This window comes from Cibotium barometz, chromosome 33, assembly GCF_041138505.1.
Source record: "Cibotium barometz isolate CiBa-2024 chromosome 33, ASM4113850v1, whole genome shotgun sequence".
In the NCBI taxonomy this organism is placed as follows: Eukaryota; Viridiplantae; Streptophyta; class Polypodiopsida; order Cyatheales; family Cibotiaceae; genus Cibotium; species Cibotium barometz.
In genome coordinates this window covers 51,267,428-51,339,516 of record NC_141078.1, presented here as the reverse complement: position 1 = coordinate 51,339,516, position 72,089 = coordinate 51,267,428, and the positions used below count along the sequence as shown (strand labels likewise).

The 72,089-nt window shown below is 40.8% G+C and overlaps 1 protein-coding gene across 1 annotated transcript; it reads right to left on the bottom strand.

Moving 5' to 3' along the window:
• Window positions 1-38,013: 38,013 nt before the first annotated feature.
• LOC147619697 (putative L-type lectin-domain containing receptor kinase S.7) lies at window positions 38,014-40,179 on the bottom strand. Its single transcript, XM_086773602.1, has 2 exons — window positions 38,878-40,179; window positions 38,014-38,749 (listed from the first exon to the last, which is right to left on the bottom strand). The coding sequence occupies exons 1-2, from the start codon at window positions 40,164-40,166 to the stop codon at window positions 38,047-38,049; spliced, it is 1,992 nt and encodes a 663-aa protein (XP_086629728.1). The 5' UTR covers window positions 40,167-40,179; the 3' UTR covers window positions 38,014-38,046.
• Between the last annotated feature and the right edge of the window lie 31,910 nt (window positions 40,180-72,089).

Sequence of the window (72,089 nt, the reverse complement as noted above, 5' to 3'; positions counted from 1 at the left end):
TGCATATTGTTGTGCCCTCACTACTTATTCAACACGAAACAATTTGTCATTAAAAATAGATCCTATCTCAAATTATGATTGATTTTGAAAGATACCTTCTTGATTAATTAACCTCAAAGGTGAATAGTGAAATTGGTTCCTTGTAGAGGAGTCCTAGTAGTCTATAAGTCTTGATGTTCATTAATTTAGATTAAGTTGAAAAGAAATTTCGGACATAGGTATCACATACCCCTCCCATCCTCTCTAACTACGCACCCACCATCCCATACCCTACCAGGCTAAACAGTAGGATCCTATGAGGAGATATTAATATGGAAAATTAATCCTCCATTTGGGATTTCAAGCACCCATCAAGAGAGATATACAAATGGCTATAATTATCTTTAAGGGAACATGACCCCATAATGGACTATCATTATACAAATAAGATATTATTAGATACGATTGAGAGCTCATAGCTCAATTCCTTTGGAGCTTGACATGATCAATATGAATAATCTCTTTTACATGATATATATTTCTTATAATAAATAAGATATTATACAAATAAGATAAGATATCTTTCTTTTATTTGTATAATGAACTTTCATTATACAAATAAGATATTATTAGATACAATTGAGAGCTTATAGCTCAATTCCTTTGGAGCTTGACATGATCAATATGAATAATCTCTTTTACATGATAATCTTTCTTATAATAATAAAATTACTCAAGTGTTTTAGTATATGGAAAGATTTCATGCCGTCAATGTGCAGATGGTATAAACAATGAGGCTATTTTTAGCCTAATTTAGTCCTCCAAAACTTGTTGGTCTATTTTTAGTAAATAATTCTCATTAACATTTTTTCATACCCAAATTCACTTAGTGTTAGTGAATTAAAAAGGAAAAAATTTCCAAAAACATATTACATGTCCACACATGATATAGATTACATGTCCACAAATATAAAAGAGATTTTAAACTCAAAGCTTCTATAGTTTTATGTTGATATTTAAGTAATATATATTCGGGGAAGGATGAGATATCCTCAGAGCCCTCTAACGATGATCAGATTTCAAAACATGATTAGTAGGAAAAGTGATGAGGGAACACCATGTGGATAGAAAAGTTAGTTTTTATCCCCTAGTTACATATTTGTGTAATTGAGAAAACATTTTTAAATTGTTTTTATGTATTCATTTTATATGTAAGATCTCGATTCACTACAACTAAATGCAGGCCTAGTAGCTCCTATAGTCATGGCTTCATAAAGGAACCTAGGGAGGAAAAAGCATGCATGCACACCACTAAGTTGTTACTATCATCTCTGCAAATCAGCTCATTGCAATAATACAAGAGTTTTCTACTAACAATTTTCATTAGGGCCAAAATGGAGGGCAAAAGGGCCAAAATTTATTCTTTTTGGTTAGGTGAGGATTAAGAAAAGGATCAATAGGAGGGCATCATCTATACACAAATATGACATTGGTGGTCAAGTCTACTTTTGGCCCACTTGCTAAAGTTAGCCTATCTTCTCCGAAAAGTACCTTACTTTTATGGTGGTCCCCTACCTAGAAAGTTAGTTTAGTCCCAAATCTCTTGACCCAAGAGGCCCAAAAAAGTAAATTTTAAATTTCGCTCCTAAAAGTGGATTTTCATGCAAAGAAGGCACCTCTCTCTCTCTCTCTCTCTCTCTCTCTCTCTCTCTCTCTCTCTCTCTCTCTCTCTCTCTCTCTCTCTCTCTCTGTGGCCCCCCCTTTATCCCACTAGATTTGGTCTCTCTTTCTCCCTTTGATTCTCTTTGATTTTTTGAGCTTGCTAGGGTCCCTAAACCTATTGTTGTTTGTTCTCTCTCTCTCTCTCTCTCTCTCTCTCTCTCTCTCTCTCTCTCTCTCTCTCTCTCTCTCCCCCCCATCTTTCTCAATCTTGTTGTAAACCTCCAATTTTCATCTTACTCACCTTTGCATAAGCTCTTGGAGGTTGCAATCTCTACTCTCATTCTCTTCACCTATCTACAATGGAAATTTCTAGCTCTAGAAGGACTCCAAATGCTATATCCTCTCATATATTCCATATAATGTTAGAGAATATGGTGTATGGAAGACCTTACACTTGAAGCCGAATCATGATTAATATGGAACTAGAATGGGCTTAATTCAAGTGGTTGCTTCACCTCAACCTTTTTCTGCATGGATTCTCCTTCCACATTGGAGCACTCCTGTGGGCTTACAACATCTTGCACTCTACCTTGATTGTAAGTAGTGTTTCTCTCTTTCTTGATGGATTCTCCTCCTATGGGCTTACAACATCTTGCACTATACTTGGGTTGTAACTAGCAGTTCTTTCTTTGCCTAGTTGGGATTTGTATTATACTGAGGCTTTGATGTGTCATGATCTTTGATGTGCTTTTCTGAGATTTTTTGGAATATAAAGATTGGTTATTATTTCTTACTCTTTCTACACTTAGTCTCCCTTAAGATTATTTTTTTAATTATGCATTTAGTTTGTAGCCATTTTCTCTTCCTATAGGAGTCAATTCTGCATATTATATTGGAGTGATTTTTGGGTATCGATTCCCTTACTTCTTAGAGATGATTCTACATATCATGATTGGTAGCTTTTGGATCTCTCTCTCTCTCTCTCTCTCTCTCTCTCTCTCTCTCTCTCTCTCTCTTTGTGTCACACATACACATATAGAGCTATGTAGACACCATTCATTCAAGGAAAAGGGATGGTTTCTTTTATAATACTTAATTGATTTTTGTTGTTCATCTCTCTCTCTCTCTCTCTCTCTCTCTCTCTCTCTCTCTCTCTCTCTCTCTCTCTCTCTCTCTCTCGCATGCGCGTGCACGCACACACACCTACACACACACACACACACATATATTATAAAGAAAACAAATTTAGTTCGCCACCAAAAGGTACTTTTTGACTATATAGACCATGGTTAACCCTTCTCTTTCTATGGTTGTGTAATTTCGTTCAATTTTGTTATGCTTTGTTCAAGGAAGTCCTTGTTATGCTCTCTGGGTTGAGCTAGTACACAACCAATTGCAAAAGAAGAAGCATCTATATAGACATAAAATATTATTTCTCAATTGGGGGATTTCAAAATGGGAGCACTTGTCAATGCTTTCTTGAGGTTATCATATGCTTGCTCGCATTCCTCTATCCATTCAAAAATAACCAAGAGTCTCTAAAGGGAATTAGCTATGTCGACATACATGAAGATGAAGTGTTGGTAATAACCAACATGCCCCATAAATTGTTGGACTCTTTTAAATTTGGTAAGAGGTGAAAACTCTAAATTTGGTAAGAGGTGGAAACTCGAGAATGAGTCACACCTTCTTGTCACATCCATGGAAATTTCATATTCTGAGACAATGTGTCCCAAGATCACTCCATGTCAAACCCAAAACAGGCCTTTCAAGGGGTTAAGAGGGATTCTATAGAGTCTACATCTTTCTAGCACTTTTCTCAAACACCATAGATGTGCTTTCCATGTAGAATTGACACAATTTAAGGTCATCCATAAAGAATTCAAGGAATTTATGTATATACTTCTTGTAGGCTGTGCACATCACAGATGCTAGAAGGTTCCTAGGGCATTGGTCAAACTAAACAACATGATGTGGTATGCATATGTGCCTCATTCAGTGGTGGTTAAAGTCGTTTTATACTGATATTTTGGGTCAATCAATACTTGGTTGTAGCCTAAAAACCCATCAAGGAAGATGTAGGCCTCCGTTTTGCTACACGCTCTAGCATATGCTTTGTGAAGGATAACGAATAGTGATCTCGTATCGTGCTTTGCTTGTTTTTATTAGGTACTATCACGATGGGTGAGACCCATTCGATGTGCTCTATTTTGTAGATGAATCTGACATCTATGAGTCAATCAATCTCTTTACGGACCATCTTGGCGTACTCAAAATTCATAGGATACGCTCTTTGCTTTACTGGGCTTGCCCCGTCCACCATGTGGATGGTATGTTTGACCACTTCAGGAGGTACACCTTTTATATTAGTGTATTTCCAAGCAAAGCAGCCTTGGAATTAGGTGAGTAGGTTAGTAAAGTCTCTCTCTTCTTCTGCAAAAAGGTCTTTCCCAATATAGATGGGTTTTGGATCTTCACCTAGGCCTGCCAAGTTGATCTCCTTAACCTTGATCGGACCATCATAAGATGGATTCTGATGTTCCTAGATTTGCCTCATGGAATCTTTAAGCCTTCCCATACTATACAAAAGTGGTCATACACGTTATAGGCTTTGCAGTGTTCGTCTCAGGAACCTTTTTGGTTTCCTCCGCTTTAGTGCTTTTCTCATCCATTCTTTTTTAGCTTCTTTCTCAGCTTGCGCCAACTTTTTGTTTTGTGTTCTACGAGTAGAGCAAGAGAGTTTTTGGGAATCTGATTACGTGTTCAGTGACTCTTCCCCTTTAGTGGTTACCTTGTTAACCAAAGTGGGGAACTCAACAAGCTTCCTTTACTAGACTTGGTAGGTCTGAATGTACCTTGACAACCTCTACATACCTCAGCCAGTGTTCTTCAGATTCTATTAGGGATATATAAGCCTCTTCCCCCTTAAGACCTCTAGTTCGATCCTTTTTTCGAATGTAAATGTGAACCATATCCTAATCATGGATCAACTTGGTTTCTCTCATGAAGGGTCATCCTAGGATACAATTATAGGAAATTGGCTGCTAGCCAAAGTGCATCACAACAAAGGTGTGTCAGCAAAAACTGGTTCTATAAGGTTCCCCCCTTCCAAAATAGGGGAAACACTTAAGATAGTCTACTAAGTCTTAGCTTGGAGAGAATTTTCTACTCGTCAACACCTTGACAATGTAAAGATTCAAGGATACGATTTGTAGGTAAGACCTAGTCCTATCCTGCAGGGGGAGCGTGGTCTTCTAAAAGTCAAATTACCCATAGGATAATTGATCATAATTTGGGTAACTACTAATCTTGATTCCTAGAGATAACGCTTTTTTCCTCATCCATGTAAGGCACAGCCGCTCGCCTAGTCTCCTAGAATAGAGTTGCTCGAGAACCTATTTATCTAGCGTAGGGCTCTCACTTAATCTATTGGAAAGCTACCCGACTAATCGGGTCCACCCGTCCGTAGTAGGATGGTGTCGTCGGGGCATTCCATCCTCCCACTTTCCACCCTACTCACGCATCAATTTATTTTCTAATTAATCCTACCACACCGTTTGACATAAATAAACATGTTCCTTAATTAAAGCCCTTTCACAAGGTTTGTTAAAACAACCTCTTTCCACAATACAATAATGCCAAAGATAAGATTTATATAAAAAAAATTTATACAAGAATCAATTCCATACAAGCCAAACCGGCTCTCTTATTCTTTTCCTTTATACTGTCGATGATCTAGAATTCGGCCTTCTAGCCTCTACATGCTGGGCAAAACCCTATGGGACCATACACCTCATCGTCGACTACTGCTGGCGAGGACTCAAGCCACCATGTCGCCCCCTCAGGCTCCGTCGCTCGATCCTCCCGCCCCTCAGAGAGATGTCTACGCACTAGGGTGGGCTTATTCACCACAGTAGCCTGGGCCCTCAAAACTAGACAGCATCACAATCACTCGCCTCAATCAGCAAACCTCATTCTCCCAATGGTATGAGGGATACCATGGGTTAACTCTGGGCCTTACTAACGTCTCCACCGTCCGGCTATACAAATGCAAGACGAGGCAGCATCAAGGTAGGGAGAAGTTGTACATGTACCTTAATTTAACTAAGATAACAATCCATTTACTCAACTAAACCATAGGACTAGAATCCATGTTACCTTCTCAAGAAAACAATGCTTTTCACAAAGATTTTAGCATTTCAACGAGATTGCGATAAGACATTCTTTATTAAGGCATATGATGTTGTTTAAAAGAATACAAAGTTTAACTAGCAAATCAATCAAATAGATCACTATTAACAATTAATAGAGATTGCGATAAGATATTCTTTATTAAGGCATATGATGTTGTTTAAAAGAATACAAAGTTTAACTAGCAAATCAATCAAATAGATCACTATTAACAATTAATAGAGAAGTCGGGGCCATACCTCAACCCCTAAGAATGATATATAATTGAAAAACAATATATATATATCTTATAGAAATTTGTCGTTTATCGTTGTCTTTGATTGTTAATAAGAGTTTTAGAACTTGATATATGAGAATAGAGAGTCTTCTAATACCTTATCTTACGATTGAAATCATCCAATCATCCCCAAGCTTTATCTCCTCTTACTCGTACTCTGACTTTTCTCTCTTTCGAAGGTCTATGGCAAAGTAGCCTTCTCTTGCAGGGCTACGGCATACTATTCTTTCTTTAAAAGAAAAGCTATGGAGTAGTAGTCTCTTCCTCATAAAGATCATAGCAATCTAGCTTTCTTTTCCAAGAGATTAGATAAAAATGAAGGGATATATGCATTTCAAGGTCTAGAAGCACCTTGTGGCTACTAGCAGCATTCTTACAGTTTCTGTGTGTAGAGACTTTGACAGAACCAGCGAATTGTTTCAGCCATAACTCTCTGATAAAAACTCAGAATATGGTTATATAACCAGTCAAAAGAACCAGAAGGCATCTAGTATATAAGCCATCGTGACGACGAGTAGAATAGACAAACACTTCTGTATATAGCCGCAAACGTGTCATCTTTAGAAACACGTTGCTTTTTCACATTTTTAGTATGCATGGACTCTAAATATGTAAAAGTACTCTAAATACGACCTCCTATCACCTAAATTCGAATTTGTATTTTTGGAGATACTTATCTCTTAATAAAACTATTCTTGTCTTCTTATTTCTTTTAGGATTTTTGAAGCTAATATTTTTATTCTAACACTTTCCTAATGTTTCACTACAAGGGATCGGGCTCATACCCGCGCTCCTACCGCTAAAAATGACTTGTGAAAAAAAGTAGCGGGCCCGTGTATCAGTGCGTGTATAATCGCGGCCAGAGACATGCGTGTAAAAGCGCGTGTATAGGACTGTTCAGACGCGCTGATACACGGGCGTATACACGCATTTTGTCAGTTCACTTGCGCTTAGACGTGCTGATACAAGTGTCTATATATGCGTTTTGTCACTTTAGATGCGCTTATACACGCATATTTCACAGATTTGATGCGTTTATATATGCGTGTTTTATAGATTATCTGCATATATACACGCGACTTTTTGCAAATTTGACGCGTTTATACACACGAACAGAGAGCAAAAAAAAATCCAGAGAGTGCTAATTGGTACCTGAATGCTGTTCCAGCATTCCAGCACCCAATAACACTCTCTGGAATTTTTTTTGGGTGCATTGGACCATCCACGAGGAAGATTAAGACAAGAACGACATGAATGCATACATTGTCAATACACGATTCAAGACAGACATGAATGCAATACTATCGATTCACGATTCAATATTACTATCAAAATTTCACACATATATACAAGGGAGTCCATATATCGAAGTAGCCCATGGCTTCAGTTACAAAAATATATATACAACCACATCCTCAATATGGAATGTGATACTATAAGTCTGAGTACTACTCAGACCCAGATGATGACTCGGTGCTCCCTCCATGCTCAGATGAGCTCACATCGGTCGGAATGTCTGATGAGTAGTGCTCACGTCCACGCTCTGCAGTGGCGGCGGGTGGATCATCAGCAGCTTGTGCCTGTTCAAGTAATATATAGTATATAAGTATATATATATGTAATTCAATAAACCAAAATCATTTGTTTAGAGTTTTCAAGTACCTGTCGACCGTATGGTCTCATGGCCATCTCAAACTTACTGCACGTCCGTAATACGTCTCTCGGCTCTGAAGATGGCCCATGTGTCACGTCTGCTTTGCGGACGAGCATACCCAGTATCGTGGACTGTGGTAACCCATCGATGTACCATAATCAACACAATTGGTAAAATCAAATAAAGTGGCAAGATACTTACGAACTCTGCCTCCCATGACTCGACGCCGCCAGATCCGAAATGCGAAGATCCAATGGTCTCCATGTGGATCCGTCGTGCCTCCACATGCTGCCTGCTCTTTACAGCACCCTCTGCTCGTTTCTTTGCCTCCTTCCACTCGCATTTGTGCATGGTGGGTGGCAGGTTTCTCGGCAGGATATCCACCCGTAGCTACATTTAGCCCATCATCGTACGCGAGTTTTTTAATGTGAGATCTTTTATTACTTAAGATCTCCCTTATTCGCGTCCTTCCCCATACATCCGAGAATGTAGCATGTGGGGGATTGGGGTATTGACTATGTACAGCCTCTATCACCTCCCCAACTAATCGGCTATTTCGATCTTTAAATTTAGTAAAATAATTTCTATACAAGTTTGATGCTACCCCACGCATGTACTCCATTACCTCTTTCCCCCTCACATCCATCACTATCCCGCCCCTATCCGTCACATCATAGTAGATCACTCCCTCCACCTCTCTCATCTCCTCCTCTTCCGAACTGTCTCCTCTAACTCTTCTCCCTCTATCTCCTCTCTCACCGCGTGCCCTACTACCTCCCCCACCAAAGCACCTGCCGCATCCTCCACTCCCACTCTTCCTACTGCTGCGGGTGGAGTCACGACTGGGGGATTGTCTACGTGACGGTGGCTGTGAGCCCTGACGTGACAATGGCTCTAAGGGAGTACGTGATGGTGGCTGTGAGCCCTGACGTGACGGTGCTTGGGAGGGTGTGCGTGAGTGTGTCTGGGACGAGGTATGTCTCCTCAGTGGGCGTGGAAGAGGAGAAGCTGCATGCCATCTCGTCGGACTCGTAGACATAGACGGCAGTGGAGTGCCCTCGATACTCGCGGTAGGGGTATAGACACCACGCATGGAAGGAGGGGGATGGGTATACATGTACTCTGTAAGCTCAACTGGACCAGGATGGCATCCAAAATGATTTAGCATCTCCATCAGTCAATTGCTGTACACAAATGGATCGGATGAAGAACCTAGAATATCCATAAAGAATCTGTAAAAATAAAAGTAAATACATGATTGCATCAAAGCACAAATGCAAGCTAGGCGCACATATGATTTTCCACCATCAAACTGATATCACTATCTAGAGAATTCACATCTTCAACAACACTCAGAACTATAGAGTTATCCTCCTACAACTCTTCAAAAACTACATCACTATCACCACAACATCCATCTTATGTGGTTATCTTCAAAGGTTGCACACACATTATTGCATGCATGACTATCACCATCTTCATGTACATCATGGGCTGTCTCTTGACTCACACAAATATCATCATCCAAGCCACCTATCAGCCTACAGACCATAGAATGGAGAAACACAGTCTCGTGTATCCACCCGTCCAGAAACACGTGTATACACCCATCCAGAAACGCGTGTATACACCCGTCCAAAAACGCGTGTATATGCACGTGAACCGTCTGTGCAGACAGGATACACGCAGACATACACGCGTTTCTACATGCGACCTACGAAATAAAATTTTTGAAAGCGATCGACAAATCATCCTTATAAAAGGCCCACTGTCGCCCCTGTCAGAATCATTCACCAGATGGCAACCAGAGAAGGAGAAGGACGGAGACAAACCCATAAAGGAAAGAGATAATAGCAAAAAAAAAATCTGAGGAAAGAGACAGGGCAAAGGACAAACTGACTCACCTCTGAAAAAGTGAGTCTTCTTTTTGGTCGATTTCCTTCACCCGTGTGTGCTCCTTGTCTGCTCCTTGCACTTAGGTTTAGTGCTCTGTTGGAAGAGGCAACAACGAAGGAGAGCATATCTATTTTTTGAAAATGTTTATTTGGGGAAGGCGGGTTATTTTTAGTTTGAACAGGCCGTCATGTGTAGAAACGCGTGTATTTTCGCGTTTATGATAAATCAGCCGCGTTTATACACGCGATTTTCAGCATGTAGCCGTGTGGATACACGCGGTTTTCAGGATGTAGCCACGTTAATACACGCGATTTTTAGAATGTAGCCGCATTAATACACGCGATTTTTATACTTTCATTAAAAACTGATTATGATTTTGTGTTTTCTGGTTTGTGCATAGGATGTCATCAATCTCCTCAAGCAATTCTGGTGAGGATGAGACAATGCATCATCGTAATCCCGATGTGTGGTTGGGACAAAGGATCAAGTGTATGTGTAATCGATGTCAAGGATGCATTGTACGAGCACGTCGAATTACCTTGAATCACATCTCCATGTATGGAGAATGGAATCAAACAGGTTTAGAGGTGAGTAGATGTAAATTGATAGTATTCAAATGACTCATGGTATCCAAATTAAATTAATGGAGTTGTAATATATAAACTCTAATTGAAGTAGGATGCAGTACCACACCCTAACATGGTGCCCTACGTGCGGCGAGAGCACGCAAAGCATCGACGAGATGATGCTGGAGCTTCGGGATCATTGTCAAAGATGAGTGGGAAAGGGATGACAATAGCCCTGCACCCCACGGAAGGGATGTTCTTCCTAGAGCGCTTCATGAAGACCTTAAAAGACTTTGTGAGGCAAAGTGTAAGGCCTGAAGGAAGCATGGCCGAGGGTTGGTTGATACAAGAGTCTCTTGTATATATTTCAAAATTTCTTGGTCAGGTGGACAGCTCTTTGCCACGACTATGGAGCAATGAAGAGGACTTGAGGATGACCTCTATTGTGCCTCAAGGAAAAGGACAGAGTAAAGTAATTGATAGAACATTGATTGATGATCTCAATTTCACTTGCATCCTTAATAGTGATGTGATGAGCAGATGGGTTACAAGATATGAGGATGCAAAGACAAAAAGGCAAGCAGAAAGAGCTCTCTTTCAAAGGCAACATGGCTCTCGTAAGGCATATCCTAAGCATCTAGCAACACTTCCGAATGATATCCATGTTGATTGGTTGCATGAGGAAATGGAGAGAGCAGAGAGCAATGAGGGGCTGCATATCACGGCGGAAGAATAGGAGTATGCACGAGGATGCATGTTAAAGGTACATAGAACTAATGTTTTGCATTAGTTGTAAGTGATTTGCTTTTAATATTTATTCACATTGCTTACACAAATATTGCTTCTATTTTGGTCTAGTGCACTATGTTCAATGCTATATGGTGTGAAGGCAAGCATTTTTGAACACAAAGAATTGATGAAAAGAGGAATACACAAGATTGCAGTGTCATTAGTAGCTTTGAGGGAGCTAATGAAAAAATGGATGATTATTGTGGCACAATCCAAGACATATTTAGGCGACTTTCATCGCTTCTTTGTGTATGTTTTGGATGTCAAATAGCAAATGAACGTGGTGGAAAAAGGGCCTAATGCAACGATAAAACGCCATGCAAGTGGCTATGTAACTATTAACTCTACAAAGTTTTGGCAAACAAAGAAAGATAGGCCCGTATTGCCACAACAATGTGAGTAGGTATGCATTTTTTTACTAATGTGTTTCATTTACATATATATCTAAGCTCGCGTACCCCTTGACTTTTGATATGCTAATTAATTACTGCAGTATGTGTATTTGAGTAGACTATCTATCTACCAATGGTGCATGACATTAAATGGTGGTACGTCATCCCTATTGCACCACGTTCCAAAGTGATGTATAATACATTGACTGATATGGAGCATATGGAGGATGTAACAAGCCGCAATGAAGATGATGTCGAACATGCCAATGAAGATGTTGTGATCGATGATCAAGAAATAAGAGATGATCATGATAATGAGGATGAGCGTGCCATTTCTCATGATCATGAGAATGACCCTACCATTGAGGATGATGGTGATGTTGATGAGGATGATCAGGACATCGATACCATTATCAATGGACAGAATATCGATAGTGGAATAAATTTAATCATAGCCTTACAAATTGATCAAATGGATATTGATGTTGATCGTTTGGCAAGTATGGATCTTATTGAAGATGAGATCGAACCCTAACCAATCCATCACTGTATCATTCTAAATTGATGACATTTCTATTGTATGTGTTGTCTTTTAATTATCATCTCATGATTTATTTTTGAATATATTTCATTGTTGTAAATGCATGTAGTGGGATTATGTAATGATATATACTGTAATGTACTATGAGATGGTTTAAAGAAAATAGTTTTTAATTTTGTAAAGGAATTTAGTTTTTCTTAATAAAGCGTGTATTGATACGTGTATTGATGCATGTATTAATACGTGTATAATTGCGTGTATATACACGCGCTTATACACGCGCTGTCGTGCCATGGCACGTCTATGGTGTGAAACCATGCATGTGACGCCATCAAATACAAATCCACATGCATGGGGTTAAGTGCCATGATGAGTCATTATATGATGCCTGAGTACATATGTTCATATTGTAAATGAGGTTCAATGAGATGAGCTGAGGCTGAGCTAGGTCTCGAAGCCTCTGACAGTGTGGTGTGAATTGTGGAGTTTTTTATGCTTATGGAGAATTTTGGAGATAGCAGACACCTTGTGCCTTGATAGGACTGGATTATGCTTGTGGGTTTGACTGCTTTATTGATTCCATGAGATGGTGAATTGCTCATAAGCTGTGCCTATCATGGTTGAGTTGATATTAACACTGAGACAGAAAACTTTTATGGTACATAATGGTCGTGGTCATGATCATATGCTTCAGATGGCAAGGTCATATGTGTAATAAGGATGCCAAATGATGCTTTCTTTGATGTGGTGTGGGAAACCTTAGCAAGGTTATGGTGTGAAGAAGGTTGATTTTTTTTAATGGTTATCACTTGAAAATTATATGCGTGGAATGGTAGGCGCAGTGAGAAAATTCAAAATGGAAAAAACGTATTTTTAGCTGCAAAAGGTGGTGTGGGGCGCCGATTTCCTCGTGGGAAAGAGGAGAAAAACCAGAGAATTGCAAGCGGCGCTTATCAGAGAAGGATCTGCAGAAAAAAAACCAGGGACAGAAGCATGTTCGACCAGAGAGCTTGATTTCATGCTATCAGCGACTGTCAATGGCATGTAGGGGCTTGAATTAAAGAGCAAAGTTATTACTTCCCATTGATATGCTTTCTTCAAAATCACAAATTCAGCTATGCGCTAGCTGTGCGCCGTCTGCAGCGAAGCATGGAATATAATTTTACAAAAGAAAATCGTATGAAATCCGCTTCCCCCGCCTTCAGATAAGTGAAAATTTGATAAAATTTCATTTTACTATCCTACCTACCACGTTTGAAAATTCGTGGTGTCAATAAACCTTTAAAGGTTTTGTAAATAAAAAGTGGCTTGATATGAAGAGATGTGAGGATATTGCATCAAGAGACATGGAATCAAAGTATCAGAAATACAGCAAGGACTCTAGTAAAAATTGATTTTGTTTCTATCTTAGTGGATCTAGAATGCAGGCCATGGATTTTTTTAAAAAAATCATGTGAATATGTTATAGTTATGCCATATATCATCTTGTGTTTGTGAGTTGTTGGAATTTAAAGCCAGATTTTCAGGTGATAAAGAACATTATGAGATGTTGGGAATGGTGACAGTGGATGTATGGAATGAAAAGGGTCACATGTATGTTGGAAATACTTAAAGGTTATGTTATGCCTACATGTGATTAGCTGGAAGGTTTTGGAAAAAGAAGCCAGTGAATCTATGCTTGGAAAGGGACAAGCAGTTGGTACACGAATTCAAGGATGTATTGAGATGAATTGACACATGTATATGTCATAAAAAAATGAACTTGTCCTATGCTTCTTGGGAAATTTTGTATGTGAGTTTCCTTGTTAGGTTTGGTACCTACTCTCACAGCTAGAAGTCTCGTACTTTCCTGGCTATACCGCACACGTCACGACAGCGCTGGTAGATGCCAATATACATGCAAATTTAAATGCCAAAATACACGCGCCCGATACTATTCAAATACATGTGCGACCATACACGTGCCCGTAATTTATCACGTGTATGAAACGCATGTATGGCAGCATTGTCTTGTAGACTTTTCTAGCCTTATTGTCTCACTCTTCTCTAAGTTCACTCTCTTTCCTTCTTGAAATCTATATTAAAAGAGACACATACATGGCTTCAGAGGGACCTTACAGGTTCTGGGAATTTTAATTTTCAAATCCGTAGAAGACCCATTAGCCCCATCAGCTAGTTTCACAACTAATGTAGTGTCATCCATAGGAGGTTTACTGGGAAGGAGATATCGTCAGAGGACATGGCCATAACGTTGCTGTCACATTTGCCCTCTTCGTACTCAGCATTCTTACTCCATTTCTCCTAGCACTGCTTGGTGATATTTCTCACACTTGCACAACCATCTAGGATGGTGGTGACTTGAAGTTCATCGAAAGCTAGGGGCAATGCTCCATTAAGTTCATCTCCTTTGAAATATTTCCCTAACTTGTTCACCCATATTGTGGGTATGCATGTGGTTTCATCTAGTTCTATAGATCCGTCACCATCTGACTCATCTGGACTCCCTGGTTCCAATTGCTCCTCCATTCCACCTCCCAGCCTCCCCTCCATCCAATCCTTCCATAGACTCGGGCTACCTTGAAGCAAGGTGCCAATGGGAATCTGGACTTGTAAAGACAAAAAGGAAGAAAGACCAGCAATGTCTCTTGGAATGGGGGTGGACTCGTGAATCTAAGGATCCCTATTCATGTTTAGGCTTCTCAGAGTATATGGTATAGAGACATGAACATTAGTGTCAGGTTTCCTTGGGCAGTTATCCCTTTGATTATTAAGATAAGCAATAAACAAGATCCACTTGATGCAGAATTGTTTTACTGGCTTTGGTTAAACCTTTTGGGGGAGATTCTCAAAGAGTACCTGATAGTTAAGCCCTCTATTTGGCTCATGGATTTCATCAATCAGTTTCATACTAGGCATAAAAGGACTTTGTGCAGCGTGAACTACCTGAGGTTCCTCCTCCATTTGATCTTGACATTTTTTACTCAGAGCTCTTGAGCAGGCTTTAGTCTACTCTTCTCCTCAATTGGGTTCAGGAATTCAACCAACTTTTTTGATCACGATCTATGTGCTCCTTTTTTTGAGGGGCGGGTAGTAGCAAGGCCTTCTCCTCATCAGATGAGGAAGATGACACATTTTTAGTTATCCTCTCATAGGATCCACTTTGTATAGTGACTCGTCTGTCTCCCTTGCCAATCTTTGTGGCCCTTTTCTTTTGAGTGTGCATAGTCACTCATTCTTGCTCGCGTGAACCTCTTTAGAAGATAAGACCCTTGATTGTCCTGGGTCCCCTCTTTCTGTGAAGTCAGTTTGTCATTAGATTGCTTTTCTTATAAGCTCTTAGCAATGCCTTCAGCCTTGTCAGTCTACTGCCACCCAAGAAGGATCTCCAATGCTATTGTAAGGCCCTCTCCAAGGAGCTTCACCAACAAAAGGAAAAGATCACATCTGCAGAAGCTAATACTTGCTCAAACCATGGCTATCACTTTCTCCCTGAAAGAGAGAGATGGGAAGCTTGCCACTGCACAGTACAATGCCATCATGCTCACCAACAAGAAGGTGGCACTCACGCGGGACCTACAACTATACAAACAGGACTTGGATACCGCATAAGTAAAGCGCATAGCCAAGATCCCAGACACAATGGATGAGGATGAGTACAATGACAAGGAGGATGAGGAGGAAGAGGAAAACGGTGGCTAAGGCCAAGCAACCGTCTTTTGGCATACACCAATAATAACGATCTTCAAGATCTTGCCATCTCCCCTTGCTCCCTTGCTTAATTGCTCCAAACGCTATACACCGTCACCTGTCTCACTACAAACCAAAACCTCCACCTCACCGCCGTCATGGTCAGGGGGGTCGTGGGAGGATTAATCTGACCCATCCATTCAGCAAGCATTTACTTCCAGAATACAGGGAGGACAGAATCAACAAGATGTTGCCACATCAACATCTATAATAATCAATGCATTCAGATGCTTACAACTCAATGGCGGGAATGCAAGCAAATGCTGACAACTCAGCGCGACTGAAATGCTCACACTGCCATCGGCACTCCAAAGACCTCCCCCTTGCCCATGACGACCGAGAATGGCCTCCCCATTGCCATTCCCTACACCTTCCATGACAAGAGCCCACAAGACTAAGCCTCCTTCCCAACCCTCATGGGCTAAGGTGTTGGAGGATTAATCTGCATTATTGAATCAGGTGTCGCTAATCTCTATAAAATCAAGCCCAAAATCAACACGATGGTGACAACTCAGCACTCAAAAGTTTCATTACATAGCAACCAATGAAATGCAGACCCATCAGCGCACGGAAGACCAATCACTTCTTGCCCCATGAGCGCACAGAATGTCTGACCCCTCTGAATTTTTTTATTTTTTTATTTTTTAAGTTTGGCATTAGAAGCGCGGGCTTAGTACCCATGGGACCCCCCTTATCCCACAAAGCAGGGACAAGGCTTCAATCGGAACACAAGGGCAAGGATCAATCGGGGTAGCCAGCAGGGTTCGAACCCATAACCTGGGTTTTGACAACGAAACGCCTTAGCGACTGAGCTACCGCCCGATGATAGACCCCTCTGAATTTTTGAACCCTCACAGTGCACTCCTCGTCACACACTCTCACACTCGTCAAACTAGACACTCATGGAAGAAAGACAGTCCAACAATCCAGCTAACGTGTTCTTCTCACTACATAGTGTCACAGACTCAAAGCTGACCTTCCAATGCCGACTCCCCCAGCCTCATAATGGCCAAGAATGGCCATGGGTTGGCCATTCCTAGGAGAATCCAACCGCTCCCCGATTCCCACCTGAGTATGTCCTCCCTTGGCACTATCTCCACGCAGCCTTTAATGCGCTCGATGAAGGGATAACAATGCGGAACTTGGGCATGGAAAAAGGGGGGATCGCAGGCGTCCACATGGCAGGTGGCTTGGGTTTAAGTTTTATGTAAACCTAACCATTGGGATCTTGCCAAAAAGCACGTGGAGGTAGTCAGAAAATGGGGCTGGCTTGACATCTAGACAGTTGGTTGGTCGCAGCATGCATGCGGAATTTGAAATGGAATTTATGATGGGCGCTAATTTGAAAGTCTACGTGCCAAGGTGGTGGAATTAATGTCTATCCTCCTTAGGCGTTGTGGGCATTGCCAAGCACAAACCAAAACTGCATTTTTTCCCAATGGGTAGGTGCCGCAAACGTAAGCTTAGGCATATACATGTATCTCCACCTCGGTCAAGGACTGGCAGCTACACAAGGATTTGCGCATCAAAATAGGGTCACATGGTAGGTTCCAATGATAGGGAGGATGAGAGAAAGAAGGGAAGACACTCACCTATGTGCAAGTATACCGACCAATCAAGCAGGCGGATAGGTATGCTCCCCATGCCCGACGAGGACAAGCCAAAAAAAAGTGACAGGTTTCTACGACTGGGATTTGAATGAGACTCCTTACAAAGAAGCCATAAATGACAATATGTTATTGGGAAGTATTAGGGATTCAATAGATGTTGATTTCCACCTCCTTAATCAACGCCCCACAGTTGATAGTAGCTTTTCTCTTTGCACAACTCCTTCAGTGAGCCTGGTGAGGACAAAGATGCATCTAGTGACAACATGGAGATGGAGGACCTTTTTTATGGCAATGGCTTTTTATCATAATTGGAGTCCAGGCAGGAAATTGACCCATTCACCTTCACATCTCCAAGGTTCTTTTCATTTGACAGGGTAGCCTACACCTTGATGATAGCATGCACTGAGGATGCCAGGGTCTCGATGACTTTGGACATGCTCAAAAAGAACGACACACGGTGCCTCTTGGATTTGAAGAGGTGGGCGAGAATGAGAGATTATCTATGCATTGTGGTTAGTGATCTTGGCCTGAGGTATCTAGTTTGAGGATTGCATGCGTAGAAGACTAGAAGGGCATTCTCGTGGCATGATGTCACTCACCTGCACACCTTGTAATTCTCTGATTGGGTGGAATGAGAAGCTACAGGAAACTTTAGATACTTTTAAATATAAATTTCGAGATGCTCCTGTGTTAACCTTACCAAATCCTAGTAGGCCTTACATTGTAGAGACTGATGCTAATGATTTTGCGGTAGGCGCAACTTTGTTCCAGGATGGGAAGCCTATGGCCTTCGAGAGTAAGAAACTTAACAACGCATAGACTAGGTACCCAGTTCATGAGAAAGAGTTGTATGCAATTATTTATGCTTTAAAAGGCATGGAGACAATATCTCTACAAGTCTCAATTTATGGTCTTTACAATTCATTTGTGATCAACCAAACTTGAAAGGTAGAAAGGCCAGATGGGCTAAATTGATGCAGGTCTTTGATTTCATGATTAAATATAGAAAAGGTAGCTTGAATAGCATTGGTGATGCATTGAGTAGAATTGGTGAAGTTAATGAACTTAGCTCCACCGAAATTACTTCTATGATTCACTCAAGGAAAAATGCAGTACATATATTTTCTTTGGAAAATATTAGAATTTGGCAAAATCAGGGTCCAACTTTGAGGTAGATCAAAATCTGGTGAATCAAGGAAAATCCAACCAATTTTTTATTCGAAATGGTCTTTTACTCCGAAATGACAAGTTTTGCGTACCGGATGTGCCGAAAATTAAAGTGAGGGTCCTATTTGAGTGTCATGATGCACCATCGGCAGGACATCTGGGCATACAGCATACCTTGGCTTTGGTTAAAAGGACTTTTTATTGGCTAAAAATGAAGGATTTTGTTCAAAATTATGTGGTCAAATGTCATCAGTGTCATATTAATAAGGCAGAGCACCTTAAATCAGCTGGGTTATTACATCCTTTGGATATTCCGCTTGCGAAAGTGGGAAAGTATTTCCATAGATTTCATTATAGGACTTCCACATACCAGCAGCAAGGGTCACGATTCCATTTGGGTAGTCATGGATAGATTGACAAAGATGGCTAGATTTTTACCCACAAAGACAATAGCTAAAGCTTTGGAATTGGCTTACCAATTTGTCGAGCAACTGTTTAGACTATATGGTCTACCTTCTGATATTGTGAGCGATCGAGACTCTAAGTTCATGGCTCATTTTTGCTAGGAAGTTTTCAAGAAATTGGAAACTACTTTGAGTATGAGTTCCTCTGATCACCCGTAGCCTAATGGGTAAACAGAGCATGTGAATCAAATTGTTGAGGATATGCTTTATCCATATGTCTTTGGAAAACCATCGAGTTGGGAAAAATATCTTCCAATGATGAAATTTGCCTATAATAGTTCTAAGCATTCGGCTGGTTATAGTCCGTTCATGCTTGTGTATGGGTATCAACCCAGGGCACATGTTGATGTCGATCTTAAGGACATTGAGCTTGATGCATCAAGGTATTTCTTGCGAGATATGCAGGAAATGCTAACCCAAGGTTAGGATTCTATCAGAAGTGCTCAAGATAGAGCACAGTTTTATGCTGATAGGGGGTGCTCACCTCCGTCTTTTGAGCTAGGAGCGTTGGAAAGTTCCTAAAGATTCTCAGACTCTGTCAATAGAAAAGTGCTCAAAATTATCTCCTAGATATTGTGGTCCATTCCAAGTTATACATCGGATTGGCACAGTTGCGTATGAATTAAAACTACCTCCACATGTCAAAGTTCATCTAGTCTTTCGTGTCAGTAGACTAAAATAGAAGCTGGGAGGTGAGGATAACATAGTTACTCCTCAAGAACTCGTTGAAGTCAAAGATTTGTCTTATGTTCCACATGAACCTAAAAAGGTACTTGAATAATTCAGGGAAAGGAAACTTCGTAGTCGCCTAATTCCTGAGGTTAAAATGAAGTGAAAGATAGGGAAATTGAGGATTCTACTTGGGAGTCAGTTGAGAACATTCACAACAGTTTTCCTTCTTTTCATTGCAAGAGTGCAATGTTTTGAGAGAGGGGAAGTATGTTATGTGCACATTATATGTGCATATACTAGGAGGCTAACCCACCCTAGGCATATAAACATGGGAGCATGGGAACGTGCTCTAGTAGAGCAAGGTTTAGGTCTAACCTTGGGTTGAGGTTAGGGTCATGCAACCAAGGGTCACACATGGAAATGGAAGGTCAAGAATCACTCTAGAAATGGAAGGTCAAGAGTCACTTTGGAAATGGAAGGCCAAGAGTCACTCTGGAAATGGAAGGTCAAGAGTCACTTTGAAAATGGAGAGTCAAGAGTCACTTGAGAGCTCTCCTATATAATAGGGACATGGGGCACTCTCAAGGGATGTTCTCTTGTGTAAAGCATTGTGTCTACTCTCTTTCCATTTCAAGCTAGAGCCAAGTGCTGTTAGAGTGAGTCATATCTCTTGGTGGTCTAGGACACTAAGGTAAGATATGTGATACTTCATTGTATTTATGTGTGTTGGGGGTGGTTGGGTGGTTGGGTGGACGAGAATATGCTTGGTTCATGCATGGTTATTAGCTAGAGAGATCTTTAGGGTTCTAACATCCACCATTTTCACAGCAAATGGGACTAGATCCCAACTACTCAATCCCAATTTTTAGCATGTCGTATCCAACATTTTCATAGCGAATAGGGCTGGATCCGAGCTACTCAATCCCAATTTTTGGCATGTTGTATCTGACACAATATTGACTCCTGATCCTCCATCTAACATTACTTCTATTATGTCCATGCTAGATAGCTTAGCCTGAATCATTAGGATGGCCTCATCACATAGACCGGAGCTTCCTTCAGTGGATTAAGATTTTCAAACTCCGTTTTGTCAATGTGCATGGTTTCCAAAACTTGGGATGGACCTATCCTCTCCTCCTGCTGGGGCATCAGGTGGGGTGGATCAACTACTCTCTGAAGTTCGGTAATAGGGTTAGTAGCTACTTCACTAACATGTTGATCTATTATTTCTTCATATCTTCCCATAGATCATATTGTAAAGTTTCTCCCTCCGCTACACCTTGATCAGACTTTTTTCCTTCCTTGGTGCCTCCACACTTTCTTGAGGGTTTACTTTGTCTCGTGTCGTTAACACCACTCCTCCCTGATTCGTGACTTGTTGGATCAGATCACCAAATTATATTGTGACCTCAGCTTTATTAGCCGTGGCCTTTCTGGCTCCTTCTTCCAAAGTGCTTCTCTCGAGCTTTTTTCTTTTGTACCCAATCAGACACCTATGTCAAAACCTTGTGCTAATCCTGCCATGTGACCATCTTGTGCTTCCCTTTCTTATTTGAGGTCGTTTCTTTCTCCGCCTCCAAAATCTCGAGTTGCATTGATATTGTCAACGCCATTACTCACGATTCTGCCTCCTCTATGGTTGGCCTATCTACTTCTTGCTCCTCTAGAGCTGTAAATTCCATGGAATTCACCATCGAGAGGATTGAAGGTCAATGCTTGAGCACCTTCCACCTCGGCTCTACCTCGGCTCTATGGTTGGCCTATCTACTTCTTGCTCCTCTAGAGCTGTAATTTCCATGGCATTCACCATCAAGAGGATTGAAGGTCAATGCTTGAGCACCTTCCACCTCGGCTCTATGTTTCTTCTAGATTTCATAGTCAGACTTCCGATGACCCAGTGCATGGCAATAGAAACAAGTGAAATTTAGAACAGGGTGTTGTGCACCTTGGACATCCCTGGGAGAAACATTTACTCTTGATCGGAGTGAAGGCCTTCTATATGGTTCCTGCAAAGCCATTTGTGGGACAGATTGAACTTCCACCACAACCGAGGCTAGTTGTACCATAGTTGGCTAAGGTAATCTCCTTCCATTGTATCTGCAAGCATCACCGTTGTGCGTGGCAGTCCTGCAAATGGCACACCAGAGCATATTCAAGCTGCATTCCTTGGCCACATGGCCGTGATTTCGACATCTTGTGCACTGAGTGCCCAATCGTACTTTTTGAGGAGACTTCGCTCCTTCACGAGAAAACTGAGCCATGGTTGCAACTAGTTCCTTGGTCTCATTCCCCACCTTCTTGCTCTTTGACCATATCTTGTGGTTTTCCTCCTCATCCTCTGATTCCTCACTTTAATCCCATCTAACCTCATTAATTTATGAGCCTAAAATAGGATTTGCTCAGTCATAAAAAGGATATTCCCCTCCATTAAACATCCGTGAAAATAGGTCATCCCTTCCTTTTTTAGCCAAGTCGGTTTCACCCTCACTGTGTTTTGAAATAATCTGGGATAGAGTATTTCAACCACTTGACTAGCTTGTAGCCATTTATCAATTATATCTTGACTTTTTTAGCCAAGTCGGTTTCACCCTCACTGTGTTTTGAAATAATCTGGGATAGAGTATTTCAACCACTTGACTAGCTTGTAGCCATTTATCAATTATATCTTGACTTTCTTGGACTAAGGTCTGTGCAGCCTTTAACTTCTTGGTCTCCTTCAAGGCATTTGGGTATTCACCCACCCCTCGGTATCTGGGGTTCTTCAACCAATTTGGTTTCCTTCCGTGTTTATTCCTCATCCTTTCTTGTCAACATCTTTTCCTTGCTTGACTCAGATGTGGTTTCAATCATTCCCTCATCCAAACCATCCTAAATTACCACTGCAAAGTCTCCTCATCCCACCTTCTTTTCTCTTCTTCTCATTCCTATTGTTCATGTAGAAGAATTAGCTAATGGTTCTCCTTTGACTTCAAGGGTCCTTAATGCTTGCGCATGAGTGATGACATTGAGTGGTGTGGTCACCACCCTAGATCATACCCTAATCATTCAGAGTCTTGTGGTTGGATTGGTGGTTGTTGAGAAGACTCTCCACTACCCTTGTAAGGACAAACCTTGATCAGATAGTCAATTACACACTTTGCACGACTCAACCCAATGTGTGTGTTAACTTGAGTAGTTTACAAGTTTGTTACATTAATCTTATAAGGACACAACCACTCGGTGAGGTCCTTGGCAATGGTAGCATTGCAAAACGAGACTCTCCTTTCTGTGGTATTAATATCACGGCCCTTCCATTGCCCTACAACTTGAAATAACAGTATTGGTGTATTTCCTTACATTAATCTCCCGACCCTTCCATTGTGCTACAGCTTTAAATACTAGTACTAGTGTATTTCCTTACATTAGAAAAGACTTCGAGGTTACCACCCAATTGTCATCTATCTCCTCCAAATTTGGTCAAGGCTCCCGTACATATTCTCCTTCCTTTGGCACCTCTTCAATGATCATTTGATTGACTGGAGTTATGTGAGGTGCTAGTGGTTGTGGTGGTAGAATAGACAATGGTATAGTACTTCGGGTGCTCTATACGTTCCCCTTGTCTAGTTTTGTAAGTTTGAAAGATTTACCCCTAGCACACAGGTGGTGCAAGTAAAGCTAAATATTGTCGTGTGGAAGGCAACTAAGGCACTTGAGGTACTTGTATATGTTGCATCAAGCATGGGTACTTACACATACTCATATTATGGTTCCCAAGCTGCATACAATGCATGCAGTATATCAATGAGTGAGGCCTTAATTGAGGACACTTAGTGCTTGTATGATTTTGTCGACATATCGAGCACCACACCAACTCTCGCCGATGGTATATGTGCTATTTTGTGAGTGTATCCTTCACCTCTTTTAGCTTTATCTTATCTAGGAGTGCAGTGCTTAGCTCATCTAGAGTCATATCCTTTATACATCTCCCTGAGGTTATCGTGCTTATTAGGCCTAACGCATGCTATCGTAGTAAAAAATTTGGTGTCATCAAGTTGTGGTAACTCGAGCATGTTAACCTCAAAGTCAATGGCTAGCTTGCAACAATCATCAAGCGATGTTGGTTTGGCCAACAAGTAGTCATGCATCTTAATATCCCTTACTCCCCTAACGGAAGCATGGTATTCGCTGTCAACCTCTCTCTAGGTTTACAACTTGAGTTTAGGTTTTCAAATGAGAGTTTAATCTCTCCTCAACTCATGCTCCTCTTGGTTGATGTTATATAATTGTAATAGTTCCTCATTTCTTGAGAGAGGTGCTATGACGAGAGTAGCTAGGTCAGCTTGAGGCTTCTCCGGAATAGTCTCTAGAGGTGGCATATCCTCCTCCATTGCTAGTTCAACCTCTCTAGCACTAACTCATGCAACCAACTTCATGCCTCAATCCCTTGAGATTAGATGAATCCTCTCCAAAATAAGTTCTAATAACATGATTTGAAGGGGCTTAAAAAGTTATTGGCTTTTATTTGATTAATAAAGCTTATAAAAATGTATTACATACATACATACATACATACATACATACATATATATATATATATATATATATATATGTATATATAAAAGAAAGTTTTCATGGTGACTTTGGACTGTTTCAAAATTGTTTGAGATAATTTTCATGAAAATTACTAAAATTTAGAACGTTTTTTCAAAAAGACCCTTAAAGGTGACCATCAATAGATAGACTTTTTAACTTTTTTTTAAACACTTGATATCTTTTTCAATTACTATTATGTGTTGGCTCACTATTCTTTTTGAATTTTAATCATTAGAGTATGATGTTTTTTACAAAAGTCTCTAAAAACCATAAAAGTGCCTTTTTTCTCTATACAAGACTAGTGCTAAAGCACAATGGCTAGATGTTAATAACTTTTAACTCCTATATCACTTTTGTTGAATTTTTACTCACTCACTCTTTCACCTTTATATATAATATAACCATGAAATTGACTTAAACAAGAATATAGAACTATTATCTACTAATATCAACATATTATAATCAAAAGAGAAAACTCCAAGCTTTTATCTTAACTTGGATATTGTTCAAGATTCTTCAAGTGATTTCCTGACCATGCCGAAGAAAAATCCCTTGCTCTCAAGGCCCACTAGTCACAGCACATTTCTTACCTCCCTTGAGCCATGACTAGGTTCATGGCTAGCCACCGAAACTTCTCACCCTAGGGCCACTTCACATGGGGTGCACCTTTGGTCAAGCCGACTCTGCCCTAGGGAACTTCACACAGTCTTCCCTAGTTTAAGCCTAGAGTACATTTGGGGTTGTTCCACTAGGGTGGATGAAGCTCTAGTCACCCGCTAGTCTGTGAAGGTATAACTAGTGCCACCCTCCATAGACTTGTGGCCTGCCTCAAACACCATCACTCAATATGGACATATAGTCACAACAACAAACAAAGTACTAAGATAACTATTTAACATAATAATCATTCATTCCAAATATATTAAAATAATTTAAGTGTAATTATAGCGTTAGCAAACAACAAGTCCAAGCCTTGGGCCATACATCAAACCCCAATGATAGAGAAAATAATTCTTATAGTTTTTTTAAAAGAAAAATACATAGTTTTTTAAATCTATGATTTGAGAGTGGAAATTGAAGTTTGATGAGTATAAATGGAGCATCTCTACACCCTTGTCACCATAGAATGGAGCATCTCTACACCCTTTTCACCATAGAACATAATGGAGCCCCTACAAGCTTCATTTTTTCTTAATAATCTCTTCTTGTCCTTCTCAAATTGGTGCCATCCTCGAGCTCAGATTTTTTATAGTAGAGTTCTCATATGGTGTGTGTGGGTAATGTGATGATTTTATCTTTACCCCTTGTTGCTCTTACATGACCTTGGGAGCCCAGAGTCTACATGGAGATTAACTCCTCATGCAATACCCAAGTGGTTGAATTGTACATAAATACTATTTTCTCCTTTTTTATAAATATTTCTTCATGATTATTCTTTTGGACCTTACTCTTGCATACCTTTCAATTTTCTTGTCAAGCTTATTTCACCTCCTTTTCTTCAATTTTCAGCCAAACACACACACATATGCTAAGAGGGAGGTAACAAAAGGGAGGCCCACATATTTCCCATCCTGAGGAAGATTTATTTCTTGTTTAAAATCTTATTTTGGGTCTTTTGGCCTTTAAGATTTTATCTTATTTAAGTTTCTTCCAAAAGTTTAACTTTGACACTACAACAGAATGAGGCTATAGTAGCGAAAATAGTAGCGCTTTTACAACTAGAAGGGTACGAAGATGTCAAGCCAATTTTGCTGTTAGAAACACTGCTATTTTTGCTGCAATAATGGGATCGCTACTGCTCAGCAGAAAATACGTTGCTAATAGCACTGCTGTGCATTGAAAAACACTGTTAATAACGCTGCTGAGTAGCGAAAAATGTTGCTGAGCAACGAAAATAAACCTGCAAAAGAAAAGCTGGGCAGACTTGGGAGTTCTCACAGAACTCCTCAGTCTACCCTCTCAGCTTTTTAAAAAAGTTGTCTATCATGAAGCTACCGGCATGCCTATGTAGCACCTGACATGCATTGGATTCTCCTGGTCCATGTCGGTAGTTACCGACATGCATTAGAAGCTACCAGCATGCCTACGTAGCACCCGGCACGCATTGGGTGCTCTTGATGCATGTCAGTAGTTATCAGCATGCATTGGAAGCTATCGGCATACCTAGGTAGCACCTGACATGCATTGGGTACTGCTCCCAGTGGTGCTCGTAGCTATCGGCATGCCTAGGTAGCACCCAGCATGCATTGGGAGCTCTTGGTACATGTCAGTAGTTATCGACATGCGTTAGAAGCTATAGGCATGTGTAGGTAGCACACATGCATTGGGTACTCTTGATGCATGTTAGTAGCTCCCGGTGTGTAGGTCAGTAGTTATTGGCATGCATTGGAAGCTACCAGCATACCTAAGTAGCACCCGCCGACATGCATTGGAAGCTACCAACATGCTTAGGTAGCACCCGACATGCATTGGGTGCTCGCGGTGCATGTCGGTAGTTACTAGTATGCATTGGAAGCTACCAACATGCCTATGTAGCACCCAGCATGTATTGGGTGCTCCCGATGCATGTCGGTAGTCACTGGCATGTATTAGAAGCTATCGGCATGCCTAGGTAACACACCTAGCATGCATCGGCGGGTGCTCCTAGTGCATGCCAGTAGCTTCTGGTGCATGCCAGTAGTTCTCGCTGCATGTCGGTACTTATCAGCATGCATTGGAAGCTACTAGCATGCCTAGGTAGTAGCACCCAACATGCATTGGGAGCTCCTAGCATGCCTAGGTAGTAGCACCCAACATGATAGCTATCGACATTCTTATGTAGCACCTAGCACGCATTGGGACCTCCGGGTGCATGTCGGGAGTTACCAGCATGCCTAGGTAGCACGTGGCATGCATTGGATGCTCCTAGTGCATGCTGGTAGCTATCCGGATTCCTAGGTAGCACTCGGGATGCATTGGGTGCTCCTGGTGCATGTGTGGAGCTCCCAGTGCATGTGAGTAGTTTTTGGTGTATGCCGATAGCTCCCGATGCATGTTGGCAGTTATCGGCATGCATTGGAAGCTACTAGCATGCCTAGGTAGCACCCGGCATACTTAGGTAGCACCTGACATGCATTGGGAGCTCATGCCTACGTAGCACCCGCCAATATACATTGCGAGCTTACGCCTAGGTAGCATCCATGGGTGCTCCCAGTGTATGTCGGTAGCTACTACCGCCATACTTAGGTAGAACTCGGTATGCATTGGGAGCTCCCGGTGTATGTCGGTAATTATCGGCATGCATTAGAAGCACCTGGTATGCATTACCGGCATGCATTAGAAGCACCTAGTATGCCTAGGTAGCACTCAGCACATGCATTAGATGCTATCGGCATGCATGTCGGTAGCTACCCGCATGCTTTGGGTGCTCCCGGTGCATGTTGGTAGCTACCAGCATGTATTAGAATCTACCAGCATGCCTAGGTAGCATCCGACATGCATTGGGTGCTCCTGGTGTATGTCAGTAGCTACTACCGGTATACTTAGGTAGTACTCGGTATGCATTGGGAGCTCTCAGTGTATGACATGCCTAGGTAGCACAGGACATGCATTGGATGCTCCCGGTGTATATATCGATAGCTACCGACATGCTTTGGGTGCTCCCAGTGCATGTCGGTAGTTACCAGCATACATTGGAATCTACCAGCATGCCTATGTGGCACCCGGCATGCATTGCATGCTTCCGGTGCATGTCGGTAGTTATCGGCATGCATTAGAAGCACCCAACATGTCTAGGTAGCACTCGGCATGCATTGGGTCTCCCGATACATGTCAGTAACTACCGACATGCATTAGAAGATACCAACATGTCTAGGTAACACCCGACAGGCATTGGGTGTTCCTGGTGCATGTCGGTAGTAGTTACCACACTGGCATGCATTAGAAGTTGTTGGCATGCCTAGCTTAGGTAGCACCCAGGGTGCTCCCGCCGCCGGTGTATGTCGGTAACTCCTAGCTATCGGCATGCCTAGGTAGCACCTGACATGCGTAGGTAGCACCCGGCATGCCTAGGTATAAGCAACTGATATGTATTGGGTGCTCCCAATGCATGTCGGCATATGGGCATACTTAGGTTGCAGCCGACATGCATTGGGGTAGCTAGGAATGTCGGTAGTAGCTATCGACATGCTTAGGTAGCACCCGGCATGTAATGGGAGCTTCTGGTGCATTCTGGTAGCTACCCGCTTGCCTAGGTAGCACTCGACTAATGCATAATACTTATGCATAGCGTTCATGGCTTGCACGAGGCTATGCGCATAAGGCCATGCATTCCTAGACCGCATAAAGCTATGCATAAGTCACTGCTATGCATAAGTCACCGCATACATGAGGCTTATGTATTAGCCATATGGATAAGCCTAATACATAAGCCTCATGTATGTGGCTTATGCATGAAACCTCATGTATAAAGCTTATGTACCCAGCTTATGCATTAGCCATATGCATAAGCTTTATACATAAGTCTTGTGCATATGGCTTTATACATGATGCTTATGCATATGCCTAATGTTGCATAAGCCTCATGCATAAGCTTATGTATAAGGCTATGCATAGAGGCTTATCGCTAATGCATAAACTTTATACATGAGGCTTTATGCACAAGTCTCATGCATAAACCTTATGTATAAGTCTCATGCTGCATGAGGTTTTATCCACTACCCTTATGTATGAGGTTTATGCACTACCCTTATATATAAGGCTTATGCATATGGCTAACGCATAAGCTTTATTCACTAGCCATCTCATACATGAGGCTAAGGCATATGGCCACCTCTTAAGAGAGGAACTATGCTATCCATAGAGGGGAGAAAAAATAACAAATCCTAAACCTTACAAACACTATAAGATGTAAAAGCATAAGAGAGGAAACATAAAAGGGAGAGATCTCTTATCTTATGAGGCTTTTATGTGTGGATAACGTAAAAAATCAAACCAAATAAAGAATAAAAAGTATCAGTAACCCTAATAGAAAGCATATACAAAACCCTAATCTGAATAGAAATCTTAATGAAAGATTTTGTATAACATTGAAAACTTATTGAATCTTTCTTTTTTCCTTCTCATTATAGCTTAACCCTAACCCTAGCTTCTACATAGAAAACATAATAGAGAGATTTAATGGAGAACTCTCCATCAATGCTCTCTATTAGGGTCTCTATGTAGAAGCTAGAGTTAGGGTTAAGCTTCAATGAGAAGGAAAAAAGAAGAAAAGAAAAACTTAAAAGAGAGGAAAGAGAAGGGAAATACTCACAAGAGAAAGCTTTCATGGAAAGCTTGTTTGCATAGAAGATGAAAGAAAAGAGAAGACATATCTTTACTACAAGAGACGGGGCCATTATTCACGCTTTTTTCGACGCTTTAGAACTAAGCTTAAAATCCCCGAAACGTCGAAATACGTGTCAAAAAAAACGTCGAAATGGAAACGTCGAAATAGGCATCAACATAAGCGTCGAAACAAGAGTCGAAAAAAGTAATTTTACCACGCTTTTTTCGACGTTCTTTTTGACGATTATTTTGACTGATATTTCGACTCTGATTTCGACTGATATTTCGACTCTGATTTTGACTGGCATTTCGACATTGATTTCGACTGACATTTAGACGCTTTTTTCGACGGATGTAGGAAACTTTTGACACTATTTTCGACGGATGCAGGAAACTTTCGACGCTTATTTCGACGCGTGCAAGTATTAAATTTTTTTTGGCATAATTGTGCATCCAGCAGTCTTGTAGGCTGGATGCACCATTATGCCAAATTTATAGAGTACGAAAGGCAACTGTAGTCTGATGTGAAGAATGAAGCGAATTTGTTGAAAAAGTTAGAGTGCCATAACGTTTTCGACATTACAAACTAGGTACACAATTCACACAAGTGCAAACAATGGCCAAATTATATTGCAAGATGATGTGAAATTTACATATCAAGCTCTGACGAGATAAGCCAAAATTTTCATACAAGCTATACAAGCTCAAACAAAGATGTGAGCTGACCAAAATATATATGTACAAGAGGAAAGACATGGGCAAGGCCACTCTATGCGGAGCCCTCACTCTCAAGGTCAGGCATTGGTCCCTGCAAAAACCATACAAGACGCTTTTTTTGGTATACCAAAACAACGATCTAACATGACATGGCAAAGCAAGTATACAAATCATAAGGTTAAGGCTTGCCGCACTTACCATATTTGCAATGCGCCCCCAATTGAGGTTGGCGCCTTCTCGCTCAAGCTTCTCCAAAGAAAGTACGTGTTATGCGACGAGCAATGTCCTCCTCTTCTCCCGTTGCCGGCCGACCAACCACTTGATTCTAAAAGTACCAAAACAACAAGATAAGCGTTGATACTTACAAAGTAGACATAACATCAAATGAAACATACAAGATAAGCCTTGATACTTACAAAGTAGACATGGAATGCATCCCAACCGACACTTCCAAGGTGAGAGCTTCCTACGCTCTCCATTCGGGCTTTGGCTGCATCCTCTTGTTGCTTGTAGCGTTGGGGATTTCTTGCATGCTTTTGCTTCTCCTCATTCCAATCCTCGGTGCTCATGTACCAAGGCTTCTCACCCCCTACCTTCACTCTCCTAGTCACATCTCGCTGCTAATGATTCATGACGTCCACCATGTGGTCCTTTATCCACCTTATGGGGATGACATCACTACCGCCGGTTGGCTTGTACTCATCCTTGATTTGATTTATGACTCTATCTTTCTTCTCTTTATCCAACTTTGGCCATAAAGTCATAAAGTCGTTTGCAAAGACAATGTGGCAAAGCTCGCAGATGCGGCTCTTCATCTCTTGCCCGACATTATCCAAAACCACATTGCCAATGACAATTGTGTAATATTTTTTCCCATCGATGGGTGTGGGGGGCTGTGTGTCAAAACGTCACGATGATCGCGAGCATTGAGTGCTTCTGGCGCTAGATGGGGAAGGACGCTCATGTGGGGCCGTAGACCCATCCGTGCCCCCACTTGGACAACAATCGCCTCCACCTCCACTACTCGAGCGTTGTCTTGCGAGTGGACGAGCGACCTGAGGGAGGGATTCTAGTGGCTCTTTGTGGAGTTTCTACAGGTGAACTAGGGTTAGTGGTGGTGGTGCTTGCCCGATGGTGCGGCTGAAGTGCCCACCCCTCTCCCAAAATATTGTTATGCCATCGCTCTTTGCTCGGGCATGGCTTGTACTAAGAAACCCATAAATTGGTCAGGCGACATGGCATATGGAAAGGATGGAGAGTAAGCCGGTGTCTCATCTGGAGTGCGAGACATGTTTCTACACACACATAACAAAGCCCACATGGACACTTTAATAAGAGCATACACATGAATTATCCCTCAACGTTCATTCATTTATGCATGAGGCCTTATGCATAAAGTTATGCATAAGGCCTTAAGCATGAGGCCTTATACATAAAGTTATGCATGAGGCTTATGCATAAAGCATGCATGAGAATTATACATAAATCATGCATAAAGCTTATGCGCAAACCTACAAAGCTATGTATGAGGACTTATGCATAAAGCTATGCAGCATGAGGCCTTATGCATAAAGCTTATGTATAAAGCATTATGCATAAGGCCTTAAGCATGAGGCTTTAAACATAAAACTATACATGAGGCCTTATGCATAAAGCATGCATGAGGCCTTATGCATAAAGCTTATGCATGAGGCTTATGCATAAAGCATGAATGAGCATTATGCATAAAGCACTTATGCGCAAATCTACAAAACAAATCCCCAGCACCCAAGGGTGCAATAATAATAGAGGAAAGAGAGAAAAGATAGAAAAGAACTTACCTCTGTGTTGTGATGTTGAAAGAGAGGATTAGAGGACCTACAAAACCAACAAAAGGGTGAGGAAAGGATTAGTAATGCATACATACAAAAGCTTATGCAAGCTATGCTAAAGCTTATGCAAACTATGCCGCTATGCAAGCCTTATGCAAGCTATGCTAAAGCTTATGAATAAAGCATGCATGAGGCCTTATACATAAAGCTATGCATGAGGCCTTATACATAAAGCTTATGCATGAGGCTTATGCATAAAGCACTATGCAAGCCACGCTATCCTAAACTAAACCGTACCTCGACACTATGCATTAAGCATGCATGCATAGAGCTCTAATCGTAAAGCTTAATCTATGTATTAAGCTCTATTCATAGAGATTAATGCATAGATTAAGCTCTATGCATTATGAATAGAGCTTAATCTATGCATTAATCTCTATGAATAGAGCTCAATGCATAGATTAAGCTTTACGATTATGAATGCATAGATTAAGCTTTACGATTATGAATGCATGATAAATAGAGCTTAATCTATGCATTAATCTCTATGAATAGAGCTCAATGCATAGATTAAGCTTTACGATTATGAATGCATAGATTAAGCTTTACGATTATGAATGCATGATAGAGCTTAATCTATGCATTAATCTCTATGAATAGAGCTTAATGCATAGATTAAGCTTTACGATTAGAGCTCTATGCATAGAGGACCTGCAAAACAAAACCCCTCTTTTTGGTAGATAAAAATAGCGGAAAGAGAGGATAAAAAGATAGGAAAGAGAGGAAAGCACTTACCTCTTTTTGGTGATGTTGAAAGAGAAGATTAGAAGACAAAAAAACCAACAAAAGGGTGAGGAAAGGATTAGTAATGCATACATACAAAAGCCCTAAGAACCTAATGCATACATACAAAATCGAAAAGAGAGGAAAGAGAGAAAAGAATTTATCTTTTTTTGGTGAAGTTGAAAGAGAGGATTAGAGACCTACAAAACAAAATAAGAAGTTGAGAAAAGAATTAGTAATTCAAAACCCTAAAAGTGTGAATAGCATGGATACACAAGGAGGTTTATCCTTCAACACACACACACCAATTTAACAACCAAAAGGAGAGGAGAGGGGAGGGGAGGGAAGGGGAGAGAAGGGAGGGCAAAGAAGGAGGTGGAGAAGAGCTTGGGAGAGAGAAAGAACCTACAACAAAAATGAGAAAGCAAAAAAAAAAAGAAAATTACTCATAATTACACACACAGACATTTTACTCGTAAACCAAGAGGAGATGGGAGTGAGCGAAAAGGAGGCATACTTGGTGAGAAAGCAAAACACACGTGCATGAAAAAAAATGCAGAAAAAAGAGAGGTTTCGTTTTACTATAAAAACTTTGGCCATCGATATATGCGTCGAAATAAACGTGGAAAAAATCATCGAAATCAAGGTGAAAATAAGCGTGGAAATATGTGGGAAATAGCGTGGAAATAAGAGTCGAAAAAATAAAATTCCCACGCTCTTTTCGACGGATATTTTGATGACTTTTTCAACGCTTATTTCGACGATCGCTACTTCATTCAAATTCAAAATCTTTCCAGATCTTGCGCGTCCCCGACATTTCAAATTACCTATCATCGACTACCACCCTCCACAAATACTTACGGGAGGATTCCCCTCCAAAAATAAGCATTCGTTCCCATTTTGCAAATCAATATGGAAACCATGGATGACGCCACACCCTCAAATTTTATTGATTTAGAGGAGAAGATACTTTGCCCATGTACTGGCTACAAATAACAAGTGGCTCAACGTCGAGGAATTAGCAATGATCATATAAAAAAATGAGAAATATTTTCGGTGGAGTGATTGGAATATCTAATTAGTAGGCAATGCGCGCTTCAACAATGATGAACTAGTGGATATCTGGCCTGAACAATGGAGACCAACAAGAGTAGCCACAAACAAGGTGATCCAATAACCCGAGGAACTTGAGGAAGATTCAGAGCAAATACTAGAACATGACATGGATGACATGATAAATGCCTTACACAATGGAACAGAAAATTGAGGTTTGGAACACGAAGGGGTAGAAGAAAACACACGACGTGTGGAATACGCTTCCCAAGAAGAGAAATAGCTACGCAGGCTTGCTTGTCTTCCACTATATCGTGGAGCACATGTGTCTGTTTCATGCACTTGCCTATCCATATTGAACTTGCAATCGATTTTTGGATTGTCTGATATACGAGCATGTCAAAACTTTTTGCATAAGTGATGATATCATATGCAATTAGTGAGTTATGTACCTTTATATGCATTTTCTTAGCCTGACTATTTTGTGTAATAGCTTATTGAAACATCAAATATTGCCAGAAGATAATGAGATGCCAGTAGACCATAGTCGAGCAAAAGCAATGTTGCACTCAATTGGCATGGACTACAACACACACCATACTTGTCCAAATGATTGTATTCTTTATCGACACAAGAATATAACAACGCACTACAATGTCCGCATTGTGTGGTACATTGAGATATAGACAAGATGTGCAAGGAGAAAGAGTACTAGCAAAAGTTTTACGACACTTTCCCATCATCCCTCGGATTAAAATAATGTTCAAGAGCAAATCCATTACAGGAATGATGACTTGGCACCGTAACACTAGGTCCATGTATGGTGTTATGCGTGTGCCCACAGATTCCCCTGCATGGAAGCACATTGAAGAGAAGTGGGTACCCTTTCAGGCGGAGGCTCGCCATATTCGACTCAAACTAGTGATGGATGGAGTGAATCCATTTGGTCCACGAAGTTCATTATGGAGTACGTGGCCTGTTTGTCTAGTTAACTATAATCTTCCACCATGGCTAGTGATTATTGTCTTTGATAGTTCCTAGAAAGTACAAGGTGAAGAACATGGGTGTGTATTTAGTCCCTTTAGTTGAGGATCTTCATGTTCTATGGGAGAGCATTGAAGTTCATGATATTTCCAAGAGGTTTGGACAACGTGCACTAACATTGAAAGGAATACTTATGTGGACTATGCATGATTAGCCTGGCTATGGAGAGTGCTCAGGTAATACTGTAGCTTGTTAGCATATTATGTTAAGTCATGATTGTCATCCAAACTTACCTGCTACAATCTTTTTTGATGGTCTACAAGGCTTTCAGTGTCAGGGTATAATGGATGTCCATTATGTGGGCCACAACTTGAGGCTCGATACTCAAAGTCTATGAAGAAGATAGTATACAAGGGTCACAAGAAGTATCTCCCAGTGGACCATCCTTTGCGTGAGGGATTTCTAGGGAGGTCTCCTCGTATATGGAAGAGCAGTGGATTGGAGGACCTTATGGGAGCTAAATCCAACCTGTACACCTCCAGGAATGAAGCGTCTATCCATTTTCCATCAACTTCCATACTGGAATGACCTTCTAGTGAACCATCTTCTTGACCCAATGCACATTTTCAAGAATATAGCCGAGGTGCTTTGGAAAAATATCATAGGAGCAAAGGAGAGCAAGGCACAATGAGATGATTTACAAGAGGTTCAACGCATGCACCACTTATGGGCCCAAAATAGAGCAGATGGAAAGGTGAAGCTACCAAAAGCACCTTGGGTCATGACAAAGGATGAGCAACGACGTGTAAAGAACTGCATTAGTGAGTTTCATACCCCTGCAGGATGCATGCATTGCTTGAAGGGAGCATTTACAAAGGACGATGAGCTTAGTGGCTTGAAGAGTCATAATTGGCACAAATTCTTGCAATTCGTGCTTCCTATAGCCATCAAGGATTGCCTCAACGATGACATTAGAGCAACAATTTTCAAAATGGGTGCAGTGGTATGTTGGATATCAAGGAAAGAGATTAGTAGGAAGCAGCACGGTTGAACTCCATCGAGAATGTTACAATGGCTAAGAAATACTTTCCAACAAGTATTTTAACGATTCAATTGCACTTGCTAGTTCATGTGGTTTTGATGAAGTTGCTGTGGTTGGGGTTGTCCATAGCCGATGGATGTTTTTCTTGGAGATATTTATGAAGACACTTAAAGGATTTGTTCGTCAAAGAGCTCGTCCTGAAGGTAGTATAGTAGTGGGATGGCTTGTTCAAGAAGAATCACTTGTGTATATAACTGAATTTCTCAGTACGTCTGATCCCGATATGACAAGATTATGGACACAAGAAGAAGATGATCGACTAGTTGGGGAAGAACCACAAGAAGGACAGACCTTGTGAGAACAATGGATGTAGCATTGCGTGAGAAGATCAATAAATTTTGCATCTTAAACTCACATGCTATGGAGAAATGGATCGAGAGATATAACTTGGTGAAGGCTGAAAGGAACCAAGCTCGTTTGAGTTTTAGAAGAAGTCAAACAACCCGCACACTACCGTACCCAACAGAACTTGCACTTCTTCCAGACTTTCCTTCTAATAAATCACTCGAGAAAACCATACTACAAGCTAAACGTAATGGTGAATCAATAAGTGATGAGGAGGAGGAGCTTGTATATGGTTGTGATTTCCATGTATGTGAGTTAGATATATCTACGCATTGTCTTTTATGTTGTGCTTTCATGAATTTATACAATAAAAGTACTTATTTATTGTGCATGCAGTATCATAAGTTTGGGGCAATTTGGTCATACGGATGTCACTTTCGAGCAAAAGGAATAGATAAAAAGAGAACAACATTTGTGGTATGAAGGCTAATTTCATGCAAGAAAGTCTTTCAAGTGCAAGTGATTGCAATACTGAAGTAGGCATGCTAGATTATTGTGGAACAATCCAAGATATTATCAAGGTTGGATTGAGAAAGTTTGATATGTTCATTTTTTATGTGAAATGGTTCAAGTTGGTAACTCAAGGGAGTCAGGGACGCAAGTAGCTGTACACAAAGACAAGTGTGGATTTCTTCAAGTAGACCGCACAAAGATATGGATTGACCAAAGGGACACATTTGTGCTACCAGAGCACTGTGAGCAAGTCATCTTTGTGGAAGACCCGACAGATCATAAATGGGCGGTAAGTCTATATTAGAGCCTTATGTGTATGTACACTCGAGTGTGTACACGCATGTGTATTTGTGTTGTGTTATGTGTATGCAATTATGTGTATGCATGCCAACGAGTGTGTGTATGTGCATCATGTACTGCATGTATGTGGGCCATACATGCATATGTGTATGTATGTGTGTACACTCAAGGGTCTGCACGCACATGCATTTATGTCTTGAATTTGAATGCAAGTATGTGTGTGCATGCTAGCGAGGGTGTGTATATGTATCATATGCACGTGTATGGGTGTGTATGCATGTACATGTGTCGATTCTGTGTACATGCATGTGAGTATGTGTGACTTTGTGTACATACATAGTCATGTGCGTGTGCATATGCATATGCAAGTATACAACTATGTATATGTCGAGTGTGCATGTATGTGGGGGTACACATGTGTATGTATATGTGTGTGTACATGTACGTAGAATTTTTGTTAAGAAAAAATATTTTTTTTAAATAGAAATGGTTATTGCTTTTATTTTTTTTATTGGTGGAGATGCATGGTGAAGTTTTAGAGAATTCACCTAAAAATATGTAAGTATAGCATGTGAGATCAAATGATGGGTTTTTTAATTCAAAATTTTAAGGTAAATTTACAAAAAATACATTTACAAAAGGGTTTTTTTATCGATTTTGAAAAAAAAAACCCATAAGTCCATAAAGAAAAAGGAGTCATTTTATTCATGAAAAAATTACAAGTAAGGGGTTTTTCAAATACCCCTTGAATGCACATGATACATAGAGTTTCTTAGTAGTATATCCCTTGAGAGTGAGGTGTGCTCACTTATTATATCCTAGAATAGATGCACCTTACATATAATGATAGGGTGTTTATGCACAAGCCATGTAAATACAAGCTCAATCCAATAATAATAATAATAAGAATAATGATATATTTTAAAACAATTCTGATAAAGAGAATTGCCTTTTTGTGAAGGGGCCTTCGACAAACGCTTCCTCTTGCATGAGGGGCCTTGGTAGCTTGATCCAATCAGAGCAACGCTGTAGAGCTGGCGGAAGCCAAGAGGCAGTTGTTAGACTCAGCGTCGCAGGAAGGGGCAGTGTTCGTGATGGTGGACGTGGTGTTGGACGAGTAGCTTGAGAGCAAAAGCTGCAGAGGTGCGTAGTGGGCGACGGGCTTTGAGGTTGGGATGGCCGGCAAGGGGGCGCAGTTAAGCAAGATTTCTAGTGCCTGGTGAATGGTAGGCCGAAATGTCGGATCCGGATGCGAGCATGCGAGTCCCAACATAAGCACTCTCTCCAGCTCCACGGCCTTGAACCGGCTGCGCAGTCGCTCGTCCGCCGCTTCCTCCAAGCGGCCCCTCGCATAGAGGGACCACACCCAGTCCACGAGCAGCCCATTATGCTCTTCCGGAAGCGCCCTGTCCACCGGCCTCCGCCCGCACCCCACCTCCAGCAGCACCGCTCCGAAGCTATAGATGTCCGACTCCGTCGTAGCCCTCCCCGTGCCGTAGCATTCTGGTGCCATGTAGCCCACCGTCCCGGCAGCCATTGTGGTATACCCCTCGGCCCCCACCCCCAGCTGCCTCGCCAACCCGAAGTCGCCCAGCTTCGCATTGAAGTCGGAGTCGAGCATCACGTTGCTCGCCTTAATGTCCCTGTGAATAATCACTGTTTCACACTCTTCGTGCAGGTAATGCAGCGCAGACCCCAACCCACAAACGATCCGGTACCTAGCACAGGCAAAAAGTAATCATGTGAGAGACGCCCAGCTTAGATAGATTAATTGCAATGCTTAACACAAATTTATGGTTTAATAAGAAGCTGGAAACCTTTGCAGATAATATGGTTTGTGGTTTACCTGGTGCTCCAGTCGAGAGCAATCGCCTTCTCGCTGAACAAATGTTGGTCGAGGCTTTTATTGGGAAGGTACTCATACACAAGCAGGAGCATTCCCTTGTCTTGGCACCATCCTTTAAGCTGCACAAGATGGCGATGGCGGATGCGGCTTATGATTGAAATCTCGGCCAGAAATTCCTTCTCTCCCTGTGCGGAACCCTGAGACACACACTTCACAGCCACCTCGATCCCATCGCTTGGGAGAACGCCTCTATAAACATGGCCAAACCCACCCCTTCCCAAAAGCTCCGTCTTTCTAAACTTCTTGGTGGCAGCGCTAAGCTCTCTGTACGTGTAATAATGAGGAAGATTAAGCCCAGTGATTAAATGAAGGTGCCGTAAGTACTGTGCGGCTTTTCGTTTTTTCCTTAATCGAAGCACGTATATACTAATCACCACCATAACTAGAACTAAGACGAGAAACCCACCAGCAGCTAAACCAGCGATCAATCCCACCTTACTAGAAGCCTTTAGTTGAGTACTACTAAAACTCCATGAATAGAGGGTATGACCTTCGTTATTTGTTCCTGTGGAGGCAGAAAATCCAACAAAAACTTTCTCCGGCAAGTAGTAGGATAAGTCGATGTAGAGTGAGAGGAGAGGAGATTGAGGCTTAATGTTAGTATCTCTTTTACAATACACTTGCAACAAACCAAGCGAGCCAGAGTAGTCTATCCAAGCATGCAGAGATGAGGATGCGGATGACGACTTCAGCTGAAAGATCAAGAAAGTTTCGGTGCTTACATTAGAGGTTATGTTGTTGACATCAATACCTATATGGTTATCATTTGGATCTTGATTCTCAGGGTTCATGAAAGTATCAAACTCCACAGCGATCAGCCGGTTGGAGAAGCTGCTGCCATTAATACTGTCGGTGGAGTTGAGCAAGCCGAGCCAGCGCCCAGTGGAATTCAAAGGGCACTCTGGATACTCACTAACAAAGAAGGCCATGCCATCACCTGAAGAGTCGCTAGTGTTTTGTATCTGAAACCTAAAAGAGGTGCTGAAAGTGGCTGCCCAGCTACTGGCGCGATCCCAAAGGGGGAACGAGTCCCTGTAGTAGATCCTGCCCCGGCTTCCACTGGTGTTACTGTTGGTGAGCTGAGCGCTGTCAGCTCTTAAGCTAGCATCCCCGGAAGGTACAATGTCGGAAGCCTTGTCGGATCCCAACGAGCTGTAGTTGAAAGAAAGCGTGTGGGCGATTCCGATGAAACAGAAACCTGGAAGAATAATCCAGGCAATAATTGCCATTGCATCCTGCACCAATGCGCAATGCACACCACTGATCCTGCGTACTACGTTGTAGTAGGCTTCTTTCAGTATTTTCAACGTTCTAAAGGCTCGAGCTGACCCGCAACTCCCAGCCCATCCTTCTAGAAGAGAGACACGCTAGGTCTCCCAAACGTTCCTTTTCAAGGGTGAAATTTCGGCCACCGTCCTTTACTTAATCTCAAGTTTTCTTTTCTTCTTTTATCTTGTGTATCTTATTTGAGAGATGCCATGTGACGACTCCTATTCGTGACAGAGTTTCACAAAGCTACCATGTGACAAGAATTTGGTAGAGAGGGAAGGCGTTCGAGGAGGGTAGAACTAGAATTTAGGGTTGGAGGAGAACTAGAATTTAGGGTTGGAGGAGACACTGGTGATTAGAAACTTTTTAGAGCAACCAAGTCCACATTTTCCACATGCCCTTTTGCACTCATGCATATTTTCTTGAGAAGCACGTCCTTTTTTAAAAAAACCTACGAGTAACTCAAAGCATATCCTTTTAGAGACATGCCTCTAATATGAAGGTTCGACGAGTTATTTCATTTCGAGGGTAAAATTTCGGCCAACAAAATTCAACATGGAGTTATTTTTTCAAGGCGGCTCAATTTTCCCATCTCCTTATTCCAAGTGCAAAATGTCTTAAGGAGAGTTGGAAAGTCTTCGTTTCTAAGGGACATTGTAGACTAGAGAGTTCCAATTCTTAAGTACGAATGGGTGAAATATACAAAATTCAACATGCTAAATTTAAAGAATTGGAGTCATTAGCATGCATATTATTGTGCCCTCAACTTCTCATTGCTTATTCAACACGAAAACATACTAATAGATCCTATCTCAAATTATGAATTTGATTTTGAAAGATACCTTCTTGATTAATTAACTTCAAAGGTTTACTTTATTGATGAATAGTGAAATTGGTTCTTTATATAGCGGATTCCATTTCTACAAGTCTTGATGTTGGTTTATTTAGATTAAGTTGAAAAGAAATTTTGGCCATAGGTATCACATACCTCTCTCGTCCTCTCTAATTACACACCCACCATCTCATACCCTACCAAGCTAACATTAGGATCCTATGAGGAGAAATTAATATGGAAAATTAATCCTCCATTTGGGATTTCAAGCACCCATCAAGAGAGATATACAAATGGCTATAATTATCTTCAAGGAAAGATGGCCCCATCATGAACTTTCATTATGCAAATAAGATATTTTTAGATACGATTTAGAGCTCATAGCTCAATTCCTTTGGAGCTTGACATGATGAATATGAATAATCTCTTTTACATGATACATCTTTCTTAGAAGAATGAAATTCCTTAATACCGTGCTGCCTGCATACTATGTTGTAGTAGGCTTATTTCAGTATTTTCAGCGGTCACGTAGGGGGCCGATGTCAGTTTCCTAAAGACCAAGCATGCTCTAAAGACTCAAGCTGACTCGCAACTCCAACCCATCCTTTTAGAGACATGCTCACGCTGCAAGACCTCTTTTCAAGGGTGAAATTTCAGCCACCCTGTTTTCTTTTACTTAAACTGAAATTTTATTTTCTTCTCTAGATTATATTTGATATCTTATTTGAGAGACGCCATGTGATGGCTCCTAGCTACCACACGTGACAGAGTTTCACAAATCTACCATGTGGCAATAATTTGGAGGCTCGAGAAGAGGAGGAGGGGGTTCGAGGAGGGGTAGAATTTGAATTTAGGTTTCGAGGAGACGCTGGTGATTAGAAATTCTTTAGAGAAACCAAGTCCACATTTTCCACATGCACTTTTGCACTCATGCATATTTTCTTGAGAAGAACATCCTTTTTAAAAAAAGCCTACGAGTAACTCAAAGCATATCTTTCTAGAGACATGCCTCTAATATGAAGGTTCTACCACTTATTTCATTTCGAGGGTAAAATTTGGGCCAACAAAATTCAACATGGAGTTATTTTTTCAAGGCTCAATTTTCCCACCTCCTTATTCCAAGTGTAAAATGTCTTAAGGAGGGTTGGAAAGTCTTCGTTTCTAAAAGGGACATTGTAGACTAGAGAGTTCCAATTCTTAAGTACCAATGGGTGAAATATACAAAATTTAAAGAATTGGAGTCATTAGCATGCATATTGTTGTGCCTTCAACTTCTCACTACTTATTTAACATGAAAACATTTGTCATTACTAATAGATCCTATCTCAAATTATGACTTTGATTTTGAAAGAAGCTAAATTTAAAGAATTGGAGTCATTAGCATGCATATTGTTGTGCCCTCAACTTCTCACTACTTATTCAACATGAAACAATTTGTCATTACTAATAGATCCTATCTCAAATTATGATTGATTTTGAAAGATACCTTCTTGATTAATTAACTTCAAAGGTTTACTTTATTGATGAATAGTGAAATTGGTTCCTTGTAGAGGAGTCCCAGTAGTCTACAAGTCTTGATGTTCATTAATTTAGATTAAGTTGAAAAGAAATTTCGGCCATAGGTATCACATACCCCTCCCATTCTCTCTAACTACACACCCACCATCCCATACCCTACCACGCTAAACAGTAGGATCCTATGAGGAGATATTAATATGGAAAATTAATCCTCCATTTGGGATTTCAAGCACCCATCAAGAGAGATATACAAATGGCTATAATTATCTTTAAGGGAACATGACCCCATAATGGACTATCATTATACAAATAAGATATTATTAGATACGATTGAGAGCTCATAGCTCAATTCCTTTGAAGCTTGACATGATCAATATGAATAATCTCTTTTACATTATATATATTTCTTATAATAAATAAGATATTATACAAATAAGATAAGATATCTTTCTTATATTTGTATAATGAACTTTCATTATACAAATAAGATATTATTAGATACGATTGAGAGCTTATAGCTCAATTCCTTTGGAGCTTGACATGATCAATATGAATAATCTCTTTTACATGATATATCTTTCTTATAATAATAAGATTACTCAAGTGTTTTAGTATATGGAAAGATTTCATGCCATCAATGTGCAGATGGTATAAACAATGAGGCTATTTTTAGCCTAATTTAGTCCTCCAAAACTTGTTGGTCTATTTTTAGTAAATAATTCTCATTAACATTTTTTCATACCCAAGTTCACTTAGTGTTAGCGAATTAGAAAGGAAAAAATTTCCAAAAACATTACATGTCCTTACATGATATAGATTACATGTCCACAAATATAAAAGAGATTTTAAACTCAAAGCTTCTATAGTTTTATGTTGATATTTAAGTAATATATATTCGGGGAAGGATGAGATATCCTCAGAGCCCTCTAACGATGATCAGATTTCAAAACATGATTAGTAGGAAAAGTGATGAGGGAACACCATGTGGATAGAAAAGTTAGTTTTTATCCCCTAGTTACATATTTGTGTAATTGAGCAAATATTTTTAAATTATTTTTATATGTATTCATTTTATATGTAAGATCTCGATTCACTACAACTAAATGCAGGCCTAGTAGCTCCTATAGTCATGGCTTAGTAAAGGACCCCGGGGAGGAAAAAGCATGCATGCACACCACTAAGTTGTTACTATCATCTCTGCAAATCAGCTCATTGCAATAATACAAGAGTTTTCTACTAACAATTTTCATTAGGGCCAAAATGGAGGGCAAAAGGGGCCAAAATTTATTCTTTTTGGTTAGGTGAGGATTAAGAAAAGGGTCAATAGGAGGGCACCATCTATACACAAATATGACATTGGTGGTCAAGTCTACTTTTGGCCCACTTTCTAAAGTTAGCCTATCTACTCTGAAAAGTACCTTACTTTTATGGTGGTCCCCTACCTAGAAAGTTAGTTTAGTCCCAAATCTCTTGACCCAAGAGGCCCAAAAAAGTAAATTTTAGTTTTCGCTCCTAAAAGTGGATTTTCATGCAAAGAAGGCACCTCTCTCTCTCTCTCTCTCTCTCTCTCTCTCTCTCTCTCTCTCTCTCTCTCTCTCTCTCTCTCTCTCTCTCTTTGGCCCCCCCTTTATCCCACTAGTTTTGGTCTCTCTTTCTCCCTTTGATTCTCTTTGATTTTTTGAGCTTGCTAGGGTCCCTAAACCTATTGTTGTTTGTTCTCTCTCTCTCTCTCTCTCTCTCTCTCTCTCTCTCTCTCTCTCTCTCATCTTTCTCAATCTTGTTGTAGACCTCTAATTTTCATCTTACTCACCTTTGCATAATCTCTTGGAGGTTGCAATCTCTGCTCTCATTCTCTTCACCTATCTACAATGGAAATTTCTAGCTCTAGAAGGACTCCAAATGCCATATCCTCTCATGTATTCCATATAATGTTAGAGAATATGGTGTATGGAAGACCTTGCACTTGAAGCCGAATCACGATTAATATGGAACTAGAATGGGCTTAATTCAAGTGGTTTGGTTGCTTCACCTCAACCTTTTTCTGCATGGATTCTCCTTCCACATTGGAGCACTCCTGTGGGCATACAACATCTTGCACTCTACCTTGATTGTAAGTAGTGTTTCTCTCTTTCTTGATGGATTCTCCTCCTATGGGCTTACAACATCTTGCACTATACCTGGGTTGTAACTAGCAGTTCTTTCTTTCCCTAGTTGGGATTTGTATTATACTGAGGCTTTGATGTCTCATGATCTTTGATGTGCTTTTTTGAAATTTTTTGGAATATAAAGATTGGTTATTATTTCTTACTCTTTCTACACTTAGTCTCCCTTAAGATTATTGTTTTAATTATGCATTTAGTTTGTAGCCATTTTCTCTTCTTATAGGAGTCAATTCTGCATATTATATTGGAGTGATTTTTGGGTACTCTCTCTCTCTCTCTCTCTCTCTCTCTCTCTCTCTCTCTCTCTCTCTCTCTCTCTCTCTCTCTCTCTCTCTCTCTCGCACGCGCATGCACGCACGCATACACACATACACACACACACACACACACACATAAAAATAGACACAAAGTTATGTATATAGCAAGCATTTAAATAAAGTTGATGGTCTTTTTTATACCCACATAACCCTATATAAATATGTGGGTTTCAAATGTTGAGATATCGAGCTCAACTAGTGCTTTGCGGACATTGATGACCCACTTGGGTGATAGCTTCTGTAGTTATGCCACTAGTATGGTTGGTGAGATTATGGTTGATATGCTGCCAGTGGATGACAAGTTGTGTGACAGTCACTTTGGAGTACTAGAGTTATGGCATAGTTATAGCGCCAGCTCATATATTCGAGTTCACACTATGGACTGACCACTATATGTTATTATAGGAGACTACTTTTTGCTATAGTATGTACTCTTATTTTGTAGTTATATGGTTGTAAAGAAGAGAAGAAGATAGGAGAAAGTTTAGCTATCCATCTCTCTCTTGTGTGTGTGTTTGCTTGTAAGGAACTCAAGCTCTCTGGCCTCTCCCCTGCATTCTCTTTATGGTATATCAGAGCTCTGGTTTGTGTGAGATATAAGGAGGCAAGCAACAAGCAAGAACAAAACAAGGAAGGAAGAGGTACACTAGTAAGAGCATCATCACCTCTTTCCCTTCTTTTTTAGGTATACCACCCCCTGGGTAGCTCCAAGAGCTACACATCTCCGATTGAGGAACTGTCTTCGCAGGCTTGGAGTTGCCTATAAGGTGCACAACACTTTGTACTTTTACTGAGGTTTTGCTGCCAAAATCGTGTTTTGAGCACAATTGGTATCCATTAAAATCATTGTAAGGTATTCTAGTTTCGAGAAGTTCTAGTTGAGAACTGTCTCTCTGGTTGAAATCAGTTTATTACAATGCTACATTCCATTTTGGGAGTGCAGATAGTGTTTGCACATGTATTTTTAATCTTGGGTGTATGTAGATGTACTGTGGTTACATCTAGTGAAATACAGGTTGTGCTGAAGTACCGCTATAATAGTCATAAAAGATACTACTGTTTTAAAGTTATATACAAAAATTATCTTTTTATTGCAGGTTTCTAGTTGTTGCATGAAAACATGTATGATGGACTCAATTAGATTGTCAGTGATGAGAAACTGGACAAGAATAACTTCCATGCTTGGAAGTTGAGAAGGATCAATATTTCTTGATGGGTAAAGGATTTTGGGAATATGTCGAAGGAGACAATGAGAAGTCTCCAGAGTTATCCGAAGAGTATGCCGCTCCAACAAATATAAAGGCATTCAAGGAATATAACCAGGGTGCAAGAAAATTCATGTATTGTCTTTCAATTAGTGTCATATACATAATGATAGGACACATATATGATGTCAACACTCCAGCTTACATGGCAGAATCTAGTGCAGATGTTCCAGAGACTGAAAAGATGCAAGGGGGAAGAGAGCTTGAGCTCTTGCAAGCACACGCACACTCACAAAACCCTAATAGAGAACACACAAGGTGAGAGGCTGAAAATCTTCTTCTTCACTCAACACTCAACACACCATATACAAAGATAAGAGTACACCAAATATGAAAGGTACTCAACCAAATACATACAAGGGTTCTCTATAGTGTGAACCCAACTTAATGAACTATGCGAGTCTCTAGAATGGCTGTCACAGAGCCTGTCATCCCACTGGCCGCATATCACCCATGATCTCACCAACCATGCTAGTGGTGTAAGTGTGGGGCCTATCCCCCAAGCGGGTCATCAGTGTCCACTGCCTCACTAGATGAGCTCGATATCTCAACACTCCCCCTCGAGCTCAACTCCATCTCATGTACACCAAGCGAAGCCCTGAATCTACGGAGCTTCTCTGTACCCAATGCTTTGGTGAAGATGTCAGCTACCTGATCCTGTGTGCTAACATAAACAAGGTCAAGGTCTCCTGCCAAGACCTTCTCTCTGACAAAATGGTAGTGGACCTCTATATGCTTCATGCGAGCATGAAAAACGGGTTCCTGGCCAACTATATACTGCTAATATTGTCACAAAAAATGACAACTTGTCTATCCACTGATAGACCCAAATCTGCAAGTAGCTTTCTCAACCAAGCTACCTCACATGCTGCCATAGCAGCACCTCTGTACTGGATACCGTAGGCTGCTTCTTACTGCTCCAAGTCACAGCAGCACTCCCCAAAGAAAACATGAAGCCACTGGTAGATCTTCTATCTGAGATACTACCAGCCCAATCAGCATCTGTGTATCCATGTACACATATCTCTGTCCCAGTCTCATAGAATAGTCCACAATACAAAGTAGACCTCACATACCTCAGTATGCGTCTCAATGCATCCAAATGCGGTTTCCATGGAACATGCATAAACTGACCCACCAACCCAACAGCATAGCTCAAATCTGGTCTGGTGATTGTCATGTAGATCAAGCTTCCTACTATGCACCTATACATAGTAGGATCCTTCAAAATCTCTCCTGAATCTGCATTCAACTTGCCATTCTGATCCAATGGCACTGAGATAGGCTTACAGCCTTTCATACCATACTTGGACAACATGTCCAAGCCATACTATCTGTGCAGTAATCCAATACCATGTGGTGACCTAATCACCTCAATGCCCAAGAAATATCTGAGCTCCCCCAGATCCTTCATCTCAAACTTCTGTCTAAGCAAGATCTTTACATCAAAGATCTCTGCATCATGGTCCCCCGTAACGATCAACCCGTAACGATCAAGTCATCTACATAGATGACAACAAGCACAACCCCTCTATCACCGTGTCTCACATACAACGAAAAATCTGCATTGGCTATATGAAAGCCAATAGTGATAGGATATTCAGAAATCTTGTCAGACCATGCTCTTGGTGCTTGCTTTAAGCCATACAAGGCTTTTTTCAACTTGCAAGCATGCTCGAGGTGACTCACATCCTCATAACCAGGTGGCTGCAACATATACACCTCTTCCTGCAAATCCCCATGTAAGAATACATTCTTTACATCCATCTGATGTAAAGACCATTGCTTTGATGCAGCCACTGCTATCACAACTCTCACTGTTGCCATCTTGGCAAAAACTGGGCTGAAAATCAATGCCATATGTCTGCGCATGTCCTTTGGCTACCAATCTATCCTTGTACCTGTTTATGCTTCCATCACTGTTATGTTTAACTTGTACACCCATTTGCATCCAATGGCTTTCTTGCCTTCAGGCAACTGCACTAAGTCCCAAGTTTCATTTCCATATAGTGCATCCATCTCCTCATCCATAGCTTTCTCCCAACACAAATTTCCAATAGCCTCATCAATGCATGTGGGCTTAACAACTTGCACAACTTTTGCCATATATGCATAGTGATGTGCCACATAACCATCATAGGTAAACCTCTGCACAGAGTTTTTCACTCTCCCAGATCTTCGCAGCTTTTCATTCATGGCTTCCATAGCCTTCTTTACACCAGGTGTTCTCATAGCTGGGATCCCAAGCTCCTCATCAAGGCTCATCTTTGAGCCACTAGACTCTCCATCAACACATGAGAATGCCCTGCAGAAATGTCAAGCATACCAAGGGGCTCAATCACTTTCTCTTTTCCTTTATGTGATGTACTAATCACATTTGCAAGGCTGGTATTATGACGTAGCCTGCCACTCCATGGTCTATCAATGGACCCACTAGATGGACTCTCCTGGTCCACTCAAAGACTGTGATTGCTGACCTGCATTCTGTGCAACCACACTTCCACTCACATCAGCCCCAACAGCTTCTTTTTCAGCAGAATACCAGCTGCTCATCTCATCAAAGACAACATCCCTGCTTAACGTGTAGTAGGGTTATAACACCTATATCCCTTTTGCTCAAGGGAATATCCAATAAACACACATTTTTCAGCTTTTGGATCCAGCTTAGTTCTTAGCTCATCTGGCACATGCACATATGCAATGCATCCAAAGACTTTCAGATGAGACAAATCAGGTTTTCTGCCAGTAAACCTCTCCTCTGGAGTTACATCATGTATGGCTACAGTAGGAGTCCTGTTCATGATGTAAATTGTTGTAGAAACAGCCTCAGTCCAATAGCTATGCGGCATATTCTTCTCTTCCATCAATGCTCATGCAATCTCAGCAATGTGCCTGTTTTTCCGCTCAACAAATCCATTTTGCTGCGGAGTGTATCTACATGTAAATTGTCTCTGAATACCATTCTTCTTCAAAAATTCAGAGAACTCATTGGAGAAGTACTCTCCCCCTCCATCTGACCTTAGGCACTTTACATATTTCCCTATTTGCTTTTCAACCAAAACTCTGAAATTCTGAAAGTGAGTGAACACCTCACTCTTCTCCTTCATGAAATATACCCACACTTTCCTTGTGTGGTCATCAATGAATGTCACATAATACCTCAGCCTCCCATAGACATGGTCTTCGTAGGACCCTATACATCTGAATGCATAACATCTAGTGCATTTCTGCTCACATATCTGTTACGTGGAAATACATGATTTGTTTACTTTCCAAATTGGCATGCTTCACATATTCTCTACATACCTTCCACTTTAAACTTTGACAACCCTGTCACAATTCATTTAGTCTGTATAGACTTCATTCTCTGCACATTCACATGTCCAATTCTTTTATGCCAAATGCCTGTGTCTACAACAATTCCTGAACCATTTGCAAACATCGCAGCACTCATTTTAGGCATGTCTACATTCAACGTAAACATTCTGCCCACTCTGTTGCCTTTTGCAACCAACCTGCACTTGTCTCTTTAAAGTCTTCAACATAACAACCATCAGGGTTAAACCGAACTTGCAAACCCTGCTCAATCATCTGGCCACCTGAAACCAGATGCTTTGTTATGTTCAGAACGTGAAGTATATCTGCAAGGTACTTCACTTTGCCATCCTGCATAGACAATGGCACATCTCCAACATGGGCAATTGGATGAGCAGTGTCATCCCCTGTTTCCACAAAACCTGATCTTTCAAGGTTTTTCATCTTCTTGAACCACTCCCCATGACTTGTCATGTGGTTCGAAGCACCTGAATCCACATACCATCATACATCATCTTTTTGTGCTGCTTCAATATTTTCAGACATGGCATTCTCACGACATGCTACATAACAAACAACCTTTCATTATCCTCATTGTTTCTGCTTGAGGATGCATAGTTGTTCTATTGCACTTTCCCATTTTGCATGTCATTTTGCTTCTTATAACATTCTGCCCTGCACATGTCCAGGCTTACCACAATAAAAGCATTCACGTGCATCATTATATTGCCTTTGCCAATTTCCACGTCCTCTTTGACTCCCCTTGCCTCTGAATTTGCCTCTTCCACCTGTGTGTTGTTGATGTTGTTGTTGTGTATTCTGGGACTGTTGTTGTTACTTCTATTGGCCATAATTTTGATTACCTATTCGGCCACCTCCTTGACCATATCCACGGCCTCCTCTACCTCATCCTCTTCCTAAACTTGTGTAGAAGGCCTGTTGCTCTGAACTGTTTTTGTTTTGTGAAGACTGTTGGTCTTTACCCAGGCTCTTCTCTTCTATAATCAGCATAGACACCAAATCTGTAAAGTTGGGAATGTTTTCCCGAGTCTGAATAGACGTCTTGAACGCCTTGTATTTGGCCCGAGACCACGTAGACAGACTTCCACCTTATCATCATCATCTATACTGACACACCAATAGATGCAAGGGATTCCACAATACCCTTTATCTTCAATGCATAGTCATTCACAGACATGCTCTTTTTCTCCACCGTATGAAGTTCATTCTTCAACTGTATCTTACGTGCCTTGGTATTTGTTTTATAGAGTTTTACTAAGGTGTCCCATGCCTCCTTCGGGGACTTGGCATCCTGAATGTGCCCAATCATGGTGTCCTGTATACTAATGGAGAGCCAATACATAACTTTCCTGGCTCCTTGGTTCCAGTCTTTAAACTCTTTCACATCTGCAGCAGTCGGATTTATGTCCGGTATCTCCGGTGCCTCTTCATGTTCACCTTCTATGTAGTCCCAATAGCCCTTTCCCATCAGGAAATTCGTCAACCTGAACCTCCAAGCATGGAAGTTATTCTTATCAAGCTTCTCAGCCACAATCTGGGTTATGCCATCATTTGACATCTTGCCAGACACACAATTTTACCAGAAACAACACTCTGGTTTGTCTTGCACAAGCTGCTATATTTTTGTAGCGGTACTGTAGTACTCTCAAATGTCACAATCAGTGACCTGAATGTGCATACATACACCCAATGGCAACTGTTGACCTCTTTTGCAGCACCCACAGTGTCTGCACAGCCAATATGTCTTCCTGCAGTTCTTAAAACAGATTTTTACAGAGAATTGATGACTTACCCGTAGCAGGCGATTTAACGATGAATAGTGATCTCATATCGTGGCTACATTGACCTTTTTGAGGTCCACACACACTCTAACATTTTTGTTTTTATTAGGTACTATCACGATGGGTGAGACCCATTCCATGTGCTCTATTTTGTAGATGAATCTGACATCTATGAGTCGATCAATCTCTTTACGGACCATCTTGGCGTACTCAAAATTCATAGGATATGCTCTTTGTTTTACTGGGCTTGCCCCGTCCACCATGTGGATGGTATGTTTGACCACTTCAGGAGGTACACCTTTTATATTAGTGTATTTCCAAGCAAAGCAGCCTTGGAATTAGGTTAGTAGGTCAGTAAAGTCTCTCTCTTCTTCTACGAAAAGGTCTTTCCCAATATAGATGGGTTTTGGATCTTCACCTAGGCCTGCCAAGTTGATCTCCTTAACCTCGATCGGCGGTGGACCATCATAAGATGGATTTTGATGTTCCCGGATTTGCATCATGGAATCTTTAAGCCTCTCCATACTATACAAAAGTGGTCATACACTTTGCAGTGTTTGTCAGGAACCTTTTTGGTTTCCTCCGCTTTAGTGCTTTTCTCATTCATTCTTTTTTAGCCTCTTGCTCAGCTTACGCCATCTTTTTGTTTTGTGTTCTACGAGGAGAGCAAGAGAGTTTTTGGGAATCTGATTACGTGTTCAGTGACTCTTCCCCTTTAGTGGTTACCTTGTTAACCAAAGTGGGGAACTCATCAAGCTTCCTTTACTAGACTTGGTAGAATTCTAAATGTACCTTGACAACCTCTACATACCTCAGCCAGTGTTCTTCAGATTCTATTAGGGATATATAAGCCTCTTCCCCATTAAGACCTCTAGTTCTAGGGGTCTTACGGGTAGGTTTCTTTAATAACAACCTTACCTCTTCTATGCTCATGGGTTCATTGTCCGTGGTGTCAAACATGTATGGGTAACTTAGCATGTACAGAGATGTAATTTCTTGCTCGTTTCTTGTGCAAAATATGGTTCCAGTTCATTTTGGAAGTAAATCCATGGTGGCAAGAATCTGCATCCAATTTTTAGAGTCTTCCAACTATGGGAAAGGTGCGAATTTCATACTATCTCTTTCATCTTCCAATGTCTTGTTACATGTCTGGCAGAGGTGTACTGTTGACCTAGCAGTAGTCACTCAATCTTCCACCAAGGTTTCCCCACTCATTGGGTGGATCTTCCAAGTGCGTAGGTTCACCTTTAGCGTTCGATCCTTTTTTCGAATGTAAATGTGAACCATATCCTAATCATGGATCAACTTGGTTTCTCTCATGAAGGGTCATCCTAGGATACAATTATAGGAAATTGGCTGCTAGCCAAAGTGCATCACAACAAAGGTGTGTCAGTAGAAACTGGTTCTATAAGGTTCCCCCCTTCCAAAATAGGGGAAACACTTAAGATAGTCTACTAAGTCTTAGCTTGGAGAAAATTTCCTACTCGACACCTTGACAATGTAAAGATTCAAGGATACGATTTGTAGGTAAGACCTAGTCCTATCCCGCAGGGGGAGCGTGGTCTTCTAAAAGTCAAATTACCCATAGAGAGTAATTGATCATAATTTGGGCAACTACTAATCTTGATTCCTAGAGATAACACTTTTTTCCTCATCCATGCAAGGCACAGCCACTCGCCTAGTCTCCTAGAATAGAGTTGCTCGAGAACCTATTTATCTAGCAAGCATAGGGCTCTCACTTAATCTATTGGAAAGCTACCCGACTAATCGGGTCCACCCGTCCATAGTAGGGTGGTGTCGTCGGGGCATTCCATCCTCCCACTTTTCACCCTACTCACGCGTCAATTTATTTTCTAATTAATCCTACCACACTGTTTGACATAAATAAACATGTTCCTGAATTAAGGCCCTTTCACAAGGTTTGTCAAAACAGCCTCTTTCCACAATACAATAATGCCAAAGATAAGATTTATATAAAAAAAGTTTATACAAGAATCAATTCCATACAAGCCAAACCGGCTCTCTTATTCTTTTCCTTTATACTGTCGATGATCTAGAATTCAGCCTTCTAGCCTCTACATGCTGGACAAAACCCTACGGGACCATACACCTCATCGTCGACTACTAGCGAGGACTCAAACCAGCTTGTCGCCCCCTCAGGCTCCGTCGCTCGATCCTCCCGCCACTCAGAGAGATGTCTACGCACTAGGGTGGGCTTATTCACCGCAGTAGCCTGGGCCCTCAAAACTAGACAGCATCACAATCACTCGCCTCAATCAGCAAACCTCATTCTCCCAATGGTCTGAGGGATACCATGGGTTAACTCTGGGCCTTACTAACGTCTCCACCATCCGGCTACACAAACGCAAGACGGGGCAGCAGGTAGGGAGAAGTTGTACCTGTACCTTAATTTAACCAAGATAACAATCCATTTACTCAACTAAACCATAGGACTAGAATCCATGTTACCTTCTCAAGAAAACAATGCTTTTCACAAAGATTTTAGCATTTCAACGAGATTGCGATAAGACATTCTTTATTAAGGCATATGATGTTGTTTAAAAGAATACAAAGTTTAACTAGTAAATCAATCAAATAGATCACTGTTAATAATTAATAGAGAAGTCGGGCCATACCTCAACCCCTAAGAATGATATATAATTGAAAAATAATATATATATATATATATATATATATATATCTTATAGAAATTTGTCATTTATCGTTGTCTTTGCTTGTTAATAAGAGTTTTAGAACTTGATATATGAGAATAGAGAGTCTTCTAATACCTTATCTTACGATTGAAATCATCCAATCATTGTCTTTGCTTGTTAATAAGAGTTTTAGAACTTGATATATGAGAATAGAGAGTCTTCTAATACCTTATCTTACGATTGAAATCATCCAATCATCCCCAAGCTTTATCTCCTCTTACTCGTACTCTGACTTTTCTCTCTTTCGAAGGTCTATGGCAAAGTAGCCTTTTCTTGCAGGGCTACGGTATACTATTCTTTCTTTAAAAGAAAAGCTATGGAGTAGTAGTCTCTTCCTCATAAAGGTCATAGCAATCTAGCTTTCTTTTCCAAGAGATTAGATAAAAATGAAGGGATATATGCATCTCAAGGTCTAGAATCACCTTGTGGCTACTAGCTGCATTCTTACAGTTTCTCTGTGTAGAGACCTTGGCAGAACTAGCGAATTGTTTCAGCCATAACTCTCTGATAAAAACTCAGAATATGGTTGTTTAGCCAGTCAAAAGAACCAGAAGGCATCTAGTATATAAGCCATCGCGAGTAGAATAGGCAAACACGTCTGTATATAGCCGCAAATGCGCCATCTTTAGAAACACGTTACTTTTCCACATTTTTAGTATGCATGGACTCTAAATATGTAAAAGTACTCTAAATACGACCTCTTATCACCTAAATTCAAATTTCTATTTTTGGAGATACTTATCTCTTAATAGAACTATTCTTGTCTTCTTATTTCTTTTAGGATTTTTGGAGCTAATATTTTTATTCTAACACTTTCCTAATGTTTCTAGCCTTATTGTCTCACTCTTCTCTAAGTTCACTCTCTTTCCTTCTTGAAATCTATATTAAAAGAGACACATACATGGCTTTGGAGGGACCTTACAGGTTCTGGGAATTTTAATTTTCAAATCCGTAGAAGACCCATTAGCCCCATCAGCTAGTTTCACAATTGATGTAGTGTCATCCATAGGAGGTTTACTCCATTTCTCCCAGCACTGCTTGGTGATATTTCTCACACTTGCACAACCATCTAGGATGGTGGTGACTTGAAGTTCATTGAAAGCTAGGGGCAGTGCTCTATTAAGTTCATCTCCTTTGAAATATTTCCCTAACTTGTTCACCCATACTGTGGGTGTGCATGTGGTTTCATCTAGTTCTATAGATCTGTCACCATTCTGACTCATCTAGACTCCCTGGTGGGCCAATTGCTCCTCCATTCCACCTCCCAACCTCCCCTCCATCCAATCCTTCCATAGACTCGGGCTACCTTGAAGCAAGGTGCCAATGGGAATCTGGACTTGTAAAGACAAAAAGGAAGAAAGACCAGCAATGTCTCTTGGAACGGGGGTGGACTCGTGAATCTAAGGATCCCTATTCATGCTTAGGCTTCTCTGAGTATATGGTATAGAGACATGAACATTAGTGTCAGGTTTCCTTGGACAGTTATCCCTTTGATTTATTAAGATAAGCAATAAACAAGATCCACTTGTCGTCTGTCTCCCTTGCCAATCTTTGTGGCCCTTTTCTTTTGAGTGTGCGTAGTCACTCGTTCTTGCTCGTGAACCTCTTTAGAAGATAAGAACCCTTGATTGTCCTGGGTCCCCTCTTTTTGTGAAGTCAGTTTGTCATTAGATTGCTTCTCTTGTAAGCTCTTAGCAATGCCTTCAGCCTTGTCAGTCTACTGCCACCCAAGAAGGATCTCCAATGCTGTTGTAAGGCCCTCTCCAAGGAGCTCCACCAACAAAAGGAAAAGATCACATCTGTAGAAGCTAAGCTACTTGCTCAAACCATGGCTATCACTTTCTCCCTGAAAGAGAGAGATGGGAAGCTTGCCACTACACAGTACAATGCCATCATGCTCACCAACAAGAAGGTGGCACTCACTCGGGACCTACAACTATACAAATAGGACTTGGATACCGCATAAGTAAAGCTCATAGCCAAGATCCTAGACACAATGGATGAGGATGAGTACACTGACAAGGCGGATGAGGAGGAAGAGGAAAACATGGCTAAGGCCAAGCAACCGTCTTTTGGCATACACCAATAATAACGATCTTCAAGATCTTGCCATCTCCCCTTGCTCCCTTGCTTAATTGCTCCAAACGCTGTCACCTGTCTCACTACAAACCAAAACATCCACCTCACCGCCGTCATGGTCAGGGGTCGTGGGAGGATTAATCTGAGCCATCCATTCAGCAAGCATTTACTTCCAGAATACAGGGAGGACAGAATCAACAAGATGTTGCCACATCAACATCTATAATAATCAATGCATTCAGATGCTTACAACTCAATGGCTGGAATGCAAGCAAATGCTGACAACTCAATGCGACTGAAATGCTCACACTGCCATCAGCACTCCAAACACCTCCCACTCCCCCTTGCCCATGACGGCCCAGAATGGCCTCCCCATTGCCATTCCCTACACCTTCCATGACAAGAGCCCACAAGACCAAGCCTCCTTCCCAACCCTCATGGGCTAGGGTGTTGGAGGATTAATCTGCATTATTGAATCAGGTGTTGCTAATCTCTATAAGATCAAGCCCAAAATCAACACGATGGTGACAACTCAGCACTCAAAAGTTTTATTACATAGCAACCAATGAAATGCAGACCCATCAGTGCTGCACAGAACACCAATCACTTCTTGCCCCATGAGCGCACAGAATGTCTGACCCCTCTGAATTTTTGAACCCTCACAGTGCACTCCTCGTCACACACTCTCACACTCGTCAAACTAGACACTCATGGAAGAAAGACAGTCCAACAATCCAGCTAACGTGTTCTTCTCACTACATAGTGTCACAGACTCAAAGCTGACCTCCCAATGCCGACTCCCCCAGCCTCATAATGGCCAAGAATGGCCATGGGTTGGCCATTCCTAGGAGAATCCAACCGCTCCCCGATTCCCACCTGAGAATGTCCTCCCTTGGCACTATCTCCACGCAGCCTTTAATGCGCTCGATGAAGGGATAACAATGCGGAAGTTGGGCATGGAAAAAGGGGGGATCGCGGGCGTCCACATGGTAAGTGGCCTGGGTTTAAGTTTTATGTAAACCTAACCATTGGGATCTTGCCAAAAAGCACGTGGAGGTAGTCAGAAAGTGGGGCTGGGCTTGACATTTGGACAGTTGGTTGGTCGCAGCATGCATGCGGAATTTGAAATGGAATTTATGATGGGCACTAATTTGAAAGTCTACGTGCCAAGTGGTCAAATTAATGTCTATCCTCCTTAGACGTTGCGGGCATTGCCAAGCACAAACCAAAATTGCATTTTTTCCCAATGGGTAGGTGCCGCAAACGTAAGCTTAGGCATATACATGTATCTCCACCTCGGTCAAGGACTGGCAGCTACACAAGGATTTGCACATCAAAACAGGGTCACATGGTAGGTTCCAATGATAGGGAGGATGAGAGAAAGAAGGGAAGACACTCACCTATGTGCAAGCATACCGATCAATCAAGCAGGCGGATAGGTATGCTCCCTATGCCTGACGAGGACAAGCCAAAAAAAAGTGACAGGTTTTTATGACTGGGATTTGAATGAGACTCCTTACAAAGAAGCCATAAACGACAATATGTTATTGGGAAGTATTAGGGATTCAATAGATGTTGATTTCCACCTCCTTAATCAACGCCCCACAGCTGATAGTAGCTTTTCTCTTTGCACAACTCCTTCAGTGAGTCTGGTGAGGACAAAGATGCATCTAGTGACAACATGGAGATGGAGGACCTTTTTTATGGCAATGGCTTTTTATCATAATTGGAGTCCAGGCAGGAAATTGACCCATTCACCTTCACATCTCCAAGGTTCTTTTCATTTGACAGGGTAGCCTACACCTTGATGATAGCATGCACTGAGGATGGGTTCTCGGTGACTTTGGACATGCTCAAAAAGAAGGACACATGGGGCCTCTTGGATTTGAAGAGGTGGGTGAGAATGAGAGATTATCTATGCATTGTGGTTAGTGATCTTGGCCTGAGGTATCTTGCATTGAGGGATAGTTCGAGGATTGCATGCATAGAAGACTAGAAGGGCATTCTCGTGGCATGATGTCACTCACCTGCACACCTTGTAATTCTCTGATTGAGTGGAATGAGAAGCTACATGAAACTTTAGATACTTTTAAATATAAATTTCGAGATGCTCCTGTGTTAACCTTACCAAATCCTAGTAGGCCTTACATTGTAGAGACTGATGCTAATGATTTTGCGATAGGCGCAACTTTGTTCCAGGATGGGAAGCCTATGGCCTTCGAGAGTAAGAAACTTAACGATGCATAGACTAGGTACCCAGTTCATGAGAAAGAGTTGTATGCAATTATTTATGCTTTAAAAGGCATGGAGACAATATCTCTACAAGTCTCAATTTATGGTCTTGACAAATCATCAGTCTTTACAATTCATTTGTGATCAACCAAACTTGAAAGGTAGAAAGGCCAGATGGGCTGAATTGATGCAGGACTTTGATTTCATGATTAAATATAGAAAAGGTAGCTTGAATAGCATTGCTGATGCATTGAGTAGAATTGGTGAAGTTAATGAACTTAGCTTCACCGAAATTACTTCTACGATTCACTCAAGGGAAAATGCAGTACATATATTTTCTTTGGAAAATATTAGAATTTGGCAAAATCAAGGTCCAACTTTGAGGTAGATCAAAACCTGGTGAATCAAGGAAAATCCAACCAATTTTTTATTTGAAATGGTCTTTTACTCCGAAATGACAAGTTTTGCGTACCGGATGTGCCGAAAATTAAAGTGAGGGTCCTATTTGAGTGTCATGATGCACCATCGGCCAAGACATCTAGGCATACAGCATACCTTGGCTTTGGTTAGAAGGACTTTTTATTGGCCAAAAATGAAGGATTTTGTTCAAAATTATGTGGTCAAATGTCATCAGTGTCAGATTAATAAGGCAAGGCGCCTTAAATCTGCTGGGTTATTACATCCTTTGGATATTCCGCTCGCGAAAGTGGGAAAGTATTTCCATAGATTTCATTACAGGACTTCCATGTACTAGCAAGGGTCACGATTCCATTTGGGTAGGCATGGATAGATTGACAAAGATGGCTAGATTTTTACCCACAAAGACAACAGCTAAAGCTTTGGAATTGGCTTACCAATTTGTCGAGCAACTGTTTAGACTGTATGGTCTACCTTCTGATATTGTGAGCAATCAAGACTCTAAGTTCATGGCTCGTTTTTGCCAGGAAGTTTTCAAGAAATTGGAAACTACTTTGAGTATGAGTTCCTCTGATCACCCGTAGCCTAATTCCTAAACAGAGCATGTGAATCAGATTGTTGAGGATATGCTTCATCCATATGTCTCTGAAAAACCATCGAGTTGGGAAAACTATCTTCCAATGATGAAATTTGCCTATAATAGTTCTAAGCATTTGGCTACTAGTTATAGTCTGTTCATGCTTGTGTATGGGTATCAACCCAGGGCACATGTTGATGTCAGTCTTAAGGACATTGAGCTTGATGCATCGAGGTATTTCTTGCAAGATATGCAGGAAATGCTGACCCAAGGTTAGGATTCTATCAGAAGTTCTCAAGATAGAGCACAGTTTTATGCTGACAGGGGATGCTCACCTCGGTCTTTTGAGCTAGGAGTGTTGGTTTATTTGAAAGTTCCTAAAGATTCTCAAACTCTGTCAATAGAAAAGTGCTCAAAATTATCTCCTAGATATTGTGGTCCATTCCAAGTTATACATCGGATTGGCACGGTTGCGTATGAATTAAAACTACCTCGACATGTCAAAGTTCATCTAGTCTTTCATGTCAGTAGACTAAAATAGAAGCTGGGAGGTGAGGATAACATAGTTACTCCTCAAGAACTCGTTGAAGTCAAAGATTTGTGTTATGTTCTACATGAACCTGAAAAGGTACTTGAATAATTCAAGGAAAGGAAACTTCGTATAGTCGCCTAATTCCTGAGGTTAAAATGAAGTGGAAAGATAGGGAAATTGAGGATTCTACTTGGGAGTCAGTTGAGAACATTCAGCACAATTTTCCTTCTTTTCATTGCAAGAGTGCAATGTTTTGAGAGAGGGGAAGTATGTTATGTGCACATTATATGTGCATATACTAGGAGGCTAACCCACCCTAGGCATGTGAACATGGGAGCATGGGAACGTGCTCTAGTGGAGCAAGGTTTAGGTCTAACCTTGGGTTGAGATTAGGGTCATGCAACCAAGGGTCACACATGGAAATGGAAGGCCAAGAGTCACTCTAGAAATGGAAGGTCAAGAGTCACTTTGGAAATGGAAGGCCAAGAGTCACTCTGGAAATGGGTCAAGAGTCACTTTGGAAATGGAGAGTCAAGAGTCACTTGAGAGCTCTCCTATATAATAGGGACATGGGGCACTCTCAAGGGATGTTCTCTTGTGTAGAGCATTGTGTCTACTCTCTTTCCATTTCAAGCTAGAGCCAAGTGCTGTTGGAGTGAAGTCATATCTCTTGGTGGTCTGGGACACTAAGGTAAGATATGTGATACTTCATTGTATTTATGTGTGTAACCTTGGGCTTGGGGGTGGTTGGGTGGACGAGAATATGCTTGGTTCATGCATGGTTATTAGCTAGAGAGATCTTTAGGGTTTTAACATCCACCATTTTCACAACAAATGGGACTAGATCCCAACTACTCAATCCCAATTTTTAGCATGTCGTATCCAACATTTTCACAGCGAATAGGGCTGGATCCGAGCTGCTCAATCCCAATTTTTGGCATGTTGTATCCGACACAATATTGACTCCTCATCCTCCATCTAACATTACCTCTATTATGTCCATGCCAGATACCTTAACCTGAATCATCGGGATGGCCTCATCATAGATCGTAGCTTCCTTCAGTGGATTAAGATTTGCAAACTCCATTTTTTCAATGTGCATGTTTCCAAAACTTGGGATGGACCTATCCTCTCCTCCTGGGGCATCAGTTGTGGGGGGTGGATCAACTACTCTCTCTCTGAAGTTCGGCAATAGGGTTAGTAGCTACTTCACTGACATGTTGATCTATTATTTCTTCATATCTTCCCAAAGATCATATTGTAAAGTTTCTCCCTTCGCTACACCTTGATCAGACTTTTTTCCTTCCTTGGTGCCTCCACACTTTCCCGAGGGTTTACTTTGTCTCGTGTCGTTAACACCTCTCCTCCCTGATTTGTGACTTGTTGGATCAGATCACCAAATTGTATTGTGGCCTCAGCTTTATCAGCCGTGGCCTTTCTGGCTCCTTCTTCCAAAGTGCTTCTCTCGAGCTTTTTGCTTTTGTACCCAATCAGACACCTATGTCAAAACCTTGTGCTAATCCTGCCATGTGACCATCTTGTGCTTCCCTTTCTTATTTGAGATCGTTTCTTTATCCGCCTCCAAAATCTCGAGTTGCATTGACATTGTCACCGCCATTACTCACGATTTTGCCTCCTCTATGGTTGGCCTATCTACGTCTTGCTCCTCTAGAGCTGTAATTTCCATGGCATTCACCATCGAGAGGATTGAAGGTCGATGCTAGTCAAACTTTCGATGACCCAATGCATGGCAATAGAAACAAGTGAAATTTAGAGCGGGGTGTTGTGCACCTGGGACATCCCTGGGAGAAACATTTACTCTTGATCGGAGTGGAGGCCTTCTGTATGGTTCCTGCAAAGCCATTTGTGGGACAGATTGAACTTCCACCACACAATCGAGGCTAGTTGTACCATAGTTGGCTAAGGTAATCTCCTTCCATTGTATCTGCAAGCATCACTGTTGTGCATGGCAGTCCTGCAAATGGCACACCAGAGCATATTCAAGCTGCATTCCTTGGCCACATGGCCGTGAATTTCGACATCTTGTGCACCGAGTGCCCAATCATACTTTTTGAGGAGACTTCGCTCCTTCACCAGAAAACTGAGCCATGGTTGACCAGCTCCTTGGTCTCATTCCCCACATTCTTGCTCTTTGACCATATCTTGTGGTTTTCCTCTTCATCCTCTGATTCCTCACTTTAATCCCATCTAACCTCATTAATTTATGAGCCTAAAATAGGATTTGCTCAGTCATAAAAAGGATATTCCCCTCCATTAAACATCCGTGAAAACAGGTCATCCCTTCCTTTTTTAGCCAAGTCGGTTTCACCCTCACTGTGTTTTCAAACAATCTGGGATAGACTATTTCAACCACTTGACTAGCTTGTAGCCATTTATAAATTATATCTTGACTTTCTCGGACTAAGGTCTGTGCAACCTTTAACTTCTTGGTCTCCTTCAAGGCATTTGGGTATTCACCCACTCCCCTCGATATCTGGGGTTCTTCAACCAATTTGGTTTCCTTCCGTGTTTATTCCTCATCCTTTCTTGTCAACATCTTTTCCTTGCTTGACTCAGATGTGGTTTCAATCATTCCCTCATCCAAACCATCCTAAATTACCACTGCAAGGTCTCCTCGTCCCACCTTCTTTTCTCTTCTTCTCATTCCTATTGTTCATATAGAAGAATTAGCTAATGGTTCTCCTTTGACTTCAGGGGTCCTTAATGCTTGCGCATGAGTGATGACATTGAGTGGTGTGGTCACCACCCTAGATCATACCCCAATCATTCAAAGTCTTGTGGTTGGATTGGTGGTTGTTGAGAAGACTCTCCCCACTGCCCTTGTAAGGACAAACCTTGATCAGATAGTCAATTACACACTTTGCGCAACTCAACCCAATGTGTGTGTTAACTTGAGTAGTTTACAGGTTTGTTACATTAATCTTATAAGGACACAACCACTCGGTGAGGTCCTTTGGCAATGGTATCATTGCAAAACGAGACTCTCCTTTCTGTGGTATTAATATCACGGCCCTTCCATTGCCCTACAACTTGAAATAATAGTATTGGTGTATTTCCTTACATTAATCTCCCGACCCTTCCATTGTGCTACAGCTTTAAATACTAGTACTAGTGTATTTCCTTACATTAGAAAATACTTCGAGGTTACCACCCAATTGTCATCTATCTCCTCCAAAGTCGGTCAAGGCTTCCATACATATTCTCCTTCCTTTGGCACCTCTTCAATGATCATTTGATTGACTGGAGTTATGTGAGGTGCTAGTGGTTGTGGTGGTAGAATAGACAATGGTATAGTACTTCAGGTGCTCTATACATTCCCCTTGTCTAGTTTTGTAAGTTTGAAAGATTTACCCCTAGCACAGCCCAGGTAGTGCAAGTAAAGCTAAATATTGTCGTGTGGAAGGCAACTAAGGCACTTGAGGTACTTGTATATGTTGCATCAAGCATGGGTACTTACACATACTCATATTATGGTTCCCAAGCTGCATACAGTGCATGCAGTATATCAATGAGTGAGGCCTTAATAGAGGACACTTAGTGCTTGTATGATTTTGTGGACATATCGAGCACCACACCAACTCTCGACGAGGGTATATGTGCTATTTTGTGAGTGTATCCTTCACCTCTTTTAGCTTTATCTTATCTAGGAGTGTAGTGCTTAACTTATCTAGAGTCATATCCTTTATACATCTCCCTGAGGTTATCGTGCTTATTGGGCCTAACGCATGTGATAGAGCTATCGTAGTAAAAAATTTGGTATCATCAAGTTGTGGTAACTCGAGCATGTTAACCTCAAAGTCAATGGCTAGATTGCAACAATCATCAAGCGATGTTGGTTTGGCCAACAAGTAGTCATGCATCTTAATATCCCTTACTCCCCTAACGGAAGCATGGTATTAGCTATCAACCTCTCTCTAGGTTTACAACTTGAGTTTAGGTTTTCAAATGAGATATTTAATCTCTCCTCAACTCATGCTCCTCTTGGTTGATGTTATAAAATTGTAGTAGTTCCTCATTTCTTGAGAGAGGTGCTATGACGAGAGCAGCTAGGTCAGCTTGAGGCTCCTCTGGAATAGTCTCTAGAGGTGGCATATCCTCCTCCATTGCTAGTTCAACCTCTCTAGCACTAACTCATGCAACAAACTTCATGCCTCAATTCCTTGAGATTAGATGAATCCTCTCCATGTATTGCCATATCATAAGAATGTCTCTCTCAGCCATCTCCCTACAGAGGTCTAAGCTGGTCTTTTCTTGTTCAAGCCTTCTAATTTGGGCTTGTACTTCTCTCATTTTTTCCTTAATCTTTAGCTCTTTGGAAGTGGGAAATCAAATTGCCCCTTTTCTTTTGGCACTTAGAGGATCCCTTTATATTCTTGGAGTATACCCTTGGAGTATACTGTACCGTAGGTTAAGGGTTTCTCATCCGTTGGTAATGGCTCCTCCCTTAGTTGTTGTCCTATGCTTCCATGTCTTTTAGTGCTCACTTCTCGACCCGGAGCTTGATGGTTATCCCTTGGCAACCTATAGAGCTGGCCTTTCAGGCTCCTATCCATATCCAAGGTTTCTCATCCCTTGGTAATGGCTCCTCCCTTAGTTGTTGTCCTATGCTTCCATGTCTTTTAGTGCTCACTTCTCGACCCGGAGCTTGATGGTTATCCCTTGGCAACCTATAGAGCTGGCCTTTCAGGCTCCTATCCATATCCAAGGATTCCTTAGGCTAAGCCCATAAACCCTCCAGACAGTGTTGGAGAAGAACTGCCTATCTCCACCCTACCACTTCCTTATTAAGAGGATTCTCTATGGATTCCTCACTAATTGATGACGCAAAAGATTTTAGCATGTGCAAAGAAAACACACTCCTTTGTGTGCTAACTGCGCGAGCTGACTCAAGGCTTCTCTAGTAGGAGGACCCTCGTTGGTTAGATGCACTATCATTAGGGGCGATGTCATCACCAATAACACGCCTTCCCAACCTTAAGTGCATGAAATATTTTTAACTAGCCAAAATTTAATAATTACACACACGTGGAATTTGCAAATCTATAAACAATTTTCTATAAAATCACAGCTCAGCAAGGGTCTATAGAATCACGTTGTGATTAATAAAATCACAGGCCTGAATCTGATAGAAATCACAAAAAAATTGGATATTTTCAACTGTTCATAACCTTCTCTACTGTCAAGAATCCATTAGGGACCTTAGTGAACAATCCTCCTTTTAATTTTGAAAATATCAATCGACGTGATTTTGCAGGGTTGAGAACCGTGATCCTCTGCAAAATCTTGGGTACGATTTTTACCCAAAAAAGTCCAAGAACAGTTTAGAGAGTCTCCTAATAACTCTTTTATTACCCTGATTGTGTTGGTGATGGGGCAATCACAGCATGATTAATAGTCATGAGCATGATTCTGAACCATGGTTGATGATGTGTCAATCACGGACGTGATTTTTCAACTGTGATTTATGATTTGGTCCTCATGGTATGATCGATAATCATGCCGTTATTCTTTATCCGCCGTGATCACGATTGGATAAGATGAAATCTTCCAAAAATAGGATGCATTTAATGCGTAATCCCAAAAAATTTGGAACAGATAAATGGTCAAAAAATCATGCCATGAATATAAATCACGGTCATGATTTTATAGTTTGCAGAATCACATAAACGTGATTTTGCAAGTTTCGACCAAAAATCAATGTTTCAGGGGTGCAAATCTTAATTTTCCCAGTTCAAAATTTCTAGTTTAATCCCTTACAACATCAATATTCTAATTACAACAAGCAATGCAATCAATGGCTAATAATTTTTATTATTTTTAAAGATTTTAAAAAATGTATCAACCTTGCACAATCACGGTTCTGATTATGGAGTTCTTACCATGTAAGTATTGATGTAAATGCTTGTTTAGTTGACTACCTAACTTCCAAACAATACAAATAACAACTTTAAATGCTCGAAAATGCAAAACAATCCTTTTTTCCTCTCTTTATCCTCTTTCTTCACAACCTTATCTACATCATATTCTCTTCGCTAGCAATCACACAGCTTCAAACAGCCATATTAAGGGAAAAGAGACTTGTAAGAAGATATCATGGTGTGAAAATAGAGCAAAAAAGATTGGTGGCTCCCTGGCAATGGTACCAAAAATGTTACAAGGTATACCGTCCCTCCCCTAATGCCAAGGAAAATGCTTACGTTGCTTGTCATGAGATACTTGTCAATGTCCAAGCTCGTATCTTGGTAGACTCCAAGATTTGCTAATGGTAAATGCATCTCTCTCTTGCCTCCTTCTCAAGCTGTCACCATGAGGTTACCATTATCTACATAAGGACATTCACTCCTCTCAACTCACACTCAAAGAACATAAGCATGAAAGGAAATGTACCAAGAATGTAGCTCTCTTCTCTCAACTCTCTCTCTCTCTCTCTCTCTCTCTCTCTCTCTCTCTCTCTCTCTCTCTCTCTCTCTCTCTCTCTCACACACACACACACACACACCATAGAAAATAAAGAGAGCAAGGAGAGAATACTAAACTCAATTGGCACAAAGGGGGATTGTGCCTTGTATTATGAGAATAATCTTATTTATACAACTGGCCCTTTATTCACACTTGGGCACCTAAAACTTAATAAAAGATGGACTCAGTGTTTACAAATTACATGGTTTTGTGGCATAGCCAACTATTCTCATAATTACAACATTTAGAGTGCCATTACATGACACTTATTATGCTATCTCTCTTATGTAATGGAGAGATGCTAAGTTAATCCCAAAATGGGGTTGACAAGGCATTATTTCCATGATACTAAAGCTACTTGTTGGCGATAAGTGGCTTTATTTGGCTGAATTTTTCTATAATAGCACCTCTCATTTGAGCACTGGTATGTCACCTTTTGAGTCTCAAGTGCATATGCCATCAATGGTTTTTAAACAGGAGGTTGTCAATCGTATATGCATTAAAGAGAAGCCAAGGATTGTTCCTTGCAACAATGCGAGGATAACATGAAGAAGGCACAAGATAGGATGAAGTCTTATGCCGATATACATAAAATACACGAGGAGGAGTTCAAATAAGGAGACTTTGTCTTCTTGAAATTGCCTAAGTCAAGACCTTTATCTCTCAAAGGTGGACTCAACAACAAATTGGCACCTAGGTTCTATGGGCCTTTCATAGTGATCAAGAAAGTGGGAGAAGTGGCTTACACACTCCAACTACCTAGTTCTATAAGGATGCATAATGTGTTCCATGTATCCAATCTCAAAAGGTATGTGGGACAAGATCTTCAACTGGTAGAGGAGTTGTCTCCCATGGATGAGAAGGGAGAGATCTAATATATACCGGAGAAGGTAGTGTGAAAAAGACAAGGTTTTGAGGCACCATACCATTAAAGAATTCCTCATCCAAGTGGAAAGGATTTTCCAAAGATGATTCAATGTGGGAACCTTTAGCTTATGTGCAAGAGCATGGGCTTATTCTTGATGATTCGAGGTGACTTTGAGGCATTTACAAGAATTGGCAGCTTGCTAGAAATTCTGTTAACTTCACCTTTGGAGACTAACATGCTTTCTATTTGGATGCTTATCATGAACAGATAGCTTGGTAGGATGCACAAATGTTACACATGGAGTTTTCAACTCTTCTTACGCTCATATGGGACTAGTCATGTGGGATTTACAGCCATGTATTTGGGTTTTGGCTAATGGTGATCATAGGCAAGCTTTATGGCTTCTATTTGGATATTGCTTTGGAGTTGTTTGCAAGAAATCATAGTAAGAGCTTATGAATGGATACAAGTGAAACTTAGAAGACATGCTTAAGGAACGTGGAAGTGAAGAGATAGACTACTACTTTGGTACTCTACAACATGGGATGGTTGTTATCTTATTTATGGGCATAATATGGCTATGATGGTTGGCATGGCACTTTTATCTATGATTTTGGGAATTTTATCATTTGCAAGTGTCATTATTTTAAGGGACAAAATCTTTGTAGGAAGGGATGGATTGTAATGAAGAGGTTAAAATACCCTAAAAGATTATAAAAAGTAGCATATGGTCATTTATTTGGGGAAAACTATAAATAGGGGTGAAGGACCATGAGATAGGACTTTTGGATCATTTTATAATTTGGATATTGTGTCTTCCCTAGAGTACATTGGTACTACCTCTTTGGCTTTCATGGCAGGTGGCTCGTGATCCTTCATGTGTGGACTATCACATGGCCTCTGGATATGGCTTGAATCCATCTATCTCAAGTAATATCTTTACATGATGATGATGACGGTTGATCTTGCAAATGTTAGAGATGGATGATCTTGAAAATATTAGATATGGTTGATCTTGGATATGGCTCAAATCTAACTATCTCAGGTAATCTCTTTACTATATGATGATGATGGCTGATCTTATAAATATTAGATATGGCTATGGTTTCCTTGTAATTCTTTTCCATGGTTATTTTCCTAACATTTCATGGTTTCCACTCTTTTCAAAAAGAAAGGGAAGCTAAGGTAAATAGAGACATTCCACTTGTTTGGTACAAGTCAGTATGGCTAACCTAACTTTGTGCAAAGAAGAAGAGCTAAAAATAGCTCCACCAAGGATTAGACTCAACTTGTCACACCACTGAGACCCAAACCTACACAAAAGCATTGATTGATACACGTGCTAGTCAAAACTTACAAGTTTATGTGAAACATGGAAACAAATGGTTCAACTTGGCTTGAACCAACTTTGGCACAAGTTCAAGGAATAAGTGCTAACCCTATTCATATTGTTGGTGAGCTAACTTTGAACATTTATATGAGACATAACCATATCATTTGTAAGGTGTTGGTGATGCCGACAAGTGTTATAAAAGAGCGGGTGCTCTTAGGAAGAAGATGGATCAATGTGAATAACTGCACTATTGGCTGGAGGAACCGCACCACCAACTTATGTTAAGAAGGAAGCATCATGACCATATGGCTATGCAAGAAATCCTCAAGCCAAAAGTACCAAAGAACTTAACCAAGACAATAGAGCTAGCAACAAACTCATCTCAGAGAAATCTGTCCCGAAGGAACCTGAACCAAGAGTGCAAAAGAATCGCAAACATGAAGCAAGGAATAGGTAGGGGGAAGACCTCCAATTCTTATCTTAGGAAAGAAAGAAGTAGATAAATAATGTTGGGTACCCAAGGATGTGGTAGAAGGATAGGGGGTTATGGCAATGGACCAAGAAGAATGTGGATCCCAAAAATAGCAATAGACATAAGGAGGCCTACATCACCAAGGAGAGCAATCGACATCGATTACACAAGCATGTTGCTAGAAAAGTACCAGATATAGCCCAAGTCAACAAGGTCTAGCCTTCTAGGTACCATTAGAATAGTTGGAAGCTTAGGGTTATTACAAAATGCTCAACAAATTTGGGTCCCAAAGGAGAAGGTCATGAAAAGCAAAGAACACAACAAGCATTTACATACCCCTTTCTTTCTTGATTTGCTCAAAAAATGACATCTATGATTTATTCAAATCTAATCAACCCTCTCAAGCTCACATAGATGCCTTCACCCCCTCATTGACTTATTTCCCCATACAAAAATGAAAGGTGTCTTGTAAACTTTCCCTATAACTTTGTAGGATTCATTTCCATAACTTTGGAGGCTACGAGGTTGTGACTGCAACTAACCTTCCCACAACTGCACTCCCTATCACTATTATCTAGTCATAGGCTATGACCAATTCCTTAAATAGTTGCAGCAATTCATTTCAACCATTCTCGTAATTAAAACCCCTTAGTTCTCGTAATTAAAACCCCTTAGTTCATGAGTCATCTCCCACATGTCTCATGCTTCTAAAATCACCAGTTTCTAATGTTAACACAACTATCCAATTCCCATGACCACAAAGTCGACATAGTCATCTAACTGCGACAAACTTATTATTTGGTACTAACAAGCACACACAGATTTGTTTGCACATGCTCAATCTACTAATTGTTCTTAACAAATGTCATAGTCTAACTTTTCATCCCTCGTGATTATTTAGTTTGCATAGCCAACCAGCCCAGAGTGCATGGTTACGAGAAAAATAACTGCACAGTTGCGTGAAAAATGGAGACCAAACCAACTCCCTACACCCAAGATTGTGCCATGTCCCAAAGTTTCTTATCAGAGAAAAAGAATAGTAAGAAAGAAATCTTGAACGAGGAGTAAGCAGGCAAAAAAATCCCATACCATTAGTCTTTAAAAAATGCTAAGCTACTTTCATTCTTGTTTAGTAGGATGGCTCACATAAAGCATATACACATGTGGATCCAAAGTATGAGGGAATTTCCCTAACATACAAACAAATGGAAACATCCTCATTGTGGAAGATAAAGGGGAACTCAGTAGAAGAAAGTAGAAGATATGCTGCCACCACGGCTCACCCATCTTGAAGAATACACCCATGAAGTCAAGGGAATTTTTTTAAACAGGTGGTGCCCACTCCAACGAGAAGATGGTGGTGCCAACTCCAAAGGGGAATATGAACATGATATATCGCTCACTAGAATGCTTATATTTCTTGGATCAGCCAAAAGTGAAAACCAAGCTAGAGAGAGTGGGCCTAGGAGGAGTGGTTGAAAGACGGAGAGAGTATAGGTGGGCGGGGAGGCAGTGGCCAAATACATACAAAGTTACAATTTGACAACAAAGTCAAGGAAAAAGTCAAGAGTAGTGGTAAATAGGTGGTAAATAGGTGGGCGGGGAGGCAGTGGCCAAATACATACAAAGTTACAATCTCACAAAACAACAAAGTCAAGGACAAAGTCAAGAGTAGTGGTAAATGGGTGTGATTTTTTGGCAAGCTTCACCAGGTGAGTTTTTTTACAAACGGAATAAAATAACGAGCTTTTTTACCAATATATGAATTAAGAACATCTAGATTTCTTTGGCAACCTATATCTTTATTTGAATTTTTTCAGCTAATAAAAACCCTACGTGCTTCTACAAGTACGCCACACTTAGCATACATATCCACCAATATGTTGTCAAGCGACACCACTATTTCCCACAAACCCCACTTCAACAAAATAGAGGCGAGGACATTGCGTCTATTCAAAAAAGTTGGTAATATCATGCAATTAGTGCATGCCAAGAGACAACATGCATACCGACTCCCATACTCATAAACAAGACAAAGTGAAAGCAACAAGATAAAGCTTTTTTTATAAATTGAACAAACAACAAAGATATTGTTTAAAGTATTCTCTCTCTTCCACAATGCTATATATGGCAAAAGAAAATATTAAGTTCATGTTTTCCTTAGAACATGTCATACACTATAGGAAGTAAAACTACTAAAGTGACGCATCAAGTTGAGGAATGTCTAAGAGGAGGGTGTCAACAATGTAATTGTCCTTCTCAATGCCAACATAATGCTAATGCATCTCTTTGCTTTGATGCCCCAACTCTGCACATCCATCAAAGATGTCAATGACCGTGTCACTCTCATTTGTGAATGTGCTAAGAAACCACCTATAAGAAATAACATTACATTAAGATGCTAACCATCAAAATTCCTAAAATTTGGTACAAATGTTGGAACAAGATTGAGATACTTACTTATAAAGATGCATAGATCTCTCTACGCCTCCCCACATGTACATACCAGCCACTTTTGTGCTCTCAAATAGCCATCCTTGATTAGATTGCCCAATCAAATTGGATTTGGCATTAAATAGGGCAAGTGAGATTGATTGCCCTGCTTCTCTATCTATCTTTGGGAGTACATACTTTCCATTGCAAAAAACCCAATTTTTATGGCTTAATCTTTTAACAAAATCAATTGGCATAAGACTATTATGATTAAATAAAAGTAATCAATATGGGGTGATTACTATGACTAAATAGCAGTTGAAACTACTCTCCATTGTCATGGACATATCTAAATCCAAAGTGAAAAGAGAACAAGATATAGTGTCCGTACTTGATGTCCACTGTCATGGACATATCCGTTGCCTACATGAAGCATAAGAATGTGATATAGAGTCAACCCCAATCTCTTTGCATTTTGATATATGGCTGGGAAATGTTTTTCACACCATAAGCGACGTAAATATTGGTGAATTGT

What these genes read in the sequence shown, in the direction of transcription:
- LOC147619697 (XM_086773602.1), bottom strand. Translation starts at nt 40,166, where the DNA reads ATGGCAATTATTGCCTGGATTATTCTTCCAGGTTTCTGTTTCATCGGA. An exon ending in GCTCTCGACTGGAGCACCAG is followed by an intron (nt 38,750 to 38,877) that starts GTAAACCACAAA and finishes TGCCTGTGCTAG; the next exon opens with GTACCGGATCGTTTGTGGGT.